At 37.2% G+C, this 72,089-nt stretch overlaps 1 protein-coding gene across 3 annotated transcripts; it reads left to right on the plus strand.

Annotated features, from left to right (window-relative positions):
- The first annotated feature begins 8,021 nt into the window (after nt 1-8,021).
- On the plus strand, nt 8,022-48,439 carry LOC149224236 (BURP domain-containing protein 6-like). Of its 3 annotated transcripts, XM_089386047.1 has the most exons (3): nt 8,022-8,280; nt 8,435-8,623; nt 47,395-48,439. In XM_089386047.1, the coding sequence occupies exons 2-3, from the start codon at nt 8,548-8,550 to the stop codon at nt 48,243-48,245; spliced, it is 927 nt and encodes a 308-aa protein (XP_089242173.1). In that variant the 5' UTR covers nt 8,022-8,280; nt 8,435-8,547; the 3' UTR covers nt 48,246-48,439. The 3 variants fall into 3 exon arrangements, with proteins under 3 accessions (XP_089242173.1, XP_089242171.1, XP_089242172.1); XM_089386045.1 differs by lacking the exon at nt 47,395-48,439 and having other exon boundaries at nt 8,023-8,280; nt 8,435-9,620; XM_089386046.1 differs by lacking the exons at nt 8,022-8,280; nt 8,435-8,623 and adding an exon at nt 46,913-47,118 and having other exon boundaries at nt 47,274-48,439.
- The last annotated feature ends 23,650 nt before the right edge of the window (nt 48,440-72,089 follow it).

Below are 72,089 nucleotides of genomic sequence, written 5' to 3' on the forward strand. Positions count from 1 at the left end.
TTATGCTGGAGATTCCCCTGGCACTAACTCAATAGAAAAGTCTACTTCCTTGTGAGGTGGCAACTCTAAAATCTCCTCACGGAATACATCCTAAAACTACGGTAGAACTGAGTACCTTCTCAAAACATCTGCATCCTTAACTTCCTTACCTTTGTCACTAGAAATGTGCATTGCGAATAACATACACCCTTTTCTGCGACTACATATAGCTGTCACCATCCTAACTGATGTGGCTTTCTTCTTTCCCTGTAAGACTTTTGGTTCTCCATTGTCATCCACACACTCAATGGATTTGTCATAACAATCCATCTTGGTCCTATGACGGTACAACCAATCCATGCTCAACAACAATTGTATGATCCCAACGGTAATATATTCAAACGTGTTGTGGTAGGCATACCATTCAAATCAAATGCATAAGCTCTTACCCAATGATGAAATCACCTCTTTGTACATGTAGCCAACTGCACTAACCAAGATTTTTCATGTAATTCCTTACTCAAACCACACATATGCACCAAGTCCAGACTACCATAGCTATAATTAGATCCATGGTCAATCAAAATAGAAATAACTTGATCACAAAGCTTACCATCGATCTCAATGATAGGTTCCTGATTGTCTGCCTGTTTGTTATCAATGCTACACAAATACGAAGAACGCTCTAACCAATATCCCCAACACTCTGTGCCTCCTGTGCACTATATATCTGAGCCCTACCACCCTGATTTTGTGGAAATCCTCTCTTAAGGTTCTCCTTACCACATGTACAACACTCCAACGAACCAATATCCTCACCTCTATGCTGATGTTTTGACCCATGTCCCTATCTAGCTGCATTGAACCTCTTTTGTGGTGCCACATTTTCTTTCTCATCTGCATTCTGAGGCCTTGTTCTTTTAGGCTTCCATTTACCTTTACCTTTGCATTTTCTTCTCCATCCTTGCTGAGATTCATTCTTATGCTTTGACTATTCATAGAAATGCTTCAATTTGTCAATAACTTCCTCAAGTGACTAAGGCTCATCATACTCAATACAATCTCTAAATGCTAATGGAAATCTGCTGAAAATTCATTGAACTTTATCCTTCTCATCTTTAAGATATGGTACATACCTCAATAGCTCTAGGAACTTAGTTGTGTACTCTTCATTTGTCATTAATCCCATCTTTAGCTCATTGAATTCTTTGGCCTTACTATCGTAGTACCTTTCTGACAAGTACTTATTCCTGAAAAGCTTTGGAACTCATGCAAGGTCAATTCATCTGTCCTGATGTCTCTAACCCCACTCACATCTTCCTACCATATGTTTGGTTTACTTGTGAGGCTGAAGATAACTATCCTGGCCTTGATATTATCTGCGTATTCACGCAACTCAAACAAATTCTTTCATCCCAAGTATCCAAGCCTCTGCATCTTCCGATTTTTTCACATCTCCATAAAAATTAGGTGACTTTGATTTCTTAAACTCGTCTAGAAAGTATCCCCTATCACTCCTCCTGTAAGGATGCTAACAATGATGATCATGATGCCTATTAGAACCAAAACTAGAATAATACCTATATCCATCACCTCTCCAATCTGGAGTATCCAACAATATACTATCTCTAACCATGTCATCTCTATCTAAAATTTGACTAGCATGAAACCTACTTCCATATGGTCCATTAGTTCTTTCCTCCTATCCATGGCTGATAGAAGTGGCCCTTGTCGTTACAATTTTGACAAACTTTGAAGGAGTATAGCATTAACGTATGTTTGTTTCTCTTGTCCGTGAATGATTTTGTCATTTTCTGCCTTACAACTCCTTATTTCTTCCTTCAAGCTTCTTAATGTGTCTACCAAATCAAAAGAGTGCCCAACACCATGTTGCTCATCTGATTCATAGGGAGAATCTTTATAGTCTACCATCCTGCTAGTCATTTGATCTCTTTTCTGCAAGGCATACTATGTCAGCTAAATGAAATCACAAAAAACCAATGTACCTTAGCATAATTCAGGGAGGATATCTCATTTGCAAGATAAACCAATTAACGTTCTAAATGTATAACATAATAATAACAAAATATAGACATATAATACATAAACATATAACCATGTAACCATCATTCTAGCAAGAGTCTAGTCATTAATGCATGACCATATCAACAACACATACCATGACCTCATGCATGACAACGACAACCATACCAACGTACACTGACAATAAAAAAGCATAAAAAACATGTAACCAATCATACACTCATGATGACATACTTCATAAAAACAACATCTTCTTCCACACGGTGACATCACTACAACCATGACTGACACCATGCATATGCAACAAGCACATAGACCACAAAAATGATTAACACACATGCAAATGACATGAATGCATGACCAACACACTTCCCATCCAGTTCGAGGGGTGAACCATGCTTTGATATCACTCTGTAACACCCTCCTCCCACATCTACCCAAGTAACCATCCAACTAGGGTAAACATGTGACGAGATGCTACTATGATTGGATTCAACCTCGTATGTGACCTTAAGGAAGTGGAATCAACGAAAACACAACATACAAACCTTCCACATCAGCTACAAGATTCCCAGGAACCATCCCAACCACTCAAGTAGCTAGCCCTTGGGCCCCACTGAGGTTTTAGACACTTGACCCCCGGACGCTCCCATGATATGGACCTAATAGTGTCCAAGAGGCTTTGGATGCTCTCATGCTAAGGCATGCCAACGTCTAGATCACTGCCCAGAATTGAATGACACCTTTAGAACATAAAGATAATAGGGAAACACTGATGAAAATGTAAATACGAGTAAGCCCTTAACCAGACCCCTACTAGCCATGACAAGCATTTCATAAAACATATCACAAATATGTAATCTACGAGTGTAAACAACAAATTTAAGCATGGGTGTCTCATACTTATCTGAGAATCGCTATGAAGGATTGTTCCCTTATATCATTTTCTACATTATCATCTATTAGGTCATAAATACATTGTTCATCCATTTACAAATAAAAACATGATGAGAGCCATACATATCCACTATCATAAAACATATACATAACCAACATAATAGCAACAAAAATACCAAAGAAATCACAACCATATGATCCACATATAAACCCATATAATACTCATAGAATTATGAGGATAAATAACCTTATATTGATGATGCAAAATCCAAACCCGGGATGGTACTACCAAATTCCACCCGACCATAGAATGGTTGAGACAAATCTCTCTTCATCCATTCACCCCCGTGCCATATTCCAAGCATGAATGTGGGACTCAAACCAAAAGAACTAACCAGGTCATCCCGAGGCTAAACCACCTCACCCTCATCAATAGAAACCAAGATTTACCATAATCTATCCCGGATCACTAGGCCAACACAATAAACATGTAATAACAGGCTTTACTGTGACCTCCACCCGATCACTAGGCCAAATAAGCATGGATGCCATCGGATTTCTCCACCTACACCGTGAGGGATTTTCCTGTCTCCTAGCCTCTCAGGCTTTACCGCAATACACACCGGATCACTAGGCCCTAAAATGAGACACACTCTCGAGGCTTTACCGCATAACCCAACCTAGGATTACTAGGCCCAATAGAGAGCAATCCATCTCTTGGCTTTCCTGTATATCCTGCCATTCACCGAAAATGATTCTTAGGCTCACCGAGGCAACAAATTCCTAGCTTTACTGCAACCCACTGTTTGGCTCTGGGGTTGCTAGGCCAATGGCTTTACCATGATCCACAATCTGGTTCAAGGACCACTAGGCCATGTGATCTATTTAGAGATCCACCTCACTTAGCTTCAAATCCATCTGGCAATCTAGTTCAACCAAAACATGAGAACCTTATCACACCATGGCTATCCGGAAATGGCAAGGCTAGGTTGAAAACACTATCACACCAGGTAAAAACCATGTCATAACAAAAAAGAACCACATGCAATACCATGCATGCCAAATCTAGCAAGGAAAATACACATGCAAAACAATACTTGCAAATAGTACTACAATAACTGCTTGATCCTGCTCTTTCTTTCTTGCTCCTTCCTTCCTCTTACCTTTTTTACCTTTCTTGATCCAATGCCAAAATGCTCCAAGACAATTCTAAGTTTCCAATAGTGAGAGAGAGAGAGAGAATAATGGGAGAGCTCCAAAAATGAACTGACAAAAGGTTACAAACTGATCCTCAGAAGCCTTTTTATCAATTAGGCATCTAACTTCTTCATTTTCCATTATTTTCCTTCAATTTCCTCCTCAAATGCAACCTGTGACCTTCAATTTCCTCCTCAGATGCAACCTGTGACCTTCAATTTCCTCCGCACATGCAACATGTGACCTTTCACCTCCCTTTTCTCCTATTTTCCTTTCTTTTCATAAATAAATGTGCCAAAAATGCCATTTTGCCTTTCCAAAGCCTTAGCCATTTCCTTTTCCAATTTCCTTAGCCATAATAAACCAAATGAACACCCAGACTAGGATGTCTTGCCCAACATTCAACTTGGAATAAGCGTCCCATAAAATGTGGTTATTATTTTTCCTTTATTAACTTTATTACATGGAATTTTCACCAGGGTTGTTACAGTTGTGCACTAGTGTCCACCATATATGATTGGTTGGTTATGTCGAGCATGTATAGACACACACACACACACAAATATATATATTTGGGTAAATAAATGCATCAATCTATTTTCCAAGTAGTTGATCAAGATATATAATAAGAAAGATGTTTATTAAACTTCAATTTGTACAACTAGGCCACATTATTGATAGAGTCGGAGTAGGAGAATACCTTGCAATCCTTAAATTCAAGTTAACCTTATTTATAGTGAGCTGGAGGGACAAGAGTACTGAAGGAAAGAGGATAAACCCCTCCCATTGTGTCACAGACTCAAAATCTAAACCTTAAAGTTTCTTAGATCTGAAGAAGAATTTCCACATTAGAAAAGAGTTTAGTTGATGGCACATGGATTGGGCCATAGAGAAATATGTAGAGTGTTGATGATCAGGCTTGGTGCCAATGGTCGAGCCTTGGAGGAGTGTGTAGAAGCATCAATGATCAAGTCTTCGATGAATTTTGCAATTGAACTAATAGATTGACATGGATTGGTGTCAATGGAACAACTTTAGTTTTGACAAACTTCACCCTATACCATTAGGTTGATTGGTTTATCCAACATAAGTTGGGCTCATGATCATTGTGCAATATGTTACATATATGGTTACATGTAGTGATTTTAGGGTTACAAAGTTTATGCATCTAATTATATTGTAGATTCTATACATTAACCACCATTGAATGTGACTATGTATATGTATATATATATATATATATATGTGTGTGTGTATATATATATATATATATATATATATATATATATATATATAATTTCATTTGAATAAATATAAAAGGATTTTATGTTTTATGTTGAGACTAAGCAATGGTATGACATAACTAGGTGCTTTTAGTGTTCACAAGGCACCACCTTCAAGTGGCAGGTCCACTTGGAATGCAATGTTATCAATTTTGTAAATTGTTATGGATATTTTAGTATACATTTCTTCACAATAGATTTGATAAAAAAAATTGAAATGTATACTATGAAAGTTAAATTTGTTTAGATTATGGATTTATTAATTATTGATTTGTTGTTTATTCATAAAATAGATAAAATGTGGAAAATATAGAATAATGAATTACAATCACACACTAGCCACAATGAACACAAGGTTATGCTCTTAGAAACCCTTACTAGAGAAAACCTAGCTAGAATGTGAGGTTGCCTTACTCTTTTTTGTTTGCATTGGAAATAATGCAAATACAAAGGAGATGAGACTTTAATGGAGTCATGTTAGCCTTATGGCTTGATAGGATGTTGCAAGACTAATTTCCTTTATTATTCTCTCTCACTCCCACTCTAGTTTCTCTTCTTTACTATGGAATAAGATAAAATCAAATAAAATGGTACCCCCTTTTCCTCATAGTCACCCAATTATAACATAGCTTGATAGCCAACTAAGAGTTAGGTTTGACTCCCTCAACTCTTAGCTAGAGTTACGACTTTGACCGTTGTAAGGTCTTCTTCATAGTCATCACATGGCTAAACCCTTTTCCTTTAGTAATGGGGGTTAGAAATGGCATCTACTTGTGCCATGGTGGTTAAAAAGGTAGGCCAAGTTGTGGGAGGCACAAATTTTGCATACAAAATACAATTGATGTAATTCTTGCAACACTAGAAAAGCCTGAGTGTAGAACATTGTCGTGTGGTCCTATGCTAAAGCGAGAAAGTTTCACCCCAAAAGAAATGTCATTTAAGGCCTCAAAATGGTCCCATAAGGTTTCAAACCCCAATTATCCAAATTATATAATGATCCATTTGAATCATGATACATAGTCCATCAACAATAGAATCAAGATGATGTGGTACTAAGTAAGGAATCTCAAGGTGTCCTAACTTGGTGTTTTGAATTCAGAAGGGGATAAAAGTTATATAGTTGGAATGTTATTAATGAGTAGAAGATGATGACAACCTTAAAAATAGAATTCAAGTTAAGTAAAAGGAATGGAAAATTTTGTAACCACCAGATAATCTAAAAAGTCAAATATATCATGATTAATATATTTAATGCAGATGCTTTACCAAAAAAACGTAATATTCACAAACAATTATATATTAGTCTAAATAAATCATAACATGGTAATAATTTATTCAAAATATGCATGGTTCAAAAAGGTAATAAAATTATATATAACTATATGTTGATAATGCTACATTCCTTATAAGGAAACAAACAAACATAACATTTAGTAACTATGAAATAACTCACATAGATTTGATCACGGGCTTCACTATGGGAGCAATACTATACCACGTGGATTTATATTGGGGGATATATATTGAGGAAAAAATGATATAATATATTGGGGCATATATAGGGAGTGAAGGGTTTTTATATTGGAAAGTATAAAAATTGGAGCTCAAAGTTAATGAAAAAATATAAAGGGGTATAAAAACTGTTAACAAAAAAATGGATACCTACAATACTTAGCAAAAGTAGCGGTTTTCTAAATTGGGAAGGTGTATTATTTCAGTATTGGTATGGGGTTAAATAATGTGAATTCTATAGATATTTCCAATATGTTGTCAAATTTGGAATATTGTTTAGTATACCACAAACACACATGATACGTCAAAAATTCATTAAATAAAACTCCATGAACTTTATCATGTAAATTAAAAATAACCTAACTAACCTAGAGACAAACCTAGAGACAATGTTGCAATATAAGGACTAGGCTCTTTTTGATTTCCAGGAGACAGTCCAACAAAACGAAAATTAAGAGCGTGACAAAAGCGAAATCATTTTAAATATCATTGGCCACCATATTTAATTATTCATTTTGGCTCTATTATTTCTTTTCAATACAATGGGCATGTGCTTTGACTAATACTATTAAATACAATGGGCATGTGCTTTGACTAATAATAGTAGATACAATGGGAATGTGTTTAGAGTGCCACGGACAAACGCTGTGACGAATGCCATCAGTGGACGAATACTGTGTGGATCCGGCATTTGTAAAGAAGCCGGAAGCCGCCTTGAAAGCAATCAATTAGGTCTTCATGGAAGCAGCCTTGAAAGCAATAAAAATATAACTTGATAATGGCTGGCCAGCCGCTGTTGACCTATGGTTTCGTGGAGTTATGGAGACAGTCCTCATTTTTATCTATATTGATGGCTTTCAGCCCTTTCACTACATTGACGGTGATCTAGAACGTGTTCAGTGGAAACTAGACCCCACATTGATCAAGTAGCCCACTATCTATGGGCATAAATAATTCGAAAACGTCATGATGAATAATGTATACTAATGCATGACTGTGATAGGTCCTGTAAAAGTTTGGAAAATTGAACAAACTGGATAAATCCGATACAATCGAGAACGAAATAGCACCACTTGCACATAAATAAATCCCGATGCTACAATCGAAAACGAAATAGCACCACTTGCACATAAATAAATCCCGATGCTACAGACAACTGCTCTCTGCCCCTCGTCGTCTCATGGAATTATTTATAAGCAGTTGGTCTATAGTAATCTATCTCTCTGGTAGTGCTGCAAACGTTTGGAGAATCGCAATATTCTATACTAATCTATCTCTCTGGTAGTGCTGCAAACGTTTGGAGAATCGCAATATTCTTTCCAATAACTTGAGAGGAAGGTCGCACATCGCAACAATGAAGCTATTCTTGGTAAGTTTCTTTGCTCCCAAGCTGTACATTACCCTGTATGTTATTCTCCTCTCATGTTGAATTTTCAGGACCCAATGTTAGTCTAGTCCTCGTTGCTTTTTCTGAAATCTGTAGAAATGAAGTAATATTTATGGTGCTTAACTGGTGTTATCAGGAATTGTTTGGAGTCATGGTAATGTTGCTGGTCATGCCCATCCCCACAGTGGGGGACACAAATAAAGTTGTAGTGGGGGGCACAAATAAAGTTGCAGAGATGCAATTGAAGTTATGGAGAGAAAAATTCCCGAGCATTCAAGTACCCAAGAGAGTAGCAGCAAGTATATCTCCACTCACACAAGGGGAGGTGAACACATTCGCTAAAATCATAAAGGATGGAGATTTGCATTCCCATGCCACTCAATTCTGTAACTCTGCGAATTTACTGTGTTCCCAACCTGTATATCAGACTCTCGCTCATCTGTCTGTGTTTCTTGATAGTAATTTTGAATCAGAGGTGAGGAGTGACATATTTTTTTCAGCCAAGGAGTTGAGGGAAGGGGGACAAATAACATTGCCAGACCTTTACAGTCCGTGGAAGGCATTTTTACCCCGTAATCTATCACAGCTCATCCCGTTTGCCAGCACAGCGCTTTCAGATGTGGTCTCTTCCTTTGGCATATCGTGGACATCAAATATGACGAAGAACATCAATAATACCCTCATTGCATGCGAGGAGAAGCCCGCACTAGGTGAATTTAAGATGTGCACCACATCGATTGAGGACATGACAGAATTTGTGCTCTCTAACTTGGGTTCTTCTGATAATATTGAGCTTGTTTCTCACCCTGCGCTCACAGGTGACTCTGGAAAGAAAGCAAGGGTAACCAAAGTTTTTCAAAGACTATCCGGCCCTTCAAACCGCCCCCCATTGTCCTGCCATCGCTTGGTGTATCCATATGGGGTGTACTACTGTCATTCTATCAATGGCACATTGACTTTCACACTGGAACTTGAGGTGTTGGAGAAAAATGGAAATATGTATAACGCGACTGCTCTATGCCATCCCAACGCACGGATCAAGGGAACGGTTTATTGTCACTTAATTTTGGGGGATAGTTTGCTCTGGATCACTAAGGATAAAAATTAAATTAGCTACCTGTCAAGCTTAGGATGTTCCCAGATTTCGGGCTTGGATGACAGTATTAGGTTAAATAATGTGTTTGGTTTGTCCGAAACTGACAAAGAAAATCGTGCGTGTCCATGGAAGGACCTATTAAAGTCCACTGCTTTAAAGAACAATGTAATCTTCTTTTCTTCTCAACATCTGGATATCCAGAGCCTATGCATCCGGTTTCAATTATCTTTACGTATTGGTTACTGTTATGTTCCACTCATCTTTGCATGCATTTGTTATTTGCTGTACTTTCTAATTCCCAGGTTGAAGGTGGATTATTCACATGTTAATTATTTATTTATTTAATTAGGGTGATTATCTAAATTAAATAGTTAGTAATATTAACGCATTAAGTTTATTTAAATTATTAGTATTAAAAAATAAAAAAAAGGTTTATTCTACAACTTATTATAAAGACAATGTGTAATTTATTCCATATTCAATGTGGAGTTGACACACTTCCTACTTAAAATAAAAATAAAATATTCTCTAAATAGAAAAGAAATGTATTCTTTAAATAGAAAAGTAATGTAAAGTATAGTAAAAAACAAAAACAAAATATTCCATGTATGTTTAGTAAGTTGTTCATATAAAGTAATATAATTTCATATCAACTTTAAAGGAGGTAAAATAATTAGAAGTAAAAAAAAAGCGTGAGTAAGATATTTAAATCTTATACTTTTCAAAAATATTTCACATGAGATTTAAATAAATTGTTTGAAGATCTTAGCTAACTCATTTATATCAATATCAACTTTATATATATATATATATTTCAAAGAAAATATTTTACTATTGTATATAATAAAATCTTCAATTGTCCAAAGAAAAAAATAATTGAAAGTTAAAAAATAAAATAAAAAAATATCAAGTACTTCCTAATAAAAATAATAAGAGGGATATGCGTAATTCATTCATAATAACAAAAAAATTCAATTTGGGTTATCAATAAATTATTTTAATGTATACTTAAAAGTATATTAATAAAAAAAAACTATTTTAATGTGCACAATGTACTCTATATAGCATTTAAAAATACAATTTAAGCAATAAAAAAAAAGCATTTCATATATATAGAGAGTCATTGGGATCCATCATGGGATGAGAGGGATGCAATATTTTTTTTCAAATTTTGCACTCTAAAAGAAGTTTGCACATAAAGAAATTTGATCTCTCTCATTAGATCCATACTTAAGATGGATCTATACTAGTATATAAGTTTTTTATATCTATAAAACAAGATTTTTAACCATGAAAATTTATCCTTACTCTCCCATGGAGATTCTTAACTTGTAAATAGGCTTTGTTACAATACCATGGACCAATACCATGGCTTACTAATACCACATGCCTTAAAAACTATAACCCATGCTCATATAACCTTTCTTTTTAATTAATTAATTTTAAGATAAAGAGCATAACTATTTTTTATATAAATCTCAACATTTGATTTGTAACTAATACTAAGAGTACTAAAAATGAATATTGGTCATTTTTTTATATCTATAAAACAAGATTTTTAACCATGAAGATTTATCCTTACTCTCCCATGGAGATTATTAACTTGTAAATAGGCTTTGTTACAATACCATGACTTACTAATACCACATGCCTTAAAAACTATAACCCATGTTCATATGACCTTTCTTTTTAATTAATTAATTTTAAGTAAAGAGCATAACTATTTTTTATATAAATCTCGGCATTTGATTTGTAACTAATACTAAGAATACTGAAAATGAATATTGGTCAGTCATTGATGGAGCAAACAAGCAGGCATTGAGGGGGGAGAGGGTTCAATGGATGCCCTAGCCATCGTATCTGTCTTTTTCATGCTTCTTTGCCCTGGTTTTCTATCGATTCGACGTCCTACTTGCTTTTCCAAGTGCTTGTCGCCATCGTTGGAGGAGGTTTTGTGTGTCTTTTGGAGCTAGGCTTGCTACTACAACTTCTGCTTGCCTTGCTTGTCGGTATCATTGTTAGAGGTTCAGTGTTTTCACGGAGTTGGTTTCACTGTTGCCACCTCTAGGTGCAAGTCTTGTTCATGGCTCGACTCTTCTGATGGCGTTGTTGCCTTATTTCTCTCAGGGTGTCTAAGGGTCAGTTTGTTGTCGTCTTTCAACTCTGTCGTCATCGCCTGTGCTTCCTCTCCAGTCAGTTATATGTTTTCGCTCATCTAGTTTTACTGCAAGTTATTTTTTTAATGTAGTCAAAATTTGTATCCTTGCCTCAAAATATTTTAATGTTTATTATGGATCGATACTTTTCTGTATTTACCAATCATTTAATTTTTATGAGTATGCTAGTAATTATTGATAATTATATAAAAAAATTAGAAACTTATTCTAAATAAAACATGCTTATTGACATAATTAAATATAAATTAATTTATATTAAATGAGTATACTAGTAATTATTGATAATTATATAAAAAATTAAAAACCTTATTCTAAATAAAACATGCTTATTGACGTAATTAAATATAAATTAATTTATATTTTTAAGGTTTATAAAAAAGTATTATGACAAAAAAATGTATATAAAATTTTATAATTTTAGTGAAAAATAAAAAACAGTTTTATATTAATTAAATAATATCCATTTATTTTACTTGAATAAATAATGATTTTAGCTTGGACCTCATTCTGTTGATAATTTATATAATAAAAATTCAAATTCTTATAAAGAGGTTGGCGCTTACGTTCTGTTATAAAATATATTAAAGAATATCTATGGTAGCTTCATGAGTGAACGCGTTTTCCTTGTTATCTATAATATTCTAAAGGTAAATAGATGTATATTTAGCTTTATAAAATATATGTATATTTAGCTTTTACAATTCTGGTAGAGATTATGATAATACGAATATAACAATATACATATTTTCAACATTATTTCCTTATTATTTACAATAATATATTATATGAGAGAAGATTACAAACGTTTTTAAATTAGGAATTCTAAGAATTCTTATATAAATTGTAGTAATTTATCATCCCTAAGTTGTGGTTACATATGTTTTTCAATTTTCATTTTATTAAGTATAATGCAAGTTAGAAGGAATACACTATAATGTGTTGGATATAAATTAAATAATGAAATATATAGTTAGAAATACATTTTAATAGTTGGTTTAATATTATTTTTATAGACCGAAATTGATTTTTGATTATGAGTTCCGGCGATTCATGGCCAGCTAGGGTTTCTTGCAAACTCTGTCGCCTCTAAATTCTTTTGTACATCTCCACACTATAACAAATCAGACTCTCTGGCGACAGTGAACATCATCAGCAAGGAACATTGGAATGGATCCCCTTCTGGGGGGGGACTCTGCACCTCCCCCTATTGGAAGAAATGAGATTCAAACTCCAAATGAAGATGAAAGGGCTCCAGAAAAGATGTAGACTGACAATACTGAAGCACAGAACGACCCAGCAGCACAAAAGGAAAACAAAACTTCACCAGATACAGAGGCAAGGCCTCAGAAACAATAGCAAGGGGATCCCACTTTGAATAGCGAAACCCCCAAAGCGAATTTTGCTACATGCAAACCTATTACAGCAGAACGACCCAAGATAGAACTGTCGGGGCATCGGATCAATACATAGATCCAATTTATGAAGGACCACACTCTTATAGGGAAATTCATTGGCTTCTGGTCGACGGAGAAAGCCCTGCAAGGATGGATCGCAGCCAAACGGAAGCCTAAAAGGGCATGTCACCCTGCAACTTGGTCCCAAAGGTTTCTTTACAACTATCTTCAATTGCTTAGAAGATCATAATATAATACTAGACGACGGCACCTATTTCTTCAACTCAGCTGGCTTGTATCTGAGAGACTAGATCGAAAGATTCAATCCAGACAAAGAGGTTTTCAGCTGGGCACCGGTCTGGATTCGTCTGTATTCCTTACCTTTGGAGTACTAGGATGAACAATCATTGCAAGACATTTGAAATGGACTGGGTGATTTCATAAAGGTGGCAGAAGAAATGAAACTCAGAAGGTATACCTCTTATGCTTGCATTTGTGTCTACATGCATCTTAACAAAGCACTTCCAGATTCTGTAAGTCTCTACCATGATGATTTTGAATGGATTAAGCCCATAGATTATGAACATATTCCATTCAGATGCAGGAAATGTCATGCTCATGGACATCTTTTCTGTGATTGCCCCATCAATTCTACCACCAAAGCCAATAAATCCTCAGAAAAACCAGACTCGGAAGGGTTCACCAAAGTAAATTCCTGGAAAAAGCACCACAAAAAACCCACCTCAAACCTTAGAAATCCTACAGCAAACTCATCTAATCCATCAACTAGAAATAGCTTTGACATCCTTGCTCATCCAACCTTGGATGATTCTGAATCCCCAATCCATGCTCAAGATATACCCAAGTCTCATTTGCTAATCCACACCTCAGACATCAGGCAAAGCATGAAGTCACCCGTAAACATGGCAAGCCCAATAGACAGTCCCAACAAGGAAACCGAAAGGCTTCCGAATGGAATGGAAATTGAAAACTTAATCCAAGAATCAATCCACACAAATGAATTAGCAGCGGAAAATAGTGAACCAAACGTATGGAAGAGGAACCATAGAGTATTGACATTGGGGATCTAGATATATTTAGCCTTGAGCAAGCATGCAGGAAGAAAGAATTTGAAAAAATCCCAGAAAGACAGTTAGAGAATTTGGAGGTAATCCTTTCAAAAGCACATCAGCAACGAACATTAGGGATACAACCGGGGAGTCAATGGGATGGGAAAAACCTTCTCAAAGATACCAAGAAGCGAGGAAGAAAGATAGATCTGCAAAGAACCATCATCATAGGGGAAATTTTGGTGGAATCAGGAATATATTCCAAGTTAACAAAATACTACTGGTCGAAACCCAATATTGACTCATGAAGCTCATTCCATGGAATTTAAGAGGGTTAAATAGCCCGGTGAAGTATAGAGTGATCAAGAACATGATACAGCAGGAAAAATGCATATTTTCTTCATGCAATAAATAAAAGGTAGCAGTAGTACACTTGGTACCATCCTCTCAAAATCCTGGCCAGGGAGCCATTCAGTAGCAGTTGATGCCTCGGGGGCTTCAGGAGGATTGGCAATAGGATGGAACACACAGGCTATTTTGCTCACTGACTTCCATGCTAATCATAATCTTATTCAAGCCACTTTTCATATTATAGGGACCAATGTGCATGGCCATCTCTCAAATGTATATTTTCCTCAGGAAGCCACAAATAAATTGGCATTACTAAACACATTATATGCTCTCAATTCCACCAAAGTCCATTGTCTTTAGATTACAGGTGGTGATTTTAATATGATTACTAAGCTTGAGGAGAAGAATGGCGGCAGATTCAAACTAGATATGGAAAGTAATCACTTCAAAGAGTACATACAAAACAATTGGCTCATTGATATGCCCTTTAACAATGGCATGCACACCTGAAACAATAAGAGATCAGGCTCACAGCAAATAGCATCATGATTGGATAGATTTTTGCTATCTGACAATGCCATCCATTTAGGAGGAAACTTCTCTGCCTCAATCCTGCCTCTTTCTAGGTCAGATCACTGGCCTATATCTCTACAATGGGAAAGGCTTGGTAACTACACAAGAAGACCCTTCTAGTATGAAGCTTTTTGGCATACTCACCCAGAATTTAACAACCTGGTCCACTCAATATGGAAAAGATTCATCCCTCCTACAGGATCACAAATGTATCATCTTCAGCAATGGCTAAAAAATCTCAAAATGCATATCAAGAAATGGAACCAAATGACATTTGGGAATATATTTCAAGCCCAAAAGGATCTGGCCCACGAAATGATGGAACTTCAGCAAAAAATAATCAATGAAGGAAGGATAGGAACACTGGCAGAAAAGGAACATAGCCTTCAGAATCAACTGGATGAAAGAACAAGGCAAGAGGAGATTCCTTGGAGGCAGAAATCAAGAATAAGATGGCTAAAAGAGGGAGAACGGAATACGAAATTCTTTCACCACACCACCATACAGAGAAGAATGCATAATAACATCACTCAAATACAGAATCCACGGGGAGAAAAATTGGAAGCACACGAGGATATCGAAAGAGAGCTCATCCAACATTTCAAACATGTTCATCAGGAACCGCATATCAATAGACACTGTGAGGCATACAATTTCAATGCATATAAGGTACTTTCATGACTGGGAAAAGAGAGAGTGAGTGTGTAGAAGAAAATTAATAGTACTATCATAAAAGAGACCCACAAGAGCATGAAAGAATCGTTGATTAACTTTCAAATTAGTCCACAAGATAACAACAATAATAAAAGAAAGTAACAACACACATCCAATAAGGTGCATACCAAAGCCAACAAAATAGTTCATTTCCATTAGTATGTGTTAACATAAACATACACTGTAAACAGGGAGATAATAGCCTTAAAATCATTAATGACATATGCATGAAAGTGCGGCAGATTAAAGAGCTTCATATATTAAGTGAAAGTCTAAATATATACAATTACAATGCTACCGCACTAGCACCAATATTGGAACATTAAGTCACCACTTTCTCCTCCAAAGAAATATCTTCTCTCCTATGCCAAACTAGAGAAGCCAAGGTGAAAAGTCAAAAGTCCAAAATCTTCTCTCTTGAGCTACAAGGGTGTATTTATAACAAATGAGGTGAATTTTAACCTCCCATGTGACTCTTGACCTCCCTCATGACTCTTGAACTCCTACTATGACTTTTTAAATTCCTATGTGACCTTTGGACTTCTAATGACTCTAGAATTTTCTAGTGACTTTTCACATTCCATGTGGGACCCTTGGTCTTCCACACATTTTACATTTTCTCATTTTTATAAATACAATAATTACATTCCACAAATGATGTGGCAAGATACATTGACACATATGACTTTGTGATGAAACTTGGAAAAAACATGACTTTTCATTTATGGCATGCAACTTCATTGTGATGTGTTCGGGCTAAACCTTTCTCCTATATTCCATCTTTGTATCTTCTTCATGATGGATCTTTGATTCTTCTTTATCTTCACCATCCAAAGGGTTGAGATGAGTGTCCAAAACTTCCGAGTTAACATGAGTTGCCATGTATTTATCTTGGTACAATATTCCTTTCAATTCTTCATGATGGTCCCTTTGGTTCTTCTTCTTTACAAGTTCTCTCTCGTAGCCTCTCCTTGGCTTCCTCATTTAGAATCATCCTATCATCTCAAGATAACAATACCTACAAATGGAATTCACTCATGAAAAGGAAAACATTAGTCCTGAAATATCCTAGTCTATCTTGTTCCTTACAAAACATGTTGATAATTATGGGACAAAGTGTAGGATTGAGATGGACGTTGAAGGATTGCATAGTGCGAAGTTTCAGAAGGCCATTATGAAGGTCTAGTAAGAATGGTGGGAAGACATGTTGGAAATTTTGTAAATTTATCCTTAGTAAAAGGTAAATTTTGAGCTATTTACCATAGTAAGATGAACAAAGATGAACAGGGGTCAAACAAGTCGAAGTGTATCAAAACAGGTAAAGAGTATCAGTCAAAACAGGGCAGCCAGCACGGAGTTACTAAAGAAGACAACAACAAGCCAAATAAAAGGGCTTGCCTCCAGCACACTCAGCAAGAATAGGAATAGCACAACATCAGTTTACCTTTCTCCTATCTTCGAGACTAGTTGTCTCTATTTTCTTGTAAAATATGATTAGTCACCCTAGAATCTATCTCACTCTGTTATGAGATATTTTTTGTAAATTTTTTTGTATAAATACCCCCTCAATTGGAGTATTGAGGGTGGATTCATATACATTGCTGTAATATTGGTTATTTTGGAATAAAGTGCTGATTGGACCAAACTTTCGTATGGCTTGCTGGATAAAGAATTGAGGCAAAGGACTTTCCACAAATTTCTTGAATCAAACACCGGATCAATAAGTTCTCTATACCTTGTGTTTTAAAGTTTTCCTTGTTTCTTATATCATCTATGTTTCATATCTGAATGATAAATGAAAAAGAGTAATTCGGAATAAGCTTGATTGCACTCTGTTTTTAATCGTTATTATTCTCTATGTTTTCTTCTGAATTAGAATAAACAGTGAAACCTTGATTGCTCATGTTTTCTACTTCGTTCATTTTGATTATCACTTAAAGAATACTTGACTTCTCTTTATTAGTAATCAATTCGAGTTCCCTTTTTTCAAATAGGTTGAAGGATTCTTAACTGCTCTTCACCCATTTTTAAACCATTCCATTTATTTCAAACCTTTATTTGTTCCCTGTTTGACCATCTTGCTCTGTAAAACCATCCTTTGTCAAGAAACCTAATCCAATTAAGCCATCTTCTTTGACTCCATTAGCCCAATGGCCTAAACTAGTTAGTCCTATCTCTTTGCTATTGAATCTCACCATCCAAACTCAAACAAAACTCCTAAACTTCACAACTAGCCTAATATCTTTCAAAACAAAGCTAAAACTTAAAGAGAGAGCCCTCTCTGGACACAGATTGGCTAGATTCTGTGTCTAAAATATTGGTTTGTGGTTACCTCGGACCCCTTTCCCCTTCTTACAACTTCTGGGAAAATCTGAGTGATAACATAGTGGCAACTCCACTAGGGACCTGAATAATTTGTTTTTTACTACTGTTTACTTTATAAGCTATAGACGAAGCCTGAAGTTAGCCAGGTAGCCTTTGAATTGCTCTTGCTTTGCAATTGCAGAAGTAAATGAATGCTGCTTTAGTTTATCTCCGATCTAGTTTATGGATTGGAAATCTGGTTTCAAATACTTGATCAGTTCCTGTTACCAAATAATTCTTTAAGAAAGTTCAAACCCCATATCTAAAACCTCTTAAAGAGATTGTTGAAGTTGTATTGATAACACCCATTTAGAGAAAAAACCAAAAATATACCTAGAAACCTGGCTTCAGAAAGGATTCATTACACCAGAGCTAATCCTGATCCAAATCCACCACCTGTGTTTGAAAATCCTAATCTGATTCCTAGGATTCTTAGGAGGCAAGAGAGCCAAGACAGTTCTGCTAGTTCTCGGCCTCTATACAGATCAAGATCCTGTCCTGTGAAGTGGATTTACCTGGAGGATGAACCTTTTGATGATTTTTTTGAAACCTCTTTATTTGTAACCTTTTCGGAATCTGGGTTAGCCCACACAGTTCATGATCCAATATTTATCAAAAATTTGCAACTTGAAGTTGTCACTTCACATCTTGACAGGCATTTGCATAACTCCATTCAATCCTAGCTTACCTCTGAAGGAACACCAAATCTTTCTATGATTACTACAGCCTCTCCAAGTTCATCATCAACACCTCAGACTTCCCAACCTCAAGCTACACCTTCCACCCCTCCATCTATAACTCACATTACCATTGTTATCCCTACCCCACCAGTTTTCACATCTATTCCTGCAGCCATGGCAAGCAGGTATACTCCTCTGCACCTACCTGCCAATCCAGGGGCTATGCCCCAAGACTATCAGAGTAAAATCACCCCTTTTGATGGCACTAGCACCTACACAGCTCAACAACATACCAAAAAAATGACCGACTATTTTGAAATATATGAGGTTGATGTTGATGATGTTAGAATGAGTGTATTTGTTCAAAGTTTGACTGGAGATGTTAGAACATGGTTTAGAGCCCTCCCTGCAAACAGTATCAATGAACTACAAGCTCTTTATACAACATTCTTGAACATATGGGAAAAGAAGAAAGATCCTCTCCAGATTTTGTCAGAATATGAAAACCTGAGGAGAGGAACACAAGAAATTGTGCAAGATTATTGCACTAGGTTCAATAATGTTTGCAATGCTATTCCTCAAAATCTCAGAACTCCTCCAGATTTGGCCTTGATCAAATTCCCTGATGGATTTGATTCTGATATGGCATACCAACTTAGAGAAAGAGCTCCTCGAACTTTAGAAGAGATGCAAAGTATAGCTGTCAGTGTTGAAGCCAACCTGATTTCCAAACGAGCTAAAGCGAGAGCTGAAAGGAGGATACCTTTGAAAGAAGAACCTTCGGCCTTTGAACAGAAATTAGATGCTATTATTAAAGTAATGGACAGGCTTGGAGATAGAGTAGAAACAATAGAGAGAAAATCCCCTTGGGATGGTCAAACAAGCAATACTGAGAGAAATCCAAATTTCAGGAAGAACCAGAAACCTAACAATGGAAAGAATGGGCCTGACCAAAATATTAGGCCCCCATTCCAGGAAAATTATGTTGCAGCCTCAACTTCTGATGAACCAATAGAAGACACTCAAATTAATTTGATGGGACTCAACAATGAACAAGAAGTTTTCTTGACTCAAGAGGATCAAGAAGCTCACATGCTTAAACAATTCCAAACTCAGTCAAGTGAATCATTTGACTTTAGGGAGGGATATGATACAACCATTTATGAAGTCCACAAGCAATATAATCTGAGGAGCAGAAGAATAGATCTCCCTGAAATCAACAGACAGAAAGATACAAAGCAACCTAACAAAGGTAAGATCAATACCACCCCTGTACATATTCTTTCCAGAACAGATCCTGATCCAAATAACCCAATTATTGAAGATGTATCGATAATCAACCAAATAACAAACAATATTCCACTTCAATTCCTTCCAAAGGAAACGTGGAAGAACCTCCAGAAGTTGATTTGGAAACAACTTCAGCCCATAACCCCACTCCTGAAAAGGAGAGAAATACAGAGAATACAACGGAAAAAGAGAATCCAACTGTCCGAAATACAAGAACTCAGACTGAAAAACCTTTTAATCTTGAGACTAAAGTAGGAAAATTAAAAATAGTTGTTCCATTGTCAGAATTAGCTAAACATGATGTCTACAGAAGCCAAATCAATAGATCACTCCAAATTTTTGTGAATGAAGATTCAGTAAATGTTTTTGATGACCAACCTGAATTGATTTTTGGCCCTGAAGTAAATGGAAAAACAGTAGATGGAGGAGTTCCTCCTTTCTATGTAAGTTTGAACATACATGATAAAATACTTCATAATGCCATGTTTGATTCTGGTGCTTCTCATAACTTAATGCCTAAATCTGTAATGGAGAAACTAGACCTAGACATCACCAGGCCATACAAAGACCTCTTTTCTTTTGATTCAAGTCAGGTCAGATGTCTAGGATTGATCAAAGACTTATGTGTATCGCTAGTTCAATACCCTGCCAAAACCATCTTAATGGACATAGTAGTAGTTGATATTCCACCAAAGTATGGCATGCTATTATCCAGATCTTGAGGTGCAAAGCTCTAAGGATATATACAATTGGACATGTCTTATGCTACTATTTCAGTGTTTGGTCAACCTAAGAAACTATACAGAGAAACTTTAATGAAATATGTGGTAAGTAGTCAGGAGAAACCCCAAAATTTCCCTATCTACTCAGTACACTCTGATATGGATTCTTTCATTCTTTACAATGCTGAAAATGATCCCTCAACTGAAGTAAAAGTTTTAGCAGTAGAACTAAAAGAAGTTACAAATGAAAAGTCTAGTGTTCAAATCCAGGAAATTTCTGAGAACAATGATACATCAAATACCCAAGAGAAACCAGAAGAAACTAAAAAACTAGATCTCCCTATTAAACAGATCCCTGAGACTCCTGATACTAATTATGAACATGAGATCCTTTGGTACTTAGAATTTGATGGTTCAGTTAACAAATTAGGAGCAGGAGTAGGAGTTTGGGTGCACAATCTTGAAAATGATCATGCTGAAGGCCATGCCTACAGATTAAACTTTAGGTGCACTAATAATATGGCAGAATATGAAGCTCTATTTCTAGGTCTTAAACTAGTCAAAAGTTTAGGGGCAATTAGGGTATCAGTCCTAGGAGATTCTGATTTAATCATTCAACAGATAAAAGGGAAGTTTCTCACAAATGATCCCAGATTAAGATCTTACAGAGGAACAGTGATAGAGATTCTCAATACATTTCTGTAAACTCAACTTGCCAAAATCCCAAGAAAACATAACTTGCAAGCTCATAGCCTGGCAATGTTTGCCAGCACCTGTAAATTACCATTTGAACCTAATCATCAGTTCACAGCTGAGATTAGACACAGACCAGCCATACCTAACAATGTAAAGAACTGGCAAGTGTTTGACAGTGATAAGCAGATTAACAATTTCTTAACCCTAGAGGAAGAATTTTCTAGTATTAACATAGATGTAGATACAGTTAGTGAGTTTGATCAAACAAATAAAATAGAAACAGACATTTTAGCAGAAAGTGCAACTCAAATGCTTCACCCAACAAAATTTACCAACAAAGAAATGTAGGATCTTAAAGAAATGGACATTGATGAAATTATTGAAGGAGAATCTGAAGTTATTAATTTGAAAGATAATCATTTGCCTAAAGGATTAACTCCTTTGGAAGATCTCTTTGATTTCAATGATATTCCAAAGAAACCCAAGATGGAACCTTTAAAAGCAGACATTGAAGACTATAACTTGGGAACTGAAGAAGATCCAAAAATGGTAAAATTATCCAAATCTTTGCCCCCTGATCAAAAACTCAAATATGTTGAACTAATGAGAGAATTCCAGGATGTCTTTGCCTGGAGCTATGAAGACCTGAAATCTTATGACACCTCTATAATTCAACATACAATACCTCTGAAGGAAAATAAAAAACCATTCAAACAAAAGCTCAGAAGAATTAACCCTATACTGCTTCCCTTAATTGAAAAGGAAATTAAAGAATGTATGAAGCAGGGATAATTTCTCCTATCAGATTTTCAGAGTGGGTATCTAATTTGGTACCTACCAAGAAGAAAACTGGAGAAATCAGATTATGTGTTGATTTAAGAAATGTAAATAAGGTTTCTTTGAAGGACAATTACCCTTTACCTAAGATGGATCATATTTTACAAAGGGTAGTAGGTGCCTCTAGGATTTCACTTTTGGATGGGTTCTCAGGCTATAACCAGATTCTGGTTCATCCTGATGACCAGGATAAAAATGCTTTTACAACACCATGGGGAACATTCAAGTATGTTAAAATGCCATTTGGACTTAAGAATGCAGGGGCAACCTTCCAACGAGCAATGGACATAGCTTTTGCAAAAGAAATTCATGATTTTCTGGTTATATATCTAGATGACCTGACTGTTTTTTCTAAATCAGATCAACAACATTTAGATCATCTGAAACAAGTATTCTTAAAATGCAAACAATATGGTATTTCTTGAAATCCTAAAAAGTCCTTGTTTGGTCTAGAGGAAGGCAAACTCTTGGGCCATATTATTTCCAAAGATGGCATTAGAATTGATCCTGCTAGAATAGAAGCTATTCTACAAATACCCCACCCTAGAAATGTTAAAGAACTTCAAACTTTCCTAGGAAAGATTAACCTTTTAAGAATATTTATATCTAACTTAGCTGAATTAATTAGATTGCTTAATAATATGTTGAAAATGATTCAAAGGTTAAATGGACAGTAGAAGCCAAACAAACATTTGAAGAAATTAAAATGGCTTTGACTAGAACACCGGTCCTCACAAGTCCAAAGTTTGATAGAGACTTCATAATATTTTCATTTGCATCAGAACACACCATAGCAGCTGTTTTGCTACTAAAGGATGATCAAGGATGTGAAAAACCCATAGCCTTCTTTAGCAAAGCACTTAGGGATGCACCTCTAAAATACAAAATCATGGAAAAACAAGCTTTTGCACTTGTAAAAGCTATTAAAGACTTTAGAGTCTACATATTGTACTCCCATGTAATAGCCTATGTACCAAATGCTGTTGTCAAAGACATCTTAACCCAGGATGGAATTGAAGGCAAACGAGGTAAATGGATTGCTACTATATTGGAGTATGATATTGAAATAAAACCTACAAAGCTTATAAAAGGACAGGGATTGGCCAAACTCATGACTGAAACAAATTGTCAAGCCCTGGATATTAATGAACTGGATAATGAACAGGAGATGGCGACTCCACAAATCAGCCAGGCCTTCTTAGATTCACATTGGTATGCTAATATAATTTATGTATTATTAAACCTGCAGGCTCCTCCAGGGTTATCCAGAACAAAGAATGTAGAAATTTGAATAATTAAACACTTATTCACAGAGATTATCCCGATTATACACTATTGTGGAATACATGCACAATACATAATCTCCTCTACGTTGATCATCAATTTAGCAGCATCAAAAACAATGAAACATCAATCGCATGCACACATTAACACAGTATGTAACCCGGGGAAAGCATATAGCTGAAAACCCCACACTATCTGTATATTATAATGATTGAGAACATGTAACAATACATAGTACAATACTCCTCACAAGTACTCAGTACTATCTCCACCTGTTACACACAAAACTAGCTCAGATCCGAACAAGTCACAGGTTCAAATCTCCACCGCTGCTTTGCCTGCCTCCACTGCACAATCCAAAGTGAAAATCACATGAGCACAGGCTACAATTACCTTGGTATTGGCCCACACTGCGCAGTCCTCATTGGCATAACTCAATCCCATTGATTGTGCAAGATCTCATGCACAACTATAGTCACAACTGATAGCAATCTCAACCTCTAACACCTGTCTCCACTGAACTGTCCATGCACTGAGTTAACTGATGTATTCTTCAGTTGCTTTATGAGTTAATAATTAGTGAATTAATTAATATTTAATTCACACAACTCATTACTAGAGTATTCTTTAGTTAGACTGAATACAACTAGTTCAACCAAGTCAAACTGAACACAACTCCATCAACTCCACCAACTCCACAATCAACTCCACCAAACTCAACCACATGAGTTCTAACTGAAGTCCTGCATGTAATAGCTCAACTGACCCATAAGAAAAGCGTATTTCCTTCTGACAGCTGCATGTGCCACATCTGTAGCTCAAACTGAAGTGCTCCAAGAGGATAAGATAATGTTTATAGTCCAAATATTATTATGAGACAATAATATTTGACTTTTCTATTTTTAGCCTAGCAGTCTAAAAATAGAAACCTGCCCATATGTCTAAAAATAGAAGTCCATCTATTTTTACCAACATGACCAATCATCCACAAATAACATACTGCAACTCATAGACCATGATCCATATGTCTAAAAATAGACTTTGCGCCAAAAATAGCCTGCGGGCCCACTTAGTGAAGGCGACTTCTTTCCACTAAGCTCCATCATCTTGTTGCATTCTCAACACTCCCTCTCAACAAGATATGGATTATCAGCAACCCCTATCCTGCCTCGATGGTATTCGAATTTGCTCCTGGTGAGTGCCTTTGTCAAGATATCAGCATCCTGATCCTCCATTGGAATGTATGAAAGTAACATGATTCTCTGCTGCACACAATCTCTGATATGATGGTACCTGATGTCAATATGCTTAGATCTATCATGAAATACTGGATTAGCTGAGAGTTTAATGCAACTCTGGTTATCACAATAAATCACAGTAGGCTCCAAGTAAGAACCGAACAAACCGTCCAGGATCTTCCTCATCCATATAGCCTCGCATGCAGCCAAATTTACTGCAATATACTCGGCCTCTGCTGAACTGAGTGCCACGGATCTTTGCTTCCTGCTGTACCAAGAAACTGTTGTCGACCCGATACTGAAGACCCCTCCTGATGTGCTCTTTCTGTCCGTTGGGCTCCCTGCCCAATCTGCATCCGTGAAGCCACATAGCTTCACCTCATCCTCCTATCTGTACCACAATCCATATCCCGATGTGCCTCTCAAATAACGCAATACATGCTTGCCTGCCTTCCAGAAGAGCTTGGTTGGCTTAACCATAGCTTGTGAAAGCTGGTTAACAGCATAGCATATATCGGGTCGTGTATTGACCAGATACATAAGCGACCCCACCAACTGTCGATAAACAGTGGCATCCACTTCTTCTGCTGAAGTGGCATCCTCCTTCCTCCAACCTCCAGGAAGAGGAGTATCAACAGGCTTGCAGCCATGCATGTTGAACTTCTCCAGTATCTCCCGAGCATACTTACCCTGAGAAACAAATAGTCCATCACTGCGCTGCCAGATTTCCAATCCCAGGAAATAATGAAGGAGGCCCAAGTCCTTCATCTCAAACTCCTTAGCAAGATCATCCTTGCATGAAAGTATCAACAGCTCATCACCTGTTAGAATCAAATCATCTACATAAAGTACAATGATAAGCAACTTACCCTCCACCACAATCTGGTATAGGTTTGGATTCGCCTCACTCTTGGAGAATCCAAGTCCGGTGAAATAACTGTCTATCCATGTGTACCAAGCACGTGGTGCTTGTTTCAACCCATACAATGCTCTCTTGAGCCTGCACACATGCAACTCGCTGTTGAAGATCTCAAAACCTTCGAGCTGCTCAATGTACACCTCCTCCTCAAAGACTCCATTGAGGAACGCAGTCTTCACATCCATTTGATGAATGTGCCACCCCATCTGCACTGAGAGAGAAAGAATCGTCCGTATGGAAGAATACCTTGCGACAGGTGCAAAGGTCTCCTCATAATCGATCCCCTCTATCTGTGAAAAGCCTCGGGCAACAAATCTTGCCTTGTACTTCTCCACACTCCCATCAGCTGCCTGCTTAACTTTGTAGATCCATCTCGAACCCACCACTGATTTCCCTTCCGGTCTTGGGACAATCTCCCATGCACTATTTCTGACAATCGAATCATACTCTTCCACCATGGCATCTACCCATGCGGGATCCTCCACAGCTTCCTCGAAAGAGGATGGCTCAGTCACAACACATTTTCTCACAAGAGCCATGTATCCAATGTACCGATCAGGTGACTGTCTTTGTCTACGTTGAGTTGTAGGTGGTCCTACAACCTTCTCTGCATCTTGAGCCAGTCGCTCAGCTTCTGTAAAGCGCTTTCGCCCTCTGATGGTTGGCGCTGCATGAGTGGTCTCTTCCACTCCATGAACTTCGTCCTGTGGCTGATCCACGTCCTGAAGCTCATCTTTAGGAACTAATAGCTCCTCATCTGCATACAAGTGTGGCTCCCTCTCAAGCAAACACTTCATGGCTTTCTCCTCCTGAAATTTTATATCCCGTCGCAAAATAGTCTTGCCACTATCTGGCAAATACACACGATAGTTGTGGGGCGTATCAGTGTACCCCACAAATATCCCAACCTCTGCGGTCGGCTCCAACTTCTTCCTGCCATCCTTCGTCACATGCATGTAAACGTTAGCACCAAAAATCCTCAAATGAGAAAGATCAGGCTTCTTACCAGAATAAGCCTCCTCGGGTGTACTCATGCCAAGTATCCTGTGAGGACAACGGTTCTGCACATATACTGCAGTATTGCATGCCTCTGCCCACAAGTGAAGGGGTAGGTCCTGATCATGCAACATCACCCGTCTAGCACCCACGATTGTTCTGTTCTTCCGCTCAACAACCCCATTCTGCTGTGGGTTATGGGGGGCTATGAGCTCTCTTCGAATCTCTTCTATGCTGAAAAAGTCCTTGAACTCGCCAGAGATGTATTCACCACCATTATCGCTCCTAAGAGCCTTCACCTTCTTCCCCGACTCCTTCTCGACCAGTGCTTTGAACTCACAGAACTTTGAGTATGTCTCGCTCTTCTTCTACATGAAGAAGAGCCAGCACTTACGAGAGAAATCATCAACAAAGATCACATAATACCTGTGTTTTGTTGTCGAAGCTATTGAGAAAGGTCCACACGTGAATTCTCTCAAGGATCGTCGTGGCGCGGCTATCCTTCTCGTGAAAGGTGGCTTTCACAAACTTTCCCAAAGTACACCCCTTGCACTGATCTGACTGTGCAAGAGTGCCTTTAGGAAGCCCAGTAGTGATCTGCTGCAGTATATTCAAGGCTCCATGGTGAAGGTGACCCAATCTCCTGTGCCACAGCTCGCCATCATCCCGGCTCACCAATCCTTCTGCCTTGCATGCCATTGCTGCGCAGCCATCTACATGCAACTGATAAAGGTTCCTCACTCGAACCCCTATCTTCCGGGTTTCTCCAATTGTATTACTGTGCAGGAAAGCCTTTCCCTTGTTGAAAACAACATCATATCCCTTGTCTTCTAACATCGCCACAGAGATAAGATTCTTCTTCAATCCTGGAACATGCATCACTTCCTTCAATACGAAGGATTTACCAGACTCCCTCTCAAAGGAAATGGTACTGATACCGGTCGCACTGTATCTACCATCATCGCCCATCTCGATGTGCACTCCAAGATCTTTCTCCTCCAGATCAGAAAACAAATCTCGATCTCCTGTCATGTGAAAAGACGCACCACTGTCCAAGAACAACACCGATCCCATCACACTTGAAACCAACCATGTGATCAATGAAAAATCAAGCTCAAACTGCGAGGCTAGAGCCTCCCCTACTGCAGATCTAGCAGCTTGCTTCTTCTTCTTCTTCTTCTGCGGACAATTAGTGGCATAGTGTCCGTGCTGGTGACAGTGAAAACACTTCACCTTGGACATGTCCTGCTTCTTGCCTTTCGCACCGGAATGAGAAGCTTTCTTGTTCTTCCCCTTCTTTGCTTTGGCAGCCAAAGTGCAATTTTCTTCATCAGGTCCCTTTGATGAAGATCCGTCCCTGGTATTCCGCCTGATCTCCTCCTGCACAAGATCTGACCAAAGTCTCTCCCATCCTGGCAATTTCTCCCGACCATTGACAGAGTCCTGATAGGAATTCCAACTCTTCGGAAGACCAAGGAGAGCCAAGCTCACCAAGTCCTCATCATCGACAGTCACCCCCACACTTCCCAGCTCATCCCTGCACTGAGTGAACTTCGTGAGATACTTGGGCATACTGTCTCCCTTCTCACATTTAATGTTTCTGAGTTTATCCTTGAGCACCAGCTTCCTCTGATCGCTCTTGCTTTGGAATAGATCTGTCAACGCTTTCCACATAAAGTATGGAGAAGCCTTTCCATGCAGGCTGGACACAATGTGATCCTTCACGCCCTCCAACAGAATCCTTCGACACTTTGCTGTCTTCTTTTGCCAAGCATCAACTTGCGCAGTATCAGTAGGCTTTGGGACCTCAGCCTCTATGAAATCCTTCAGCCCATTATCATCTAACACCGCCTCCATCCTGTCCTTCCATGCAATATAGTTCGAGCTGCCCTCAAGAGCATACTCCAATCGCAATCCGTTGAAATACATTGCCACATTGATACCAAGAAAACACTGTTGCAAATTTGAATTCCACCAGCTCCAAACTCAACCGCCTCTGATCTAGAATTCGTGAGAACAAATTATTTCTCGTACAGAGATTGACTGTATGGGATTTTACCGGATATCTCACCTTCCAAAGGAAGGATGAATCCAGAGGCTACCTGGCCCGATTACAGACTCTGCCTGAAGAAATAAGATGTAAACACTTACTGAATAATAGATTTGATGATCAACAGATCTGATACCATGTAGAAATTTCGAATAATTAAACACTTATTCACAGAGATTATCCCGATTATACACTATTGTGGAATACATGCACAATACATAATCTCCTCTACGTTGATCATCAATTTAGTAGCATCAAAAACAATGAAACATCAATCGCATGCACACATTAACACAGTATGTAACACGGGGAAAGCATACAGCTGAAAACCCCACACTATCTGTATATTATAATGATTGAGAACATGTAACAATACATAGTACAATACTCCTCACAAGTACTCAGTACTATCTCCACCTGTTACACACAAAACTAGCTCAGATCCGAACAAGTCACAGGTTCAAATCTCCACCGCTGCTTTGCCTGCCTCCATTGCACAATCCAAAGTGAAAATCATGTGAGCACAGGCTACAATTACCTTGGTATTGGCCCACACTGCGCAGTCCTCATTGGCATAACTCAATCCCGTTGATTGTGCAAGATCTCATGCACAACTATAGTCACAACTGATAGAAATCTCAACCTCTAACACCTGTCTCCACTGAACTGTCCATGCACTGAGTTAACTGATGTATTCTTCAGTTGCTTTATGAGTTAATAGTTAGTGAATTAATTAATATTTAATTCACACAACTCATTACTAGAGTATTCTTTAGTTAGACTGAATACAACTAGTTCAACCAAGTCAAACTGAACACAACTCCATCAACTCCACAATCAACTCCACCAAACTCAACCACATGAGTTCTAACTGAAGTCCTGCATGCAATAGCTCAACTGACCCATAAGAAAATCATATTTCCTTCTGACAGCTGCATGTGCCACATCTGTAGCTCAAACTGAAGTGCTCCAAGAGGATAAGATAATGTTTATAGTCCAAATATTATTATGAGATAATAATATTTGACTTTTCTATTTTCAGCCTGGCAGTCTAAAAATAGAAACCTGCCCATATGTCTAAAAATAGAAGTCCATCTATTTTTACCAACATGACCAATCATCCACAAATAACATACTGCAACTCATAGACCATGATCCATATGTCTAAAAATAGACATAGTCTAAAAATAGACTTTGCGCCAAAAATAGCCTGCGGGCCCACTTAGTGAAGGCGACTTCTTTCCACTAAGCTCCATCATCTTGTTGCATTCTCAACAAAGAAAAGGTTTTTAAAAATGAAAGCTTCAAAATTTTGTATTCTAGATAATGCTCTCTTTTGGAAAAAACATGAAGGTATTCTATTGAATTGTTTAGTAAAGGAAGAAGCTGACAAGGTTCTCAAAGAATTTCATGCAGGAGACTGTGGTGGACACTTTTACTGGAAATCAACTGCAGACAAAATCCTAAGGGATGGATTTTATTGGCCAACCTTGTTCGCTGATGTAAAGAAATTTGTCACTGCTTGCCATAAATGTCAAATTTTTGAAGGCAGGAGAAAACTATTACCTTTACCCCTAAGATCAATTTCCACTGAAAAGCCCTTCTAGCAATGGGGTTTGGACTTCATTGGAGAAATCCAGCCTCCCTCTTCTGGCCAACATAAATGGATTCTAACTCCCACAGACTATTTCACCAAATGGATAGAAGCCATTCCTTCCAGACAAGACAATGACACAGTGATTATAGGATTCTTAGAAACCAACATATTGTCTAGATTTGGCTGTCCTGAAAAGATCATAACTGATAATGTTGTTGCCTTCAAATCCAAGAAGATGATAAGTTTCTGTAATAAATACCATATCACTTTAGGCCATTCCACAACCTATTACCCTCAAGGTAATGGTCTAGCCGAGTCTTCCAATAAAAGCCTAATTAATATTATTAAGAAATTATTGGAAGAAAACAAGAAAAATTAGCATAAGAAACTTACTAATGCACTATGGGCAGACAGACTCACTACAAAGAAATCAATTGGAACTAGTCCTTATGAACTAGTCTATGGCATGGATGCTATATTTCCTTCATCTTTAGGAGTTCCTGTAATGAAATTACTTCAGGAAGCTCAAGTGGAACCCAATGATATTCAAAGGAGAATAAACCAGACCATCCATCTGCAGCAGACTAGAGAAGAAGTGTATCAAAGATCCCAAGTATTACAAGAGAAACTTAAGAAAATATTTGATAAAAGAACCAAGGCAGAATATTTCTACCTTGGAGGAAAAGTTTTAAGATGGGATTCTAGGAGAGAGGATAAAGGAAAACATGGGAAGTTTGACTTCCTATGGAAAGGACCTTTTATTATCCAGGCCTTGCAAGGGAATAATACTTACTTTCTGAAGAACTTGGATGGTATAGAAACAGAAGAAGGGCCAGTTAATGGTCAGATGCTGAAACATTACTTTGATCCAACTTTTTAATGTATTCTTACTTTAACATGTACATACTATATCCTTGGTAATGTCACAGTTTGGATTGGATAGTAACTTGCTGGAGTTGAAGCCCGAAGAGAAGGCCCTAAGCTTCAAAAGTGTTACTGTCATACATATAATAAAGCAACTAGCAGAAGGAGATTTTAGAGCACAGTCAAAGTCATTCAGAAGGCCATCTGACCTGTTGTTCTTGACTTTCCACCAGGAAAAGCCATCCCCAAGTGGAGCCAATGTTATGCTCCTATACCAATAGGTGTCATATTTCATGATTGACTTGATGAGCTATGTAATATGTTCATACCTTTCCTTGTTGCAAAGGTTTTCCATATTGTCAAAAAATCAAAAAATTTAAAAAATGTAAAGAGGATATTCCCTAAAAGAAAAATAAAAGCGTAAAAAGAATAAAAATGGTCAAAAAATAAGAAGAAATGAACCCCAAACAAAAATAGACCAGGAAATTGTGCAAGTCTAAATGCCACTACTATTTCATTTTCTGTAATAAGAAATTGTGTGCAACTTGTTAAACTTATGCCACAATTGATGAAGAGTCAAACTATTTAAACTTGGCTCATTCATTTTTCAATTTCATGCTGTAGAGATAGAGAATAAAATCTGACCAAACTGTTTAATCTTGGCAGTTAAGTAGATAGGTAGAGTAAATAAAAAGGAGCTCAATAGTTTAATCTGAGCCCTTGGATCTAATAAGGGCAGACTTAGGTAGGCTTGCCATGTAAAAGAAAAAAAGATTGATAAGGGTTTGCCAGTCTAAGTGCACCCAAATAAAGAAGAAAAAAATGTCAGGCTAAAGTAGGTAGGTGTTGTGGCTAGCAACAACCCCCATATGTAACCAGACAGGAGAACTCCTTCAAAAAATTTATAGGCCAACCTAGTGGTCCATCTAGGATCCCAGAGAGCGACCATACCTCCAGAAAGACCACGAGAATTAACAATGACCATATGCCATTCCGGGAAGATTTTGTAGAAGTAATTCAAAACTTTATCATTTATAGTCTTTGTCTACTGTAATAAAATAAGAAAAGGGTGAGTAGAGTGGAAGAGGTGCTTGAGGGATAGGAGCTTGGAGTGGCCCCCCAGGCCACACAAGTTCAGGGAGAGGCAGTTCATAGCATAAGAGAGGCATTAGGCTATATATCTCTAAGAACCCAAGTGAAAATAAAGGTGATGGGAATATCATGTAGATCCTCAGAGTCTCGCGGATTTGGAAACCGAGGTCCACGCTTCCCCTTTTTACAGATAGTGACATTGCGAGCAGAGTTAGGAAATATAGGGATAGGAGTGGGATGAGGGGCTCCCTTATGGACAATGAGAGATGCCAGATCAAGAGAGTGGTTGGCCAAAATAAAATCAAGGTTGCTATCCATAGAATTGTGGAGGGAAAGTCAGCCCCATTCAGCGACTGCGAGGGAGATCGAGGAGAGGAAGGAATTAACGGAGGAGAGGTCGAGATGATGGTGCTAGGTGGAGAAAGTCACCTTAGAGGGATTTACAGAGAGGAGTTTGATAGGTCAAGTCCTAGAGGGGTAATATGTTGATCCCTGGTAGGCGAATTAAGCAGCTAAGATGGAATGAGAGAAGGTCTCTGATAGAGGTTGACGAGGGGTGGAAAAATGTTAGGGAGAGGATGAGGGGAAATGAAAGAGGGGGAGGAATGAATATCAATGCAAGCAGGAGATTTATCAAATTTGTTTTCAGTACCTAAGTGTTCCAATTTTCCATATGCAACATCCAAATTGCAGTCCCTGCGTCCATCGCCTCTGCGTCTATGTTGTCCTTTGCGAGAAAATATTCTTGGGAAATGTTCCAAAATATGTCCGGTATGATGGCATAACATGAATCTAAAATGGATACACCAGTAATCCAGTTGCTGATGGTGAACATATTCATTCCATGCCAAGTCAATTTGTCCAGGAAGTCAGCTAGAGAAACCCATTTCTAAATGGATCCAAGCAACCTGTTTATCACTGACACCCATAAATTTTGGATCAACATACACAAAATGTCCAATAGAGTTTCCAACTCCATGAGAACCTTACACGTAAAAAATTCCTGTGGGAGGCCTGACAATTTAACCCAAATAAAATTATTTCTGGGTGTGTCTCGAAAGGGATTGAACCCCATATACCAGCTATGCAGGTGGAGGAAACTACGTAAATGAACCCATGGAATGTTCCCGATAAAATCTAAATCTTTCTGGTGTAGGAAATGAAAGTTGTACAAACCATTCATAAGTATTTTTCTTATCATGTTCCTTCATGTCTGCAAAATACCACCTTCCCACCAAAGCTCACTTCTATAAACTGGAAACACGATTCCACATTAAATAATATCCAAAGCTAAGGAGTTTAGTACCAGAGGAGGGTTTGATGTATTTACCATGTGGTCATGCGCCTTGTCGATTACCGCCCAAGGGAAATGAATGATCAATAGAACCAGATGTATCTTGAATTCCACCTATGATAAATGCATTGGGTAGGGTAATGTTCAAGAAACCAATGCTAGTAGGGTAAGGCAACGTAGAGAGATGAGGGAGGTGCGATCTTTCCATAGCAATGGTTGCATGTAAGAAATCCTCCTGTGACGACACATCAGTGTCCAAAGAGGCTACAAAAGCAACCAAGTGGGCCATGTGCAAAGAGGGAAAATATTAAAAGGAAGATGTTAGGGACATATAGCGAGGAACCAGCTGCCAAATCAGGGTAGGTATCCGGTCAAAGACTATAAAGGAGAAAGAAGAGAATATAGATCGAGAGGGCATGACGAAGTATAACAAGACGCTTACAATCCCAAGAAGGTGGATGCGACAGCAGAGGGTAGATCCATATCGCCCACTATGGATCAAAGTTAAGGAGCCGTGTCGTATCCAAAAATAGACCCAAATATGCATGTATAATAACACCCAACAATAAATGAAAAATTGATCATACCCACTACCTGAGGTGAATATACACGGGAGCCACCAAAAATGAGGATGGGAAAAATAGAATATGTAATATGCACGTCCACAATTGATACCCCACCAACAACGTAATAAATATGTAATTGTGCAAGATATATTCGCCACCATCAAAGGAATAGGACTAATATCCATCACCTTGAGATTATTAGAAACAAAGTCACCCAAATCCCTTCCAACAATGATAAAAGACATGTGGTCAGCAGATCGAGGAGCCCATTCAAAACAAAGTCTCAGATATTCAAATCTCTGATTGTTCGCCGAGAAAACCAGATACACCACCCTCAGCAAAAAACAGACTCAGTAGGCGAAAACTTAACAACCAAAAATGTAATGGAGAAATGGAGACCGTAAGAAAATAGATGAGATTTTGTTCACAACAATAGTAAAACTAGCACACCCAACACTTCCACCACTTATGACAACATTTGAAACCAAGCTCTTTGCATGGTCGAGATATATAAAAGAACCTAGCCATTTCTTCCATAAGAAATATATCTTGGACTGGTTCAGGGGGACCTCTAAATCACAGTCTTCTGTTGGGTTTATTATCTTTAGAAAACATTTCCACCCAAACATATGGCCTCTAGTGACGATAAATGACATGTTCTATGAAAATGAGATATAAGATGAAAATAGCTATAAACAAGAGCAGAATAATTTGGATAATCTCCAGAGAGCGTTGGTGAAACATCCCACAGGGATGGTCATAAATATATAAACTGAGAATGGAGAACAATATCAAGATGACGAAAACCATATGAGGACGAAAAACTTAAAAGAAACACTAGTGACCATAAGATTGTAAAGTGAAACCCACCATGTGCTTCCTTAGTGTGGTACTGATCTAAGGATACATACAGAGTAAATATTAAAAACTTTGTTTATACGACCTGCTTGCTAAACAATCTTTATAATACACTGCTACCAGTGCTAGGACAGATAATATGTCACCTTTTGGTCGTCATGTACCACCTCCAAGTAACCAATGATGCTCAACACCCTTGTCCAACATGCATCTCCCTAAACCTGCAATCACCACCTTAGTCATGCACTCTCCACCATAGTCCAGCACTTGCTCGCCTCCCAATCCTGCATTCACCACCTTAGTCACACACTTTTAAAATTATCAATTTCTCCTTTAACACATGAAGTATTTATTTGCATTTCATTTATTTTTTTACTTTTCTCCTTCATTGACATGGTGATACAAACTACCTCTATTATATTTGAGATTCATACCATAGTCTGGCTCAGGGGTTACTAGGCTAGTGGCTTTACCGTGATCCACAGTCCGGTTAAGGGACCACTAGGCCATGTGCTCTATCGTTCAGAGATCCACCTCACTCAACTTCAAATCCATCCGAAAATCCATCTCAACCAAAACATGAGAACCCCATCACACCATGGCTATCCGGAAATGTCAAGGCTAGGCTAAAAACACTATCACACCTCGAAAAACCCATACCATAACGACAAAAGAACCACATGAAATACCATGCTTGCCAAATCTAGCAAGGAAAATACACATGAAAATTGATGCCTGCAAAGAATCTTGCTTTAGCTGCTTGATCCTGCTCTTCCTTGCTTGCTCCTTCCTTCCTCTTGCCTTCTTTTCCTTTCTTGATCCAAAGCCAAAATGCTCCAACAAAAATCTAAGTGTCCAAGAGTGAGAGAGAGCTCCAAAATTGAACTAACAAAAGGTTACAAACTGATCCTAAGAAGCCTTTTTATTAATTAGGCCTCTAATTTCTTCATTTTCCATTATTTTCCTTAAACTTCCTCCTCACATGCAACCTGTGAACTTTCACCTCCCTTTTCTCCTATTTTCCTTTCTTTTCATAAATAAATGTGCCAAAAATGTCATTTTGCCTTTCCAAAGGCTTAACCATTACCTTTGCCAATTTCCTTAGCCATAATAAACCAAATGAACACCCACACTAGGATGTCTTGCCCAACATTCAACTTGGAATAGGTATCCCATCAACTGTGGTTATTATTTTTCCTTTATTAACTTTTGTTACATGGAATTTTCACCAGGGCTATTATAGAACCCCCCCCCCCCTTGGGGGACACTGTCCTCATTGTTCAACCACACCTATACCTCAACAAAACTGCTAAAAATAAAACATACTACCCATGGAGCTTTATAACATAGCTCGATGAAGTATTTACAATGATCATCCTACTGAAAAGAAAACTAACATGATAACATAACAACATGACAATTATAATGACATGACAACCATACCGCTTATTGGAGCTTTATAACACATTTTATGGAGGTATTTACATCCATATACATATGTACATATACCCAAACATCATCAAACATGTACCAAAACATATACCAAAGACATATACCAAAACATCATTCCAAAACTGCTTTGCCTCAACAAGCAAACAATGAAGGATACATAGCCTGCATCTGATCCGCCATCCCCCATGTAGGTTCATCGGGCCTAAAGTACTTCCACTGCACTTTAACTTTCTTGATTTCTCGGTTTTGAATCATGCACACCTTTTTCTGCAATATACATTGAGGCTCTAGATGGAATTCTCCATCTGCTTCCACCCGAAATACAATCTAGTCAATCACACGATCAACATATTTAACATACTTCTTAAGTAATGACACATGGAAAACATCATGGAATTTCACTGTCCAAGGTAGTGTAAGTCGATAGGCTACTAGCCCAATCCTCTCAATAATCCTAAAAGGTCCACAAAACCATGGTGCCATCTTGGCACATGTTCCAATCTGCAAGGAGATCTTTTTTGGTTTGATGCGCAAATACACCTATTCCCCACCTGGAACTCCTTGAACAACTTATTTCGATCTACAAAGCTCTTCTTCCTATCATGTGCTACCTTCAATTTCTTCTTGATTACTTGCATTTCATGTTCCGTGTTCGCCAACATGTCCGGTCCAATCAACACCATGTTAACTATATCACTCCAAATGATGGGAGTATTGAAACTCCGTCCATACAATGCCTCAAATGGACATATCTTCAAAAATTCCTGATAACCATTCTTGTAAGAGAACTCTACTGGTGGAAGATTCTCTTCCCACTTTCACTGTTGATGCATCACATACATCCTCAACATGTCCTCCAATATCTTGTTGACCCTCTCAATTTGTCCATCTGTCTGCAGATGATTAGCTATACTAAAGGCCAACTCTGTGCCCAAACCTGCAAACCTCTCCTTCCAAAACTTGGAAATGAACTTTGCATCCCTGTCTAACATAATATTCTTTGGAACACCATGCAATCTGACCACATCTCTGTTGAATACCTGTACTACATCACTAGCTGAGAATGTAGACTTCACTAGAATGGAGTGCGCAAACTTCGTCAACCTATCCACAACAACCATGATGGAATCATGCTGTCTCACGGTCCTTGACAGAACTGTGATAAAATCCATGGAAATGACCTCCCATTTCCATTCAGGAACCATAATTGGCTATAGCAGTCCACCTGGATGCTTACACTATGCCTTCACAAGCTGATAATCAAAACACCTAGCCACAAACTCTGTTACATCCCTCTTCAGATTCAGCCAATAATAAAATTTCTTCACTGCAGTCAATGTCTTCTGATAGACTAGGTGACTTGAATATTATTTTGTGTGAAACTCTCTCAAGGTCACCTTCTTGAGCTCACTACTGTATGGCACATATATCCTATCCCTAAATCTAACCAATCCATCTGTTGTAAGACAATAGTCCACATCCTATGCATCTGCACCTATACCTGTACATGTACCACTACCTATACCTGTACCTTTACTACTACCTATACTTGTACATGTACATGTACCACTTCATGTGCCTGTACCTGTACATGTACATGTACCTGTACTCTACTGCAACCTATGCACAATCTCCATATACCTAACATCCTGCTGACTTACCTGCAAGATCATATCCTGTAAGTCTGTCCCATAGGAGCTCATAGTTACTAAGTGATTTAACTGTACCCACTTGCTAAGAGAATCTGCCACCCTATTCTCCTTTCCTTTGACGTACCTGATCGCAAAGTCAAACTCACCGATCATGGCCAACCATCCAGATTTTCAGCCATTCAAATTCGGTTGGTCAAACAAATACCTCAACCTAATGTGATCACTCATCAATACAAACCTCCTGCCAAGAAGATCGTGCCTCCACATCTTCAATGCATGTATGATCACTGCTAACTCAAGATCATGTGTTGGGTAGTTATGCTCATGCTCATTTTGTTTTCATGACTCATGGTATACCACTTATCCTTCCTGCATAAGGACTCCACTAATTCCTCTTTTGCAAGCATCTGTACATACTACAAACTCTTTGTCTGGTTCTGCAATCTGTAGCATTGGTGCATGTGTCAAAAACTGCTTAAGCTGCTCAAAACTGGCCTCACACTTCTCTGTCCATTCAAACTTCTTGCCTTTCCTATGCAATGATGCAATAGGATAACTAATTTGTGAGAAGTTCGTAATGAACCTCCTGTAATAACCTGCCAACCCCATGAAGGATCTCACCTCATCTACATTTCTAGGAGCTGCCCACTCCGTGATGGCCCTTATATTTTCTGGATCCACTGCTATGCCCTCCTTTGAAACAACATGTCCCAAGTAGTGTACCTCAGTCTGAAAGAAACTCCACCTGTTGAGCTTAGCATAGAACTGATGCTCTCTCAACAACCTCAACACTGCTGCTAAATGGTCGGCATGCTCTTACTCATTTTTAGAATATACCAATATGTCATCAATGAACACAATAACAAACTTATTCAGATATGGATGCAACACACTATTCATCAAGCACATAAATGTAACTGGATCATTAGTCAGACCGAATGGAACTACAACAAACTCATAATGCCCATACTTGTTCCAGAAAGCTATCTTCTAAATTTCCTCCTCTCTGATGCGTACCTGATCGTATTTTGACCTCAAGTTGATCTTAGAGAACACTGCTGCTCCCTTCAACTGATCGAACAAGTCATCAATCCTCGGCAACAGATACCTATTCTTGATAGTCACTTCGTTCAACCGCCCATAGTCAATGCATAATCTAAGAGTACCATATTTATTCTTCATAAACAATACCGGTGCATCCCATGGTGATACACTTGGCCTAATGTATCCCTTGTGCAACATTTCCTTCAACTACAACTTCAACTCTACCAACTCAGGTGTGCTCATATTGTAAGGTGCTTTTTATGCTGGAGATTCCCCTGGCACTAACTCAATAGAAAAGTCTACTTCCTTGTGAGGTAGCAACTCTAAAATCTCCTCACGGAATATATCCTAAAACTACGGTAGAACTGGGTACCTTCTCAAAACATCTGCATCCTCAACTTCCTTACCTTTGTCACTAGAAATGTGCATTGTGAATAACATACACCCTTTTTTGTGACTACGTATGGCTGTCACCATCCTAACTGATGTGGCTTTCTTCTTTCCATGTAAGACTTTTGGTTCCCCATTGTCATCCACACACTCAATGGATTTGTAATAACAATCCATCTTGGTCCTATGAAGGTACAACCAGTCCATGCTCAACAACAATTGTATGATCCCAACGGTAATATATTCAAATGTGTTGCGGTAGGCATACCATTCAAATCAAATGCATAAGCTCTTACCCAATGATGAAATCACCTCTTTGTACATGTAGCCAACTGCACTAACCAGGATTTTTCATGTAATTCCTTACTCAAACCACACTTATGCACCAAGTCCAGACTACCATAACTATAATTAGATCCATGGTCAATCAAAATAGAAATAACTTGATCACAAAGCTTACCATCGATCTCAATGATAGATTCCTGATCGTCTGCTGTTTGTTATCAATGCTACACAAATACAAAGAATGCTCTAACCAATATCCCCAACACTCTGTGCCTCCTGTGCACTATATATCTGAGGCCTACCACCCTGATTCTGTGGAAAACCTCTCTTAAGGTGCTCCTTACCGCATGTACAACACTCCAACGAACCAATATCCTCACCTCTATGTTGATGTTTTGACCCATGTCCCTATCTAGCTGCATCGAACCTCTTTTGTGGTGCCACATTTTCTTTCTCATCTGCATTCTGAGGCCTTGTTCTTTTAGGCTTCCATTTACCTTTACCTTTGCCTTTTCTTCACCATCCTTGCTGAGATTCATTCTTATGCTTTGACTATTCATAGAAATGCTTCAATTTCTCAATAACTTCCTCAAGTGACTAAGGCTCATCATACTCAATATAATCTCTAAATTCTAATGGAAATCTGCTGAAAATTCATTGAACTTTATCCTTCTCATCTTTAAGATATGGTACATACCTCAATAGCTCTAGGAACTTAGTTGTGTACTCTTCATTTTTCATTAATCCCATCTTTAGCTCATTGAATTCTTTGGCCTTACTGTCGTAGTACCTTTCTGACAAGTACTTATTCCTGAAAAGCTCTAGAACTCGTGCAAGGTCAATTCATCTGTCCTGATGTCTCTAACCCCATTCACATCTTCCCACCATATGTTTGCTTTACTTCTCAGGCTGAAGATAACTATCCTGGCCTTGATATTATCTGCGTATTCACGCAACTCAAAGAAATTCTTTCATCCCAAGTATCCAAGCCTCTGCATCTTCCTTTTTTTTCACATCTCCATAAAAATTAGCTGACTTTGCTTTCTTAAACTCGTCTAGAAAGTATCCCCTATCACTCCTCATGTAAGGATGCTAACAATGATGATCATGATGCCTATTAGAACCAAAACTAGAATAATACCTATATCCATCACCTCTCCAATCTGGAGTATCCAACAATATACCATCTCTAACCATGTCATCTCTATCTAAAATTTGACTAGCATGAAACCTACTTCCATATGCCCCATTAGTTCTTTCCTCCTGTCCATGGCTAATACAAAGTGGCCCTTGTCGCTACAATTTTGACAAACTTTGAAGGAGTATAGCATTAACCTATGTTTGTTTCTCTTGTCCGTGAATGATTTTGTCATTTTCTGCCTTACAACTCCTTATTTCTTCCTTCAAGCTTCTCAATGTGTCTACCTAATCAAAAGAGTGCCCAACACCACGCTGCTCATCTGATTCATAGGGAGAATCTTTATAGTCTACCATCCTGCTAGTCATTTGATCTCTTTCCTACAAGGCATACTATGTCAGCTAAATGAAATCACAAAAAACCAATGTACCTTAGCATAATTCGGGGAGGATATCTCATTTACAAGATCAACCAATTAATGCACTAAATGTATAACATAATCATAACAAAATATAGACATATAATACATAAACATATAACCATGTAACCATCATTCTAGCAAGAGTTTAGTCATTAATGCATGACCATATCAACAACACATACCATGACCTCATGCATGACAACGACAACCATACCAACGTACACTGACAATACAAAAGCATAAAAATCATGTAACCAATCATACGCTCATGATGACATACTTCATAAAAACAACATCCTCTTCCACACGGTGACATCACTACAACCATGACTAACACCATGCATATGAAACAAGCACATAGACCACAAGAATGATTGACACACATGCAAATGACATGAATGCATGACCAACACACTGCCCATCCAGTTCGAGGGGTGAACCATGCTTTGATACCACTCTGTAACACCGTCATCCCACATCTACCCAAGTAACCATCCAACTAGGGTAAACATGTGACGAGATGCTACTATGATTGGATTCAACCTCATATGTGACCTTAAGGAAGTGGAATCGATGAAAACACAACATACAAACCTTCCACATCAGCTACAAGATTCCCAGGAACCATCCCAACCACTCAAGTACCTAGCCCCTGGGCCCCACTGAGGTTTTAGACCACTTGACCCTCGGACGCTCCCATGATATGGACCTGATAGTGTCCAAGAGGCTTTGGATGCTCTCATGCCAAGGCATGCCAACGTCTAGATCACTGCCCAGAATTGAATGACACCTTTAGAACATAAAGATAATAGGGAAACACTGATGAAAATGTAAATACGAGCAAGCCCTTAACCAGACCCCTACTAGCCATGACAAGCATTTCATAAAACATATCACAAATATGTAATCTACCAATGTAAACAACAAATTTAAGCATGGGTGTCTCATACTTATCTGAGAATCGCTATGAAGGATTGTTCCCTTATATCATTTTCTACATTGTCATCTATTAGGTCATAGATACATTTTTCATCCATTTACAAATAAAAACATGATGAGAGCCATATATATCCACTATCATAAAACATATACACAACCAACATAATGGCAACAAAAATACCAAAGAAATCACAACCATATGATCCACATATAAACCCATATAATACTCATAGAATTATGAGGATAAATAACCTTATATTGATGATGCAAAATCCAAACCCGGGATGGGACTACCAAATTCCACCCGACCATAGAATGGTTGAGACAAATTTCTCTTCATCCACTCACCCCCGTGCCATATTCCAAGCATGAATGTGGGACTCAAACCAAAAGAACTAACCAGGTCATCCTGAGGCTAAACCACCTCACCTTCATCAATAGAAACCAAGATTTACCATAATCTATCCCGGATCACTAGGCCAACACAATAAACATGTAATAATAGGCTTTACCATGACCTCCACCCGATCACTAGGCCAAATAAGCATGGATGCCATCGGATTTCTCCACCTACACCATGAGGGATTTTCCTGTCTCCTAGCCTCTCAGGCTTTACCGCAATACACACCGGATCACAAGGCCCTAAAACGAGACACGCTCTCCAGGCTTTACTGCATAACCCAACCTAGGATTACTAGGCCCAATAGAGAGCAATCCATCTCTTGGCTTTCCCGTATATCCTGCCATTCACCGACAATGATTCTTAGGCTCACCGAGGCAACAAATTCCTAGCTTTACTGCAACCCACCGTTTGGCTCAGGGGTTGCTAGGCCAATGGCTTTACAATGATCCACAATCTAGCTCGAGGACCACTAGGCCATGTGCTCTTTTTAGAGATCCACCTCACTTAGCTTCAAATCCATCTGGAAATCAGGTTCAACCAAAACATGAGAACCTCATCACACCATGGCTATCCGGAAATGGCAAGGCTAGGCTGAAAACACTGTCACACCAGGTAAAAACCATGTCATAACAACAAAAGAACCACATGCAATACCATGCATGCCAAATCTAGCAAGGAAAATACACATGCAAAACAATACTTGCAAATAGTACTACAATAACTGCTTGATCCTGCTCTTTCTTTCTTGCTCCTTCCTTCCTTTTGCCTTTTTTACCTTTCTTGATCCAATGCCAAAATGCTCCAAGACAAATCTAAGTTTCCAAGAGTGAGAGAGAAAGAGAATAATGGGAGAGCTCCAAAAATGAACTGACAAAAGGTTACAAACTGATCCTCAGAAGCCTTTTTATCAATTAGGCATCTAACTTCTTCATTTTCCATTATTTTCCTTCAATTTCCTCCTCAAATGCAACCTGTGACCTTCAATTTCCTCCCCACATGCAACCCGTGATCTTCAATTTCCTCCGCACATGCAACATGCGACCTTTCACCTCCCTTTTCTCCTATTTTCCTTTCTTTTCATAAATAAATGTGCCAAAAATGCCATTTTGCCTTTTCAAAGCCTCAACCATTTCCTTTTCCAATTTCCTTAGCCATAATAAACCAAATGAACACCCAGACTAGGATGTCTTGCCCAACATTCAACTTGGAATAAGCGTCCCATCAAACGTGGTTATTATTTTTCCTTTATTAACTTTGTTACATGGAATTTTCACCAGGGTTGTTACTGTTGTGCACTAGTGTCCACCATATATGATTGGTTGGTTATGTCGAGCATGTGTAGACACACACACACACAAAATATATATATTTGGGTAAATAAATGCATCAATCTATTTTCCAAGTAGTTGATCAAGATATATGATAAGAAAGATGTTTATTAACTTCAATTTGGACAACTAGGCCACATTATTGATAGAGTCGGAGTAGGAGAATACCTTGCGATCCTTAAATTCAAGTTAACCTTATTTATAGTGAGCTGGAGGGACAAGAGTATTGAAGGAAAGAGGATAAACCCCTCCCATTGTGTCACAGACTCAAAATCTAACCCTTAAAGTTTCTTAGATCTGAAGAAGAATTTCCACATTAGAAAAGAGTTTAGTTGATGGCACATGGATTGGGCCATAGAGAAATATGTAGAGTGTTGATGATCAAGCTTGGTGCCAATGGTCGGGCCTTGGAGGAGTGTGTAGAAGCATCAATGATCAAGTCTTCGAGGAATGTTTCAATTGCACTAATAGATTGACATGGATTAGTGTCAATGGAACAACTTTAGTTTTGACAAACTTCACCCTATACCATTAGGCTGATGGGTTTATCCAACATAAGTTGGGCTGCTGATCGTTGTGAAATATGTTACATATATGGTTACATGTAGTGATTTTAGGGTTACAAAGTTTATGCATCTAATTATACTGTAGATTCTATACATTAACCACCATTGAATGTGACTATGTATATGTATATGTGTATATATATATATACACACACACACACACACATCTAGCTATATTATAGATTCTATACATTAACCACCATTGAATGTGAGTATATATATATATATATATATATCATTTGAATAAATATAAAAGGATTTTATGTTTTATGTTGAGACTAAGCAATGGTATGACATAACTAGGTGCTTTTAGTGTTCACAAGGCACCACCTTCAAGTGACAGGTCCGCTTGGAATGCCATGTTATCAATTTTGTAAATTGTTATGGATATTTTAGTATACATTTCTTCACAATAGATCTGATAAAAAATTGAAATGTATACTATGAAGGTTAAATTCGTTTAGATTATGGATTTATTAATTATTGATTTGTTGTTTATGCATAAAATAGATAAAATGTGGAAAATATAGAATAATGAATTACAATCACACACCAACCACAATGAACACAAGGTTATGCTCTTAGAAACCCTTACTAGAGAAAACCTAGCTAGAATGTGAGGTTGCCTTACTCTTTTTTGTTTGCATTGGAAATAATGCAAATACAAAGGAGATGAGACTTTAATGGAGTCATGTTAGCCTTATGGCTTGATAGGATGTTGCAAGACTAATTTCCTTTATTAGTCTCTCTCACTCCCACTCTAGTTTCTCTTTTTTACTATGGAATAAGATAAAATCGAATAAAATGGTACCCCTTTTTCCTCATAGTCACCCAATTATAACATAGCTTGATAGCCAACTAAGAGTTAGGTTTGACTCCCTCAACTCTCAACTAGAGTTACGACTTTGACCCTTGTAAGGTATTCTTCATAGTCATCACATGGCTAAACCCTTTTCCTTTAGTAATGGGGGTTAGACATGGTTAATATATCATGATAAATATATTTAATGCAAATGCTTTACCAAAAAAACGTAATATTCACAAACAATTATATGTTAGTCTAAATAAATCATAACATGGTAATAATTTATTCAAAATATGCATGGTTCAAAAAGGTAATAAAATTCTATATAACTATATGTTGATAATGCTACATTCCTTATAAGGAAACAAACAAACATAACATTTAGTAACTATGAAATAACTCACATAGATTTGATCACGGGGCTTCACTGCGGGAGCAATACTATACCACGTGGGTTTATATTGGGGGATATATATTGAGGAAAAAATGATATAATATATTGGGGCATATATAGGGAGTGAAGGATTTTTATATTGGAAAGTATAAAAATTGGAGCTCAAAGTTAATGAAAAAATATAAAGGGGTATAAAAACTGTTAACGAAAAAATGGATACCTATAATACTTAGCTAAAGTAGCGGTTTTCTAAATTGGGAAGGTGTATTATGTCCGTATTTGTATGGGGTTCTATAGATATTTCCAAATATATTATCAAATTTGGAATATTGTTTAGTATATCACAAACACACATGATATGTCAAAAATTCATTAAGTAAAACCCCATAAATTTTATCATGTAAATTAAAAATAACGTAACTAACGTAAAAGACAATGTTGCAATATAAGGACTAGGCTCTTTTTGATTTACAGGAGACAGTCCGACAAAACGAAAATTAAGAGCGTGACAAAAGCGAAATCATTTTAAATATCATTGGCCACCATATTTAATTATTCATTTTGGCTCTATTATTTCTTTTCAATACAATGGGCATGTGCTTTGACTAATAATAGTAGATACAATGGGAATGTGTTTAGAGTGCCACGGACAAATGCTGTGACGAATGCCATCAGTGGACGAATACTGTGGGATCCGGCATTTGTAAAGAAGCCGGAAGCCGCCTTGAAAGCAATCAATTAGGTCTTCATGGAAGCCGCCTTGAAAGCAATAAAAATATAACTTGATAATGGCTGGCCAGCCGCTGTTGACCTATGGTTTCGTGGAGTTATGGAGACAGTCCTCATTTTTTTCTATATTGATGGCTTTCAGCCCTTTTCCTACATTGACGGGGATCTAGTGGAAACTAGACCCCACATTGATCAAGTAGCCCACTATCTATGGGCAAAAATAATTCCAAAACGTCATGATGAATAATGTACTAATGCATGACTGTGATAGGTCCTGTAAAAGTTTGAAAAATTGAACAAACTGGATAAATCCCGATACAATCGAGAACGAAATAGCACCACTTGCACATAGATAAATCCCGATGCTACAGACAACTGCTCTCTGCCCCTCGTCGTCTCACGGAATTATTTATAAGCAGTTGGTTTTGGAGAATCGCAATATTCTATACTAATCTATCTCTCTGGTAGTGCTGCAAACGTTTGGAGAATCGCAATATTCGTTCCAATAACTTGAGAGGAAGGTCGCACATCGCAACAATGAAGCTATTCTTGGTAAGTTTCTTTGCTTCCCAAGCTGTACATTACCCTGTATGTTATTCTGCTCTCATGTTGAATTTTCAGGACCCAATGTTAGTCTAGTCCTCGTTGCTTTTTCTGAAATCTGTAGAAATGAAGTAATATTTATGGTGCTTAACTGGTGTTATCAGGAATTGTTTGGAGTCATGGTAATGTTGCTGGTCATGCCCCTCCCCACAGTGGGGGACACAAATAAAGTTGTAGTGGGGGGCACAAATAAAGTTGCAGAGATGCAATTGAAGTTATGGAGAGAAAAATTCCCGAGCATTCAAGTACCCAAGAGAGTAGCAGCAAGTATATCTCCACTCACACAAGGGGAGGTGAACACATTCGCTAAAATCATAAAGGGTGGAGATTTGCATTCCCATGCCACTCAATTCTGTAATTCTGCGAATTTACTGTGTTCCCAACCTGTATATCAGACTCTCGTTCCAGTGTCTGTGTTTCTTGCTAGTAATTTTGAATCACAGGTGAGGAGTGACATATTTTTTTCAACCAAGGAGTTGAGGGAAGGGGGACAAATAACATTGCCAGACCTTTACAGTCCGTGGAAGGCATTTTTACCCCGTAATCTATCACAGCTCATCCCGTTTGCCAGCACAGCGCTTTCAGATGTGGTCTCTTCCTTTGGCATATCGTGGACATCAAATATGACGAAGAACATCAATGATACCCTCATTGCATGCGAGGAGAAGCCCGCACTAGGTGAATTTAAGATGTGCACCACATCGATTGAGGGCATGACAGAATTTGTGCTCTCTAACTTGGGTTCTTCTGATAATATTGAGCTTGTTTCTCACCCTGCGCTCACAGGCGACTCTGGAAAGAAAGCAAGGGTAACCAAAGTTGTTCAAAGACTATCCGGCCCTTCAAACCGCCCTCCATTGACCTGCCATCGCTTGGTGTATCCATATGGGGTGTACTACTGTCATTCTATCAATGGCACATTGACTTTCACACTGGAAGTTGAGGTGTTGGAGAAAAATGGAAATATGTATAACGCCACTGCTCTATGCCATCCCAACGTACGGATCAAGGGATCGGTTTATTGTCACTTAATTTTGGGGGATAGTTTGCTCTGGCTTACTAAGGATAAAAATTAAATTAGCTACCTGTCAAGCTTAGGATCTTCACAGATTTCGGGCTTGGATGACAGTATTAGGTTAAATAATGTGTTTGGTTTTTCCGAAACTGAGAGAAATCGTGCGTGTCCATGTAAGGAGCTATCAAAGTCCACTGCTTTAAAGAACAATGTAATCTTCTTTTCTTCTCAACATCTGGATATCCAGAGCCTATGCACCTGGTTTCAATTATCTTTACATATTGGTAACGGTTATGTTCCACTCATCTTTGCATGCATTTGTTATTTAAGTGCTCTACTTTCTAATTCCCGGCTTGAAGGTCGAATTAAAGTATTATTCAGATGTTAATTATTTATTTAGTTAATTAAGTGTAATTATATAAATTGAATAGTTCGGTTATGAAAATTAATTAAATTATAAGTTTATTTAAATTATTAATAATATTAATTATAAAAATATTAAACTTAAATTATTAATATTATTAATTATAAAAATATTTATTAAGTAGAATAGTTTATCGAGGAAAGAGATTTATTCTACAACTCATTATGAAGGCAACGTGTAATTCTTTCCATATTCAATGTCCAGTTGACACATTTCCTACTTAAAATAAGAATAAAATATTCTCTAAATAGAAAAGTAATGTCCAATATAGTAAAAAACAAAACAAAAAAATGCCATGTATGTTTAGTAAGTAGTTCCTATAAAGTAATATGATTTCATATCAACTTTAAAGGAGGTAAAGTAATTAGAAGTAAAAAAAAGTGTAAGATATTTAAACCTTATACTTTTAAAAAATATTTCACATGAGATTTAAATAACTTGTTTGAAGATCTATGCTAACTCGATATATATATATATATATATATATATATATATATATATATTCAAAGAAAACATTTTACTATATATAATAAAATCTTCAATTGTCCAAAGAAAAATTGAAAGTTAAAAAAATAATAAAAATAAATTCAAGTACTTCCTAATAAGAATAATAAGAGGGATATGTATAATTCATTTAGAATGACAAAAAAATTTAATTTGGGTTATCAATAAATTATTTTAATATGTATACTTAAAAGTATATTAATAACAAAAAAACCATTTTAATGTGCGCAATGTACTCTACATAGCATTTAAAAAAACAATTTAAACAATAAAACAATACACATTGGATATATATAGAGAGAGTCATTGGGATCCATCATGAGATGAGAGGGATGCAATACTTTTTTCAAATTTTGCACTCTAGAAGAAGTTTGCACATAAAGAAATTTGATCCCTCTCAATTTAGTTAGATCCATACTTCAGATCGATCTAGATTAGTATATAAGTTTTTTTATATTTATAAAACAATATTTTTAACCATAAATATTTATCCTTACTCTGTCATGGAGATTCTTATCTTGTAAATAGGCTTTGTTACAATACCATGGACCAATACCATGGCTTACTAATACCACATGCCTTAAAAACTATAACCTATGCTCATATAACCTTTCTTTTTAATTATTTAATTTTAAGATAAAGAGGATAACTAATTTTTATATAAATCTTAACATGTGATTTGTAACTACTATTAAGAATATTGAAAAGGAATATTGGTCAGTCATTGATGGAGCAAACAGGCAGGCATTGAGGGGGGAGAGGGTTCAATGGATGCCCTAGCCATCACAACCTTCTTTTCCATGCTTCTTTTCCCTGGTTTTCTATCGACTCGACGTCCTAATTGCTTTTCCAAGTGCTTGTCGCCATTGTTGGAGGAGGTTTTGAGTGTATTTTGGAGCTATGCTCGCTACTACAACTTCTGCTTCTTTGCTTGTCAATATCATTAATAGAGGTTCAATGTTTTCCCGAAGTTGGTTTCGTTGTCGCTGCTTCTAGGTGCAAGTCTTGTTCGTGGCTCGACTCTTCTGATGGCATTGTTGCCCTATTTCTATTAGGGTGTTTGAGGGTCAGTTTTTTGTCGTCGTTCAAATCCGCCATCGTCGCCTGTGCTTCCTCTCTAGTTGGTTATATGTTTTCGTTCATCTAGTTTTACCACAAGTTTTTTTTAATGTAGTCGAAGTTTGTATCCTTGCCTCGAAGTGTTTTGATGTTTATTATGGATCGATAATTTTCTATATTTACCAATCAATTAATTTTTATGAGTATGCTAGCAATTATTGATAATTATATAAAAATTTCAGAAACTTTATACTAAATAAGACATGCTTATTAACATAATTAAATATGAATTAATTTATATTTTTAAAGTTTATAAAAAAGCATATGACAGAAAAATGTATATGAAATTTTATAATTTTAGTGCAAAAAATGGTTTTATATTAATTAAATAATATCCATTTATTTTATTGTTAAGTGTGAAGCCAAATTCATGAATCACATGTAGGATTCTAAATTCTTCTACACCATCATTAGTTTCTAGATCTCCAAGATTCTAGATCTTCATACGCCGCCATTAGTTTCTAGATCATTCCAGATCTCCATCTGAATCACATACATGATTCTAGATCCTTCTTCAGCCTCTATAAATATGTAATTTCTCTGGCCAAGGAATGCAAGCCAAGGTCCAGGCTTATTACATAATGCTAAGTGATTTCTGTTCTCCAGTGATTGTTTTATCTATTTCGTTGTTTCTGATTGAGTAATCTTGTTGTTTCTCCATTTGTCTGTCTCTGAAATTATTCTTTGCTATTGCCATCTAAGTCTCTGTGTATAAATCTGTTGTGTGTTATGTATGCTCTGAACTATCAACTGGTATTGGAGCTATGGTCGAATATCCACTATGCAAGCCGCTTAGTGCCATCGCCTTACTCTGGTATCGTTCGTTAAAACGTTGGTTGTTACCTCTGGAGCTATTGAAGGATCTGCCTAGAAAATCGGAAATCCCTACAAAGAAGACAGTCCAGGAAAGGGATCTATCCAGGAAATAGTCGAGGAACACTGGAACTAAAAGACAATTGCTGCAAGAAAAACAAGGTCGTGGATCTATGTTGAAAAGTGTTGCTGGAGTTTGAAACGTGGAGATCCATGGAGTTTGGAGTTGAAACGTGGTGCTCGTAAGTTTTTTTTTCACACCAAGCTTGCACGTATACATCAAGTTTTTTCTCAAACCAACATATGTATGTGTGAAATGTGAAAAGGTTAAAACATTATATATATTTTTTTATCTATTATGCAACATATATAATTATATGTTGGAATTTTGAAAAGTATATTTTAAAAAGGAGCAGGAATTTTGAAAAGGGTATTTTAAAAGGAGGAAAGTCATTATTACTAAATTTTAAAGAGTAATAATTAAAGTTTTATTTTTAAGTGGAGTTTTTGTGTTTTGGGGCGTGAATTTGATTGAAAATGGAGACAACAATTATAGATATGGAGAAGTTGAGTGGGGCTAATTTTGCCCTATGGAAATCATAGACGAAGGATATACTGATTTTAAAGGATCAGTATTTGCCAATTGAGGGCACAAAAAAGAAACCCTCATCGATGACAAATGAAGAGTGGAATAAGCTAGATAGAAAGGCATTTGCAAAAATCCACCAATATTTAGCAAAGAATGTGTATTTCAATGTGTCCGGAGAAAAGATGGCTAAAGGATTATGGAAGAAGCTCCATGATCTATATGAGAAGAACACAACATCAAACAAGTGTTCTTGATGAAGAAGCTTTATAATCTCAAAATGAAGGAGCGTCCTTTAGTTGCTGAGCACTTGAATGCATTTAATATTGTTACTAATCAGCTTGCCTCTGTTAAAATCATTTTAGATGATGAAATTAGAGCTATTTTGCTAATTTGTTCTATGCCAGACATCTGGGAAAATTTAATTGTAGCTATGAGCACTTCAACAACTGTAGGGACCCTGAAGTTTGATGATGTTAGTAGCAGTTTAATGAATGAGGAACTGCGACGCAGGTTAATTGCAGAAAACCAGGGAGGAGAAGCTCTAGCTATAGCGGATCGTGGTAGGAGAATAGATCGAGGCTGGCAAGGGCGATCAAGATCGAGAGGCCGATCAAAATCAATGAGAGGTAGGATCATCTGCTTTCATTGTCGCAAACCTAGGAACATGAAGAAAGAATGTCGATTTTGGAAGAAAGGACAAAAGGATCAGAGACCATCTAATACAAAGCACAAGTCATCCAGCACAAATTAAGGTGAGACTACTGCTGTAGCCACAGATGGTGATGTGTTTTTTACTGTTTCAGTAGAGGATGCATGTTTATATACATCTAGTAGTAGCTTTGATTGGATCCTTGACTCTGGGGCATCTCACCATGTAACCCCATGCAAAGATATTTTTGTTTCATATAATCCTGGTGATTATGGTAGAGTGCATTTGGGGAATAATCATTTTTGCACTATCGTTGGAGTGGTAGATGTCTAGATCAAGATGAAATATGGACAAGATATATTGTTGAAACATGTTAGGCATGTACCAGAAATGCACACGAGTTTAATCTCTATGGGACGACTAGATAATGAAGGCTATTCCACATGCTTTGGAAATGGAGGTTGGAAAATTAGCAAAGGAGCATTGGTCGTGACCAAAGGAACCAAGATAGGAACGTTATACACATTGAAGACACTGATAGGAAAATCAGATTTGGCTACTGTCACAAAAGAAGGAAATTCAGCAGATCTATGGCATAAGCGTTGGGGTCACATGAGCGAGAACGGCTTAAAAATCCTTGTTGGTAAAAATTTATTGCCAGGTTTGAAATCCTACAATCTTGATCTTTGTGAGCATTGTATATGGTAGATAAAGAAGGGTTTCATTCCTTAGAGGTGGCCATGACAGAAAGAAAAATGTGTTAGAATTGGTACACTCAGATGTGTTTGGGCCTGTTAACATCAAATCATTAGGAGGATCATCACATTTTGTAAAATTTATAGATGATGCATCCATGAAGGTTTGGGCATATACTATGAAAATTAAAAATGAAGTGTTTGGAATATTTCAAAATTTTCACGTTGTTGTTGAAAGAGAGACTAACAAATTGCTCAAGTGTTTAAGAATAGATAATGGTGGAGAATATTGCTCAAATGCATTTAAGGAATATTGTAACAGGTTTGGCATAAAACATGAGAAGGTTGTGCCTAGTACTCCTCAACAGAATGGTGTCGCAGAAAGGATGAATCACACCATTATGGAAAAGGTGCAAAGTATGTTGTCCAATTCTGGTTTGGAGAAGAATTTTTGGGTTGAGGCATTCAGGACCGCTTGCTACCTCATAAATAGATCTCCAACTACAGCCTTGGATGTCGGTATACCTGAAGAAGTTTGGAATGGTAATAATTTGAATTATTCCCCTTGAAAATCTTTGGATGTGAAGCATTTATACATATTCCCAAAGAAAATAGAACTAAGCTAGATGATAAATCTATGAAATGCATTTTTTTGGGCTATGCAGATGAAGATTTTGGTTATTGTCTATGGGATCCAGTCAAACATAAAATTATTAGAAGCAAAGATGTTATATTTAATGAGTTAGAAATGTTCAAGAAGACTATAGGTGAGTTGGAGGTCAAGAAGGTTATTGACAGGTTTGAAGAGCAATAGGAAAATGTACCACCAATACAAGAAAATGAATAGCAAATTCAGGAGCATGAAGAACAAGTGGAAAATGATTAACAACAAGAAGAAGGAATCTTGAAGGAACATTTACAGGAGATTCAACCTGATAATGCACCACTACAGTTGATTTGTAGATCTTCTAGGCCTCATAAGCCTTCATAAAGGTATCCTCCTTCAAACTGTATTTTATTGACTAATGAAGACGAGCCTAATTGTTTTCAAGAAACCTGTAAAGTTGAGCACAGTGAAGAATGTAAGAAAGAAATGGAAGAAGAAATGAACTCTTTGCTGGAAAATAAAACTTGGGGGTTGGTAAACCTCCCAAAAGGAAGAAAGGCTCTACAAAAAAAATGGGTTTACAGGATTAAGCATGAAGGTGACGAAAAGAAGGAGAGGTATAAAGCAAGGCTGGCGGTGAAAGGTTTTGCCCAAAAAGAAGGTATTGACTTCACTGAAATTTTCTCACCTGTTGTTAAAATGTCATCCATTAGAGTCATTCTTGGTCTAGTTGCTGCTTTAGACCTAGAATGTGAACAGTTAGATGTAAAAACTGCATTCCTTCGTGGTGAATTGGAGGAAAAAATTTATATGGAGCAGACCGAAGGCTTCATAGTAAAAGGCAAAGAAGGCCTTGTTTGTAGGTTGAAGAAGAGTCTCTATGGGTTGAAACAGGCACCTTGACAATGGTACAAAAAAATTGATTCATTCATGTTGGAACATGGTTTTCAGAGGTTGGAAGCTAACCATTGTGTCTATATCAAGAGATATGATCAAGGAAGGTATATCATATTATTGTTATATGTGGATGACATGTTGATTATTGGGCATGATAAGAATAAGATCAATAGATTGAAGACAGATTTGGGTAGCAAATTTGCAATGAAGGATTTGGGACCAGCACAACAGATATTGGGCATGCAGATTATGTGTGATAGGAAAAACAAAAGGTTGTGGCTGTCACAAGAAAAATATATCAAGAAGGTGCTTGACAGGTTTAATATGAAGGATGCCAAGCCAGTTGGTACACCCCTTGCAACCCACTTCAAGCTGAGTACTGAATTATGTCCTAGTGATGACAAGGAGAAAGAAGAGATGAGCAAGATTCCTTATGCTTCAGCGGTTGGCAGTTTGATGTATGCCATGGTATGCACACGACCAGACATTGGATATTCAGTGGGAGTAGTGAGTAGGTTCCTTGCCAATCCAGGCAAACAACACTGGCAAGCAGTAAAATGGATTTTGAGGTATCTCAAGGGTACTAGTCATTATTGTTTATTTTTTGGTCATGATGAGACTGTGCTTGAAGGATTTACAAATGCAGATATGGCTGGAGATATGGACACCAAAAAGTGCACTACGGGTTATTTATATACATTTGAAGGTGCAGCAGTATCTTGGGTGTCAAGGCTACAAAGAATAGTAGCCCTCTCTACAACAGAAGCAGAGTACGTAGCTGCAACAAAAGCTTGTAAATAGATGTTGTGGATGTAGCAATTCCTAGGAGAGATAGGAATAAAGCAGGACAAGTATGTGTTATATTGTGATAGTCAGAGTGCCATTCACTTGGCGAAAAACCCAGCATTTCATTCAAAAACTAAGCGCATTGACTTAAGGTACCATTGGATCCAACATGTGTTGGAAGAAGAACAATTATCCTTGGAAAAGATCCTTATAGATAGGAACCCTGCTGATATGCTCACTAAGATTCTACCACAAAATAAACATGAGTTATGTAGAGGCATGGTAGGACTCGGTGTGACTTGATGACTCTTATTTGGCTTCAAGTGGGAGAATGTTAAGTGTGAAGCCAAATTCATGAATCACATGTAGGATTCTAAATCCTTCTACACCACCATTAGTTTCTAGATATTTCTACTTCTCCATTAGTTTCTAGATCATTCCAGATCTCCATCTGAATCACATATAAGATTCTAGATCCTTCTTCAACCTCTATAAATTTGTAATTTCTTTGGCCAAGGAATGCAAGCCAAGGTCCAGGCCTGTTACACAATGCTAAGTGATTTCTGTTCTCCAGTGATTGTTTTATCTATTCCGCTATTTCTGATTGAGTAATCTTGTTGTTTCTCCATTTGTTTGTCTCTGAAATTATTCTTTACTATTGCCTTCTAAGTCTCTGACTATAAATCTATTGTGTGTGATGTGTATGCTCTGAACTAACATTTACTGGAATAAATAATGATTTTAGCTTGGAACTAATTCTGTTGATAATTTATATAATAAAACTTCACATGCTTATAAGGAGGTTAATGCTTACTTTCTGTTATAAAATATATTAAACAATATATGTTGTAGCTTCATGAGTGAATGTGCTTTCTTTTATCTATTATTCCATATGTAAATACATGTATATTTGGCTTTTACAATTCTTGTAGAGGTTGTGATAATATGAGTATAACAATATACATATTTTCAGCACCATTTCCTTATTACTTACAATAATATATTATATGAGTGATGATTACAAGTGTTCTTAAATTAGGAATTCTTATATAAGTTGTAGTAAGTTATCATTCCATAAGTTAGGTTTATATATGTTTTTCAATTTTCAATTTTTATTTTATTAAGTATAATGCAAGTTAGAAGGAATACACCACAATGTGTTGGATACAAGTTAAATTGTGAAATATATAATTAGAAATGCATTTTAATAGTTGGTTTAATACTTTTCTTATAGTACTGCATGCTCGATTGTTAACGTTGATTATTGAAGGGTACCAATTACAACTTATACAAGTGCATGCATTTTCTTTTTACTGTATCATGTATTTTTGGGTGTTATTCCATAAACAAAAACATATAGATTTAGCTTTAGAATATATCAATATATATACCTTAAGTATAATTTGTTTATTTCTTACCATAATATATTATGTGACTTGTACTTACACACATTTTCTTAAATTATGAATTTTATATAGTCCATAGTTATATGCATTTTTTTCAATGTATGAAATTTTAATTTTATGAACTTTAATTGAAGTTTGATATTTTTTTGTAGTCTTCCAATGCATTGAGCTTACTTGAATAAAAAAAATGCTATTATCCCTTTAAATTGAAATTGCATTGGAGTTTTGTTGAAATTTTAGTAGTTCACAATGTTATTCATATTAATTTCCATGGGTTTCTAAACCTATATTGATATTTTATATTCAAATCTGCACATGTAAGAATACAATGATAAGCACTCATATAAGAAGTACATTGTAATAGAATATCCATATTGGATATAATATTAAGAAAATTAATAGTGGCAACACCCAATACAAGAAACACTAGTCACAAAAAAAATCCCAATGTAAATAATTTAATTAAAAAAAAAATCATCTAATGGGCTTTTATGAATAGGGAATTATTCATAAAATTATCATTATTTTCCATTAAAAATTTAAATGATTTGTTGAGCTAATTTGTGGACCTAAATTAACACAATTATTTCTTATCAATTCGGGTTGTTTATGCTTTGAGGCAAGTTCACTATATGTGAAGATCAGATGTAATCAAACCTTGAAAGATAAGTCATTCAAAAGCTAAAAGTAATACATTCTATAACTCTAATTCAATCAACTTAAAAAGAAAAAAACATTGAAAGGGTTCTTGACCTCAAGAAGTCCACCTTCACCTCAATTATCACTTAATGAATCAGAGATTGAAACCAAAAGCTTAAGATAGATAAATTATTAATGAAATAAGCTCTTAACTTAAGAGACACATAAGGTATTCCATCATAATTCATTCATCCCAATATCAAAATCTCAATGAAAAAAACTACTTGCATGCAAACAAAAGAAACTAGTTTTGATTCATCATTTTAGCAGAAGGGATACCCAACTTGAACACCTATTTTTCCAACTCAATAAAGTGATTAATAAGCTATTAACTAATGAAATCAATCACTATGCATAAACCATAAAGAAAACTGAAATAAAGCTTTGAAAAACTAGTGCTACAATCAACCAGATTACAAGGAAATGAAACTAGTTAACAAGGAAGTGTACTTAGCTTGGAATGGGGGCCCTCCACCCTTGCCTTGCACACTTTGAGAGGTGATATCAGAAGCTTAAATTCAGTCACACATCCATAGCATTGAACAGCAAAATAATAATAACACAAGTCTTCAAATTAACTCCTCAATCCAAAGATGTCACAGCATAAAAGTATATCACAAAATCAATACATAAGCCATTAAAGTTTTGGCTTTAAATAAGAAGTCTCATGAAAAAACTGATCTATATTCACTCAAACAAACCCATCTACTCTCATCCACCTATCTAAGTCGAATTCATTACTCCCATCCCAAGAAAGATGACCATTCCTATTAAATCTCAAAACTGCCCTATTTCTATGGGATTCTTGAATGACTAGTCATGGTTGACTAGCACCAAATGGGCCTAATAAAGCTTGTTCTGTCCGAAATAAGCATTGCTGGCTTAGTCCTAGTTCCCAAGCTGTTCATCCATGCATTTCATTCGTGCCCAAGTGTCCTACAACCATATCAATCATAGAGCTATTACGGGAATTTCTGAATCTGCCAATTTTGCACTAAAAACCAAATTTTCATAAAAACTTTAGAAATTGAAAAATTAGAATTAAATACCTGAATGGATATCAAATATACATCAAAATGGGATAAATGAAGGGAAAATGGATGGAAAATAGATGGATAAGTAAGTTTCTTTGAGCAAAAATAAGACCAAAACGAAGGCCCAACATCTCTCCCTTGCTTATCATCAAGCATGTCCCCATGCTTGCTTGCTCCTCTTTGACCTTCGTCTCTCTGTAGTAGATGTTGTACCTGTAGATGCTTCCTGTTGTGTTGCCCTGGCCAAACAATCCAGACCTGTGTCATGTCTCTCCCTAAACAAAGCTGCTTTGACCTTTTGTTTTTCATACTTTGCCTGCCACATGTTCTTTTCCTTTAGCCATTTAAATGCTTGCTTAGAAAGTAGATCATTTTTCCTTTTCAGCCTCCCCAATTCTTCATTCAATTTTTCATTTGCCTTAACCAATTTAGCATTATATTTCTTATTTGCCTTGTTTCTTCTTTTAATTGTTTCTCCAAGATTTTGTTAATTTCCAATTGGTCAGTTAAATCCTTGATTCTTCCCAAATTGATTTCTCTCCCAAAATCTTGTGTTGTTTTCATTAGTTATGTTGCTGCTGCATCATCATATGAAGAATCCTTCTCAAATACCTCTTGTGCAATATCATTTTCTTCTTGTTGTCTTGGGGAATATGTTTCTACTTCCTTGTCTAAATCAATGGGACTTTTATTCCTAAATCTTCTAGGAATAGACATAACAGATGTTTCATTTTCTTGCATGGCCATGCTATTATGTTGTTTGGCTCTTGTTCTAGGATACAAGGGTGAGTTCATCAATCCTCTGTTTTCCTGCTCTGTTTTATCCTGTACCTCATTAACCTGTTCAATGAATTGAATTTTAGACATGAATTCTCGCCACACTATGCCCTGTGATCTCACCTGATACTCAACTAGGATTTTGATTAATCCTTGGTGGTAAATTTGTCTTGCTTTAGGCCTGTGTTCATGTTTGACTGTTTCAATCATTCTCAAAAGGATCCTATATAGGAAATAAGGCAAGTTAATCCTATCCTCCCCTTTTATATGCTGCAGAAGTCTGACATGATACAAGTGGGCCACGCTATATCCTCTATCACAGGTCAAAAACTTTTGGATAACCAAAACCAACTCACCCCATGGTTCATTAAACCATTCCCTGGGTATCCCTTTTGTTCTATCAAATGTCCCTTTCCAGTTCTTCTCAAGAAAGAAAGTCCAAGCTTTCTCCTTGAAGTGCAGGCCTTTGTAATACTTCTCACCTATCATGGGTAGATCTAAAGCTTGGGAAAGATATTCCTGGGTTACAGGAATAATGACATCTCCCACTCATGTCTGGTCTTGACTGAAATTGTTTATAAAATCCCTGGTTATTTGTTCAGAGTGGCCATCAAATTTTTGTAGGAAACTTATCATCCCCGCCTGGTAAAGTTTTTCTATAGTTTCCTTCCCCCAACTCTCTATCTGAAATTTTGGCTCTACTCTGACTAACATTTCTTCTGTAAACCAATGAATGAATTCCTCTGCTGTTACTAATTTCATTTTGACACAAAAAAAGATATAATTATTTGTTTGTTTTCAAAATGAAATTTTGGAAGCGAAGAAGCTTACCTTCCTCCTCTCAATCAACTTAATTCTAATCTCTTCTTGACTCTGTTCTTTATAACAACACTGTTTTAGTTCCCTGTTTAATGAAAACATACACCTGTATACCCCTGTTAATATGCTGCTCTCTGTTTTTAAAAACAAAAATACATATATAAACAATATCCATATATGCTCCTGGCCTTATTTCGTTGCCAAAATTCAAACCATTGTTTTACTGTGTATATTCAACCAGGAAAACTGAGTAGTATGCATGCATATGGCTCTCGGCCTCATCAAAAAAAACATTCAAGATGCTCTCGGCCTAACCAAAAATATTTGAAAAAACGCTTTTGACTGATCACAAAATTTGGAAAATATGCATATGGCCTCATCATAAAAACAATTACCAAAAATACGCTCGGTTGCATCAAAAATATGGGCAAGAAGGCACTCGGCCTTAGCATGGCAGATTGAGGACTATACACATACGCTCGGCCTCACAAACACAAGTGATAAAATAAGAAAACACGGCGCATTTGGCTCAGCAATCAAATCTTCTTTTGGCAAATCAAAATTTCACATGCATTATGCATTCAATCCTTAGGCACTGCAATCCCCTGTTTTCGGTGCAAACAAAACAACAGTGCGCAGCAAGGGTTATGGACGCATGTTGTTTCATAACAGTTGACTGTTTGTTTTGACGTTTGAACCGGCGCGCAATCAAAACAATGTATGGCAATAAACAAGCGCAGTGCGCAGTTTATAACATTCACATTTTAATACCCACTCACCGCCATTCAATATAGCATGCCATAACAACTAATTTTCATGCCTCCTCTGTGTATTGTTTCCATTGTTAACACGACATACCATAAAAATTCCTTATAACAATGTCAAATCCTAAACGTGTTAACCATGCATGCATTGTCATTTAAGGGAAGCGTGATCCACTAGCAGTGCATACCAAGATTCACGCAGCGAATCAACGGATTTGAGGCTATGGTTTCGGCTTACCTATTATCAACGAGCGCTTTGAGGGATATCCGGCGCTCCAAATCCTTGTTTCAACTTGTGCAATTGACTGGTGGCAGGGACAGAGCAATCGTAACCATTAATTTAGATAGTTCATGACCTTGACTCACTGTATGTCGAGCTTTAAACAACTAGCGCCTTACCTGATTCAATCCCAAAAATCTGCTATCCTTGAACGTGAAACCCGGGATGATTTCCTTCTTTAAATCCGCCCCAACTCAATTCACTCTTATTTTTTACTATGTTGTGGCCTCAAACACCATTGCTCTGAGCTATTTGGCAATGAAGATTATGGTTTAAACAGCGCAAGAGCTCAGTCGGTTCATGACCGTTTCAGGGTTGTACTGCGCTTTGTGTCCATTGGTGTTTACAATGCATGGTTTACATGGCCATCTTGTTTGACCAGTCGCCCGACTATGTCATGAGGATGGCCGAATCATTGTTTCCATACGCATGACCCCTATGCAGTATATTGTCCAATGACCATGAGCTGCCATGCCACCGTGTTAAGCTCGTACCTGTGTGCTGGCCGGCAGTTGTTTAGGGTTAACGTTTTATTTATTACGGTTGTTTTACCATTATGCCCACTGTCATGCGCTTGCAATGATATATAACCATTGCTTGTTTTGAAATGATTCACATGCAATGATATTTCAACCTCCCCGCCATAACGTTTCAATTGTTGTTTTATATGCGGCCATCCACCATTTATATCATACCATTGTGTTATGAGCCTTCACTTATAACTGTATCATATACCATATGTTGTGCACCACTTATCATATGCGCGTTGGGTGATATAAATGATTTGAGCGCATTCACACATTTTGTTTTGAACTATGGTATATGTTGTATGATATAACTTTTGATTTCCATATAGCGCATGGGGTTTATTTGATTTGTATAACATAGCTTTATAATTTTAAAATGACCATTTGGGTCATATTTAAAATTATCACCATCACTAATGCTTTGAGTTGTATGTGCAGGTTGAAGGTTGTCCCAGTTTGGTCTTTCTAAGCTCTTAAAGAAAAATACTTTAGGAGTAATAGGGAATATGTATGGAAATGAAAGGGAATAGGGTTATGATGTATAAGGGTTATAGGAATATAGGATATGAATGATAATGAATATCCTCAGGTACTAATTTCAACTTAACAAAAACTAAAAATTTCTAAGAAAAATTTGAATTTTTAAAGCACAAAATGACTATACATATACTCCCCTGGATGATGGTTGTACAAGTGGGATGAAATCAATTGATCAGATGTTGTATATGGATCAAAATGTAAACTTTATTGCTGCTCCTTGTTCTGCATGTTCTAGTTCTTGAATTGTTAATCAGGTTCCTCTGTAATGATTCTTTGTTTCAGGTCCCTTTCACTGCTTACAAAATATGCACATGTTGTGTTGACATTGACAGGTCTTTCAGGTCCCTTGGCAATGATTTGTTATGTCAGGTCCCTCTGTTGACAATACAAGTTTTGTCTATACTTCAGCGTTCCAGCTAAAGAGCTGATGTTTGCAACTTCAGCTGTTCAGTTAAAGAGCGAATGCAAGTCTCCCCCTTGTTGAAGATATGACTTGTCCTCAAGTCATTTGGTGGTGGAGAGTGCCTGCATTAAATGTATCTGAGAACAATAGAACAAGTATAAGGAATTCATAGAGTCCAAGTTGCCCTGGTTTTCCCCTATGAATTCGTGCTTGCAAAGTGCCAGTGGCCTGGTTTTCACTTGCAAACAATTTATTTGTTTTTTTTATGTTTTTTTTATGTTTTTTTAATTATTATTTTTTGTTATGTTTTTTTTATATATTTTTTAATTTTTTTTCTATGTTTTTTTTTTTTTATTCAACTACTAGACTGGAAGATGGCTAATCCTGTGCCATGAGTTCCAGTTCTGTATCTTCGATCAGTTGTTTCATAAATGCTTCTTTATTGAGAGGCCTATTGTAAACTTTGAGCCTATGTCCATTCACTATAAATGAGGTGGAATCCTAGTCGATTGTCTTGATCCTGACTGCTCCATTGTCAAAGATTTCATCAATTTCATATGGGCCTAGCCAGTGTGTTGTGAACTTCGCTTTGAAGTCTTTGAATCGAAAACCAATGCCCAGTCTCCCTTGTGAAATGTCTTTGTTTTGATATATCTGTCGTGCCACTTCATTCTTTGTTGTTGCACCAATGTAGTATGTTCCATGGCTTGTTGACGATGCTCATATAACTGATTGAGTTCCATGATCCGCTGCTATTGTGCTTCAGTCAAGTCATGTCCTATTTCAGCTGCTAGTCTGTATGTATGTATCTAAAACTCTATAGGCAGTAGGGCCTCTTTCCCATATACTAACTGGTATGGACTGAAACCAGTTGTAGTTTTCCATGTGATCCTGTAGGCCCATAGTGCATCTTTTAATTTTTCAGACCAATCTTTTCTGTTCATCTGTACTGTTTTTGTCATGATATTTTATAGGACTTTATTTGTTGATTCGACCTGCCCATTTGCTTGTGGATGATATGGTGTAGATTTCCTGTGTTTGATCTTGTATTTCTCCATTACATCTCGTACCAGCTTTGATGTAAACTGTGTGCCCTGATCTGTTACAATTTGTCTAGGTACTCCATATCTGACAAAGATTTCTTCGAAAAGAAAGGTGACCACTGTATCTTGTGTTGCTTTGTTTACTGCTTTTGCTTCTTCCCATTTAGTTACATAGTATGTACATACTGAGATGTACCTCTTCCCATTTGATGGTGGATTGATAGGTCCAACAAAGTCAAGTGCCCACTGCTCAAATGGTTCTATGAGAACCTGTGGCTTAAGCGGCATTTCATCCGATGTTATTGGTCGCCCTATTCTCTGGCAGTTGTCATATTGCTTGACATATTTCTTAGAATCTTTGAAGATGGATGGCCAGTAATAGCCCAGTTGCAGCACCTTATATGCTGTTCGTTTATCTGCAAAATGGCCACCACATGGTTCATCATGAAATGCTCTTAGAATGTCTAATATTTCATCTTCCCGTACACATTTTCTAATTATCAAGTCTGAACCAGTATAAAATAACTTACCATTTACCCAACTACATCTAGAGCTTGCTCTAACAATTTTGTATTTTTGCTTTTTAGTGAATTGAGCTAGAAACCTTCCAGAAGATAAATAGTTTGCAATGTCTGGAAACCATGGTGTTTTGACTGTGATGGAAAACAGATGTTCATCTGGAAAGTTATCTGCAACTGGATTTGGATGGTTAGGTGAGTGTATGTGGGACAGAAAGTCAGCCACTTGATTTTCTTTGCCTGGCCGATCTTGTATTGTGATATTAAATTCTTGCAATAACAGTAACCATCTTGTTATTCGTCCATTGGTGATGGGTTTCATCAAGTATTTGATTGCTGAATGATCAGTATGAATGAAAACTTGATATCCTGTTATATAGTGTCGGAATTTATTTACTGCATGTATAACGGCTAACATTTCTTTTTCTGTGACTGTGTAGTTCATTTCTGCAGGTGTTAGATTCTTGCTTATAAAGTATATTGCATAAGTGAACAAGTTCTCTTTCTGTCCAAGAGAGGCACCTATCGCGGTATCGGATGCATCAGTTGATATATGAAATGGTAAAGACCAGTTGGGCCCACGAAGAATGGGGGCAACTGACAATTTCTCTTTCAGAATTTGAAATGCATTTTGACAATCATTTGTCCATTGAAATTCGATATCTTTTGCTAATAGTTTGAACAGAGGTTGGGTTATTTTACTAAAGTTTTCAATGAATCGTCTATAATAGCTTGCATAGCCTAAGAAACTTCTTACCTCTTTTGTGTTGTAGGAGGCATTAAGTTTACTAAGACTTGGATTTTTGCTGGATCCACCTTTATTCCTGAAGCAGAAATGTGGTGTCCCAGAACTATTCCTTCTGTCAACATCATATAGCATTTCCCATTGCTTAATGACAAATTTGTTTCAATGCATCGTTTCAAAACTTTCTCAAGGTTGTTTAAGCAATCATTGTATGTGTTTCCGTAAACTGTGAAGTCATCCATATAGACCTCTACACATTCATGAATTAGATCAGCAAATATTACAAGTATTGCTCGTTGGAAAGTTGCAGGTATATTGCATAGACCAAATGGAAAAACATTATATGCATATGTTCCCCATGGGCAAGTAAATGTTGTCTTGTCTTGGTCTTCTGTTTCTATTCTTATCTGGTTGTATCCGCTAAACCCATCTAAGAAGGAGAAAAATTTCTTCCCAGCTAATGAGTCTAACACTTGATCAATGAATGGTAGAGGAAAATGATCTTTTAGTGTAGCTTTGTTTAGTTATCGATAGTCCACACATACCCTCCACTTTCCATTTTTGTTTGGTACAATAACCAGTGGAGAAACCCATTGACTATCTGAAATAGGATAGATGAATCCAACTTTTAACAATTTTTGCAGTTCTTCTTTCACTATTTCCTTCATCATGGGATTCATTCGTCTTTGAGGTTGTCTTACAGGTTTAAGTTGATCATCTGTATAGATGTGGTGGATACATGTGCTAGGATGGATTCCTTGCATATCAGTATAATCCCAGGCAAAAGCTTTTGAATATTTCTGTAATAATGCAATTACCTCTTGCTCTTGTGCTGATTGCAATTCGTTTCCAATGTTTAGATGTTTTCCAGGATGAACCTCAATTGTTTTGATTGTTGGCTTGGAGATTGTGTTTACATGAAAGATTTCTATAAAAGATTTCTGCAAAGTTTGAATTGTACAAGTTTCCTGAAAGCATTGATTCAAAAGGTTACTTGCAGCTTCATATTGAACTTTTCTAAGCTGCTCTGAAATACTTGGTTCTGAAATGAAAAGATCCATTAAGTCTTCATTCTCTTCTTCTTCTCTAAAATCAAAGAGTTGATTTATACTTAAAACTGATTTTGTTTGCTGTTTTCTTGAGTTTCAAGTACTGATTCTAAAGAAGTTGATTGTGCAGGTGAATAAAGAGTTATGTGTTCCCTTTCATCTCCATGTGAAATAATCATGCTTCCAGATCTGCATCCTATGAAGGCATCAGCGGTAGCTAACCATGGTCTGCCTAAGATTAGAGGATGTCCTCCCAAATTTGTCTTTGGTTGCAAGATCAGGAAGTCAACAGAATACTCCCATGAATCCAAAGAGACTATGATATCTTCTAATATTCCTTCAGGAACAACTTTAGATCTATCTGCTAGTTCCAAGATTGTAGAAGTTGATCTTATGTTGTTTAAATGCAAAGTTTGCATTGTCTCCATTGTCATTACGTTTATAGCTGCTCCCAAGTCTATTAATGTATTTGGTACTGAGAAATTATTTATTGGTATAGTAACCATTGGGATACCAGGATCAATATATTTCTCTACTATAGTTTGTGTAGACATGAGGCTTGCTAATTTACCAATGACTTGGATTGTAGTAGGATCCTTTTTCTTTTTCTCTGATTTCTAAATGCACAATTCCTTTATTGTTTTAGCATATATTGGTATTTCTTTAATTGCCTTCAACAAAGGAATTTTTACATAAGCATTTTTTAACTCATCTAAGATATCAAATTCAGGAAGGATTGTTTTGTTTTGCTGTTCCACTAACCTCTCAGGATAAGGTGGTGTTTGTGTTGTAATATTTGTTCCTTTCTGATTTTTTATCTCAGTTTGTGATGTTTCAGGGATTCTCCTTGTTCAGTTGGTTCTTCTATAATTGGAGGAGAATCCTTTTTAAGCACTTTTCCAGACCTTAGATGGACATGATTAAGAGGAAGAATCGAATATGTAGGGAAACATGCTGCTTCCTCTACAATGTATGCAGATTTGTCCACCTTATTATTTGGATTGGCCATTGGTTGGGCTGGTAGTTGAGTTGGTCTGGGTTGATTTGTGGGTAGCTGTAACTGTTGTGGTTGGGTCAACAACGATGGTGGATTCTGCTGTGGAAATGGGATGGATTGCGGATATGCAGAATGTTGTTGTTGAAAGGGTATGGATTGTGGATATTGTGGATATGCAAATGGTTGTTGGTATTGTTGCTGGTATTGTTGTTGATACTGTTGAGGTGGCTGGTTTCCATAACCATATCCTCTCCAACCTTGTGCAGGTTGTTGTGAATATTGTTGTGGAGGCCAAGCTTGCCATGGCATTGGAGGGGTCCAAGGATTGTGAGGTGGATAGGGATAATTTTGTTGAGGGAATTGCTGCTGATTTGGTTGAGGCATCCTAGGTTGCCATGGTCTTCGTGGTGCTACATAATAGAAACCTTCTATCCCTGGCACTTCTTCCATTGAGTTCATTTGTAATTCTTTCAATCTTAAACAATTCTCTGTGGAATGATTTTCTGTACAAAGACCACAAACCTGAATACTATCCAAAGGACATTCTCTCAAGGGATGTTTCTTTTTACATTTGGAACAAAAGATTGCTAGAGCTTGTTCTTGTTCTTCTTTCTTCTTGTTTGCCTTTAGCACATCTACTTGTGTCCCTAATGTACTCAAGAGATCTCTTTTGAAATTTTCCAATAAGCTTCCTATTTCAGCTCTTGTTATCCCTCCAGCAGGTGACTTTGCTACTTTTGAACTTACTTCCCTTCTTTCGGTTTTTGATCTTCCTCTAGAATATTTTTGACATAACTCAACAATTTCATCGAATGGTAGGTTTGAAATGTCTCCTTTACCCATCACATTCAAAATTTCAAGGTATTCATCCCTTACACCTTTGAGAAAGATCGTGCGAACGGTTTCTTGATTTAGAGAGTGTTGTTTAGATTTATGTAGATTATATGCAAATCTTTCCAAATATTCTTCTAAACTTTCATCTTCTTGTTGTGTCATTCTGAAAACATCTTCCTTTGAATCTCTAGATCTACAATAAGCTTGATATTTCTTAAGGAAGACAGATCTCATATCATCCCAAGAAGCTATTGTTTGTTCTCCTAAACCCATAAACCATTTCAAAGCTGCTGCTTTTAATGTTGCAGGGAAAAGACAAAGTTTATGAACGTCATCAGTATATCCATATGTTCTACATAGAATATCAAATTCAAACATAAATGCATCAGGATCTTCTGTGGACATTCCATAAAAGTTTGGCAATACAGAAGGTGGAATATTTTTCATTTTTACTTCTTCTCCTAATATTGCACTTGTGTCTACTATTGGAAAACCAAAAGTAGTTTCTTGATCATTTCCATCTTCCTGTCTTTTCCGATCGTTTTCTAGCTTCCTATCATTTTCTTGTTTTGCCTCCTCTTCTCTTTTTCTTCTCCATTCTCTTTGTTGTCTTTCATATTCAACCCTTTGTTGTTCAGGAGTGAAAGTAACGGATCCATGTCCCTCTTCTGCCATTGATTGATTTGTTTCAATATCAAGTGGAATTTCAAGTTGTTGGAAGATAGGAGGATTTATGGATGGAAAGATAGGTTGTTTTCCTTTAATAATTTCTTTTTGTTTTCCGGAAGTGGAGAATTGTTTTTGTTTTGCTTCCCAAGCTAACAAAGTTTTCCTTTCAATCAAGGTTAATCTTTGTCCAGTTATTTGTTTTTCTGCCAATTCCTCAATTATTGGATTACCAGTAACTAGGGTGTGTGATGATCCTATTTCTACTTGTGGGGGGTTTTTGATAAATCTACCTTGAGGATCTCTATATCTAGGCATAAAGAAACATAACTAAAAAGGAATGTAACTAATGTTTTTGTTGTTTTGAAATTTATCTTTCTATTGACTATGCCGATATTTGCCTCCCCGACAACGGCACCAAAATGTTGAGCTAATTTGTGGACCTAAATTAACACAATTATTTCTTATCAATCCGGGTTGTTTATGCTTTGAGGCAAGTTCACTATATGTGAAGATCAGATGTAATCAAACCTTGAAAGATAATTTATTCAAAAGCTAAAAGTAATACATTCTATAACTCTAATTCAATCAGCTTAAAAAGAGAAAAACATTGAAAGGGTTCTTGACCTCAAGAAGTCCACCTTCACCTCAATTATCACTTAATGAATCAGAGATTGAAACCAAAAGCTTAATATGGATAAATTATTAATGAAATAAGCTCTTAACTTAAGAGACACATAAGGTATTCCATCATAATTCATTAATCCCAATATCAAAATCTCAATGAAAAAAACTACTTGCATGCAAACAAAAGAAACTAGTTTTGATTCATCATTTTAGCAGAAGGGATGCCCAACTTGAACACCTATTTTTCCAACTAAATAAAGTGATGAATAAGCTATTAACTAATGAAATAAATCACTATGCATAAACCATAAAGCAAACTGAAATAAAGCTTTGAAAACTAGTGCTACAATCAACCAGATTACAAGGAAATGAAACTAGTTAACAAGGAAGTGTACTTAGCTTGGAATGGGGGCCCTCCACCCTTGCCTTGCACACTTTGCGAGGTGATATCAGAAGCTTAAATTTAGTCACACATCCATAGCATTGAACAGAAAAATAATAATAACACAAGTCTTCAAATTAACTCCTCAATCCAAAGATGTCACAACATAAAAGTATATCACAAAATCAATACATAAGCCATCAAAGTTTTGGCTTTAAATAAGAAGTCTCATGAACAAACTGATCTATATTCACTCAAACAAACCCATCTACTCTCATCCACCTATCTAAGTCGAATTCATTACTCCCATCCCAAGAAAGATGACCATTCCTATGAAATCTCAAAACTGCCCTATTTCTATGGGATTCCTGAATGACTAGTCATGGTTGACTAGCACCAAATGGGCCTAATAAAGCTTGTTCTGTTTGAACTAAGAATTTCTGGCTTAGTCTTAGTTCTCAAGTTGTTCATCCATTCATTCCATTCGTGCCCAAGTGTCATGCAACCATATCAACCATAGAGCTATTACGGGAATTTCTGAATCTGCCAATTTTGCACTAAAAACCAAATTTTCATAAAAACTTTAGAAATTGAAAAATTAAAATTAAATACCTGAATGGATATCAAATATACATCAAAATGGGATAAATGAAGGGAAAATGGATGGAAAATAGATGGATAAGTAAGTTTCTTTGAGCAAAAATAAGACCAAAACTAAGGCCCAACATGATTCATCTACCTTAAAAATGACATTAAATACTATATTCACCTCCCTTATAAACTCTATGATAAATATCACATCCTATTGTAGCGGCTATAAACACCCTCCAAAATTTTGCCTTAGCTTCATTTTGGAGCCTCCCTACCAACCTTTCATAGTAGCATGTCTTGTTTCGTCAAGTACACAAGCTCCAGTGATTTTCTTGCAGAAAGATAGCCTGTCGATCAAACCTTGATGCATTACCCTCACATGCTATTCATCCAGACTTGGTCCAATAGCAGGCTGAGCAAATCCTTCAAGAATTTTCACAAATATGGAGGGAAACTAACCTTCCCTCCAGAAATTGCGCAATCCTATCTAGCAGCCTACTGGGCCCCAGAATTACGCAATTCTGCTAAGCAAGCTTCACTTGAAAATTGCGCAATCCCTCCAAGCCGGGCTACTCAGCCTAGAATTGCACAAATTTGGGCAACAATCAGCTGTTATGCCCAGAAATTGCGCAAATATTTTGAGAAGCCAGCCCAACTCCCAGCCAGAAATGTGCATTTTCTCCCAGCAGTTGAGCAGCCTCTTGCATGTGCCGTTGAGTTGACTGATTCCCTTTGGGACCGAGCAAAATTACCTGCATGCATGAGTTGCTTCTCCCAAGGCAACATGCAAAGGAATCCCTTGTTTCAAGGATCTATTTTTAGTAGTTGGAGGTTGCATGCAAGGGCCATTTCAGAAACCTCCCACTAAGTGTCGCTTTCATTAGATTTGTGGCATGCACGTCACAACCTCGATTTTATCAAAACTCATCAACCAAATGTTGTAGAGCTCATTCCTCACATAAATCTTGTAGCTCTGAAATCCCACATCACATCTAGGAGCTATCGACGCATTCAACTCATTTATTTTGGGGTAAGCCCACTTTCCATGTCTTGTGTTGCATTTTTGGTTCTTTTTGTATTTTGCTTCATGTCAACACTTTCTGCTTGATTTCAATGAGCGCTTGATGTCGTTTTGATACATATTAACTTGTACTTGCACCATTTCAATTTTCGTCTCTATCTCACTGTTGGCGCATGCATGAAACTATTTTGCATGAACAGTCGTCGATTCAGTGACTTGCTTCACCCACATGCATGTTGATCTGTTTACTAAATATTTCATTCAATGTTTGCATGCATTGCCAATCACTTCTGCTTTCACTTAGTGTCACCATGCATTCACTGTCATATTTGATTTCAGTTGCCCGTCGGCGAGTCTGGCCAACCTTAGCTCGGACTCTGCCTTCACTAAGACAACATTACGCAATCTGAGGAAGGAAGGCTCTGTATTCCTCTCCAGAAATGTGCATTTCTGCCCAGACACTATCCTTTAGAACTGTTTTGTGCATTTCTGAGGGATAGTGAATGCTGGCCTAGAAAATTACACAATGAAGTCACTGAGCTTGCAGCCATTGCCAGCTGAGATTGTGCATTGCGCAATTCCAGAAATCAGAAGCCAGACTGGACTGTGCATTACATAGTTCTAGCAGTCAGTCAGTGTTCTAATAGCCCAGATTGTGCCTTACGTAGTCTTGGCAGTTAGTCTCCCGACCTCCTGGAAGAAATTGCACGACCTTCATGATCAATCACCTAAGTATGTTGCAAGTCAATTCTCAAGTTCATTTTGGTTTTCGACTAACAAATTGCTTGCCATGAGTGTTTCCATGTCTTTAGGTATCGCAAGTGTTCATATGCCTCTCAATAATAGAGGTACAATGGTTTTCATGAGAGTAGCGATGAAGACACTGTTTAGAGCAAACTTGGGGATGCAGTCGATCAAGTGTCTATGAATTTTCCTACCCACGAAGACATCAAGTTTTTCGTAGACAAGGACATCAAGATATGATAGTAGCAGCATCACAGTGAGCAAAATCATGAACATTAGCTGAATACAACATAGCGGATGCAACGAATGCAAGAGGAAGGTTGTTGACAACATAGAGGCGGAACAAAGTTGCAAGC

This window comes from Pinus tabuliformis, chromosome Q, assembly GCF_031772625.1.
Source record: "Pinus tabuliformis cultivar Carrire ecotype Pingquan chromosome Q, CPIR1, whole genome shotgun sequence".
NCBI classification, from domain to species: domain Eukaryota; kingdom Viridiplantae; phylum Streptophyta; class Pinopsida; order Pinales; family Pinaceae; genus Pinus; species Pinus tabuliformis.